At 51.7% G+C, this 71,107-nt stretch overlaps 1 long non-coding RNA gene across 4 annotated transcripts; it reads left to right on the forward strand.

Annotated features, from left to right (window-relative positions):
* Positions 1 to 32,411: 32,411 nt before the first annotated feature.
* Positions 32,412 to 60,491, forward strand: LOC126944362 (uncharacterized). Of its 4 annotated transcripts, none has more exons than XR_007722025.1 (9): positions 32,412 to 32,475; positions 33,158 to 33,667; positions 48,056 to 48,164; positions 48,439 to 48,539; positions 48,633 to 48,733; positions 50,114 to 51,811; positions 54,028 to 54,339; positions 55,830 to 59,525; positions 59,796 to 60,491. It is a non-coding gene; the product is annotated as an uncharacterized LOC126944362 (long non-coding RNA). The 4 variants fall into 4 exon arrangements; XR_007722024.1 differs by having other exon boundaries at positions 32,428 to 32,501; XR_007722026.1 differs by lacking the exon at positions 48,056 to 48,164 and having other exon boundaries at positions 32,428 to 32,501.
* The last annotated feature ends 10,616 nt before the right edge of the window (positions 60,492 to 71,107 follow it).

The following is a 71,107-nucleotide window of genomic DNA, read 5'->3' on the forward strand; positions in this document are numbered from 1 at the left end:
GTGGCTCATTTACCTGGAGCTAAAAGAATACGTAGGGCGGGGTCAGTCTCTAAACCACCCACCTGTAGGTGAGGCAAAGAGCCTGGAGTGTTCTTCCTCCACCCTACACACCACTCAGGTTCTAAAAATCAACTTTGCAGTTGCTGGCTAGATGGAGGGAGAGTGGGGCAGATGGAGCTCGCTCACCCACCTATAGGTTAGGGTCAGGGTTTAGGGTTAGGGTTAGGGTTTAGAGTTAGGGTTAGGGTTAGGCTTTAGGGTTAGTGTTAGGGTTTAGGTTTATTGTTAAGGTTAGGGTTTAGGGTTCAGGTTAGGATTTAGGGTTAGGTGTTAAGATTTAGGGTTAGTGTTAGGATTTAGGTTTTGGTTTAGGTTTATGGTTTAGTGGCAGCGTTATGGTTTTGTGTTAGGGTTAGGGTTAGAGTTAGGGTTAGAGTTAGGTTTTAGGGGTAGGTTTAGGGTTTTGGGCTAGGGTTTGGGTTCATGTTAGGGTTTGAGTTAGGGGTTAGGGTTATGGTTAGGATTATGAGTTCTGGCTTTGGGTCATGGTTAGGTTTCTGGGTTAGGGTTAGGATTAGTGTTTAGGTTAAGGGTTAGGTTATGTTTGAGGTAAGCTTTAGCTTTTTGGGTTAGCATTTGGATTTAGTGTTAGGGTTAGGATTAGGGCTAGTTGTTAAGGTCATGAGTTAGGGTTAGAGTTAAGGTTAGTCTTTAGGGTTATGATTAGGGTTAGCGTTAGGGTTAGGATTCGGGTTAGTGTTAAGGTTACTTTTATTGTGATCCTGGGATTGGTTTTCTGTGGCTGAATAGCAAATGCCCATCCACTAAGTCACTTGAAAGAATAAGCATTTATTCTCCCACAGTGCTGCGGCACACAAGTGTGGCGTTAGCAGGACCATGCTCACTCCTCAGGCTATGTGGCCAGGACCTTCGTAGCCTCTCCCAGCTTCTGTGGGCTTTGGGCATTCCTGGGCTTTCGTTGTTTCATAGACGCACCACTCCCATCTCTTCCTCCATCTTCATGTGCCTTCCTCTTTGTGTGTCTCTGTGTCCTCTTCTCTTCTTTTCAAGACACTGTCATTGTATTTAAGCCCCATCCTATTCCAACAGAACTTCATTTTTAACTAACTACACCTGCAAAGACCCTATATCCAAATGAGGCAACATTTTGAGGTTTCAGGTGGATGTGCATTTTTGGGGGATATCCTTCAGCCCCAAACATCTCGATACCGCAGCGCTCCCTGCATGGTTTTGGTTGACTCTGTTCTCTACTTTCTCTTTTTTGCTTTTTTTCACTCCCTGGCTCATCTGCCGGTTCTGCGAGGCATCTCCAACACCAGCCATTGTGAACAGTCTGTTCTGTGCAGACAGAAAAGGCGGCGCCCATCCAGAATGTCCTGCAGGCTGCTGTTAGAATATTATCGGTTAGAGAAGAGATGAGGGAAAGATAAACCCAGGAGAAATAATTAATAGAAAGGAATGTCACATGGCATGAACTCACTCCAGCACATACAAATATGTTACCAAAGTTCCTTGGAGTTCTATTTATTCTTTTTTTTTTTCTTTTCAGTGAAAACAAAAACAATAATATTCTAGGTAAGCACTGAACTTGTCAAAGCACAAAGACAGCACAAGAAAGTCTGAGTTTAGGGCATCAGCTCTTCTCTTTGTTAAGGTGAAAAGGAAATAAGCAAGGCAAGTATGTTGTCATAGAGCGTGGCAGAAGAGATTGTTCTACCAAGGGAAGCCTCTTAAGAGTTGTCAGGGTTTGTTAATTTTAATCAGCCTCTGGGCACACTTGGGTCACAGTGGTGCAACGATGCTTTGGGGATTGTTTAAAAGGCACTATGCACTTGGTTTTACTAGAATTATGGAAAAAGTTTTATGAGGTCAGGTTTAATTATTTAAAAACTGGAAGGGATCTTAAGAAATCATATGTCTCAGTGTTTCCCAGAACTGTATCAGCCTTAACACATTTTTTTTTTTTTTTGAGATAGGGTCTCATGCTGCTGCCCAGGCTGGAGTTCAGTAGTGGGATCATGGCTTACTGTAGCCTTGAACTCCTGGGCTCAAGCCATCCTCCTGCCTTAGCCTCTCAAATGGCTGGAACTATAGGTGTGCACCACTATGCCAGGCTAATTTTTAAAAATTTTTTCATAGAGATGGGGTCTTGCTATGTTGCCCAGGCTGGCCTCAAACTTCTGGGCTCAAGGGATCCACCTGCCTTGGCCTCCCAAAGTGTTGGGATTACAGATGTGAGCCATCACACCTGACAAACACTGTTTTTTTAGCAACGAATATTTTGTAATGCTTCTTTTATTATTCCTAAATGAAATTCATAGAAAATCTAACCCACCTACAAACCAATTGCAAAAAGGAAAAGAAATCAATATAATGCCCTGACTGTAACATAGAGAAAAATTGCAAAAGGATAGTCAATTATAATAAAATAATGTGGATTTTACAAGGTGAACGTTCGGGTCTGGTCATATCAGGTGACGGGATGAAGTGGCCTGATGCTTGCTCCTAGACAGACAGTCACATACTGTGACAGCCACAGGTGCAGGTGGACACAGGTGTGTCATGTGGAGGCTCAAAGACCATGAAGGTACTGCTGCTAGTGATGGGATTTTCCCAAATCCTGGACAACTCTGGAAGGAGTTCTCCCCGATCACACAGTGGTTGCATTCCCAGAATATCCAATGTATATGACAATGATGTGGAAAACAGACACACCCAGAGTTCAGTTCTAGACCCATGTTTTACAAGGATTTTTCATTTACCAGGGCCTGATGGGACATCCAAAAGCAGAGGGATTGGGGGAGTTCTTCCTTTGGGGGACTGTCCCACTTGTACCCCTGAAGTCTTCCAGAAGGCCCCCAGGGGCAGCACAGCCTCTGTAGAGGACCACTGATCTCTGCTGTTGGTCACTTTTTAAGGTCAGCAAAATGAGGCCTAATGAACGCCACACAGCTGAGTCATAACAGAGCCGAGTGTCCTGGAGGGATGCGGTGGACGGGCCTGGGACACCCTCAGCACAGGGCTCTTCTCATCCAGCACCAGTCCCTCATTCCTGCTGAGGGAGGGTGGGGGCCTGGGAGACATGGAAGCTTCCAGCCTATGTAGCCTTCTGAGCTGCCGTATCCCTGAACTAGCATCCTGGAAGGAGAAAATCCCGTCGTCCCACTGAACTAGCATCCTGGAAGGAGAAAATCCCATGCAACATGGACGTTGCTTTACTACAGTGAAGAGTTTAGAGCAATACTTTGGAATCATACGGGCCTGGGCCCAAGTCCTGGCTCTCCCATAGACTGGCTGTGGGCTCATGGGCAAGTTGCTTAATTTCTCCCTGAGCCTCAGTTTTCTTCACTTTAAAATGGGGTTAATAGTATTCCCCAATTACAGGGGAGTCCAGAGTACTTAATGCAAAAGATGCATGTAAAATGCCTCCTTTACTTTTTTTTTTTTTTTTTTTTTTTTGAGACTGAGTTTCACCCTTGTCGCCCAGGCAGAAGTGCAATGGCGTAATCTCGGCTCACTGCAACCTCTGCCTCCCAGGCCCAAGCAATTCTCCTGCCTCAGCCTCCTGAGTAGCTGGGACTACAGGCGTGCACCATCACACCTGGCTAATTTTGTATTTTTAGTAGAGATGGGGTTTCACCATGTTGGCCAGGCTGGTCTCAAACTCCTGACCTCAGGTGATCCTCCGCCTCAGCCTCCCAAAGTGCTGGGATTACAGGTGTGAGCCACTATGCCTGGCCTCACTTCCTTTACTTTTTACCTGGTAGCGTGGGAAAGCCCCCTGCAGTGAACTTGAGAAAGTGACACAAGAGCCTCAGCCTGAGAGGCTGGAGCAAAGAAAGTCCCTTTTTGAGGAATCCTCCACCGCTTGGTTTGTTTTATAATTTCAGGGGCACTATGCACACTGACACGTTGTGCACACCTCCATCTAGTTCTAGAACATTTCCATCACCCCACAAAGATACCCCGTATCTGTTGTCAGTCACTCCCCATTCCCTCCTCCCTCTGGCCCCTGACAGCCACCCATCCACTTTCTGTCCCTGTAGACTGGCCACGCTGGGCCTTTCATGTAAATGGAGTGAATCGTGTAATACGTGGTCCCTTGTGTCCGACTTCTGTCACTCAACATCATGTTCAAGGTTCATCGCATTGTAGTGTGTGTCAGAGCCTCATTCCTGTCTGTGGCCGATGGTATCAGTTGTATGGATGGACCGCGTTTTATTATCCACTCCTCAGTGATGGACATTTGTTTTTTCCTACTTTTTGGCGACTGTGAGTCGTGCTCCACTTTGAACATCCTGGCCCCTGGCATGTCATCGGTGTGGAATGAGAGTGAGCTGGGTCTCTTCTGAATCTGGGCCTTTGTTTGGGGTGAAAGGACACAGCCTTCGGAAGAAGACAGACCTGGGTTTGGATTCCGATTCCATATAAGTCACCGGGTATCTCAACCTCTGAATCCCAGCGTCTTCATCAGACAAAGGGACAGTTATGAGGCATTGAGATGACATTTGTGTGTGATCAGCACATCGTAGGAATCCAACAAATGGTCTCATTTGTGTCCAGACAGATCCTTTAATGCCTTAATTATTACACTGCAGCCTGGGCAGGGCGTCCCTTCCCCCAGCTCGAAGGTACAGATTCCCGTGGGTTCTAGTCAGGGGTACACCAGGACTGGTTCGTAGGACTCACGAGAGCCGATGGTGAGCGTCTCTTCCCTACTCCACGTTCAGGGACTTTGCATTGGTACCTTGAAATCAATCAAAGTGGGAGTGTTTACATCCTGGAAATCAGCAAACCTTCAAAGTGGGGCTCACCCCAACCCCTGACCTCTGGAGAGCCAGTTGTTAAACATTTACCAACAACCACAGGTTCTAGTATTTTCTGTTAAGCTGGCCTGGTGGCGGCAACAGGCCAGAGAGATCAGGAGAGGGTGAGGCAGGACAGTTCAGGGGTTAAGCCCGAGGGTGCTGGAGCACACATGTGATCTTGGTCCTAGCTGGCAGGCCTGCCACCGCTGCAGGATCTTCGAGCTCCACATCCTCACTGTCCCCATCTCCTTTGGAGCTCAGCTGCACCAGCAGGACCTGGAGGCAGGTTTGCTGCGTGGGACATGGGGTGTGGGCACTTCTGGGGAAAGCATTCCTTTCCAGTAAAAGTGACGCAAAGGAGGAGATGCCTCCTCTTCTTGGATGTTTTCATGTCCATACAGTGACTCCTGGAGCTGCAGCAGCCATCATGTGACCACATGGAGAGAGGCCTAAGAAGCAGGCGAATTATGCAGAGTGCGAGGGTGGAAAGAAAGAGCTTGGGTTCTCAGTGGCACTGAGCCAGCCCTGGAACTGCCACCCCCTAGATTGCTTTCATGAACTAGCAAAAATGCCTTGTTCTTTAATCCATTTTAATCCAGTGCTCTGTTAGTTGTAGCCCAAATAATCCTGATCCGGATGTCAACATGTGAAGGGAAGAGCAGAAAGAGATTAGGATTCCAAAGAGAATTTTTTTAAAAAAGGATTGCAAAGAGGATAAATTCTGAGAGATGAGCTAAAGATTACAAGGAAGGAATATGTCCTAGGTAAGGCCAGGCAAGGATTTTTCCAATTCAGGGAGTGGCAGGGAAATGGAAAAATTCTTAGAAAAAGTATAATCTACCAAAACTGACTCAAAAAGAAAAAGAAAGTCTGAATAGTCTTGTAACCTTGAATTAAATAGAACAGTAGTTTAAAATCTTCCCACAAATAGCTGGGCGCTGTGGCTCACGCCTATAATCCCAGCACTTTAGGAGTCTGAGGTGGGTGGATCACTGAGGTCAGGAGTTCAAGACCAGCCTGGCCAATATGGCAAAATCCTGTCTCTACTAAAGATACAAAAAATTAGCCGGGCGTGGTGGCACACGCCTGTAATCCCAGCTACTCGGGAGGCTGAGGCAGGAGAATCGCCTGAACCCGGGAGGCAGAGGTTTCAATGAGGTGAGATGGCACCACTGCACTCTAGCCTGGGTGACAGAGTAAGACTCTGTCTCAAAAAACAATAATAATAATAATCTGCCCAAAAAGAAAACGCCAATCCCAGTGAGTTTTACAGATGAGTTCTATCAAACATTTAAAGTATCAGACAAATCTTACACAAACTCTTCCAAGGAGTAGAAAAAGAGGGAATATTTCCCAACTCATTCTATGAGGCCAATATAACCTTGATACGAAAACCTGACAAGAATGGTGTGAGAAAGGAAAATTATAGATGAAAGCCATCCATGAAAATAGACACAAAAATCGTACACAAAATATCAGCAAACCAGCCATTGACATATAAAGAATATATGATGACAAATATACATTTATCCCAGCAACGTAAAGGTGACTTAACATTAGAGAATCTATAAATGCCATTCATCACAGTAACAGGTTAAAGGAGGAAAACCTGTGATTGTTCACACAGATGCACAAAGAGCAATGGCTAAAATTTAAATCCTTTTATCATAAAAACTATTGGCAAATGAAGAAAAACATTTCTTCATATGATAAAGCATCTCCACCAAATGTTACAGTAAACATCATTCTTTTTTTTGACACGGAGTCTCGCACTTTTATCTGGGCTGGAGTGCAGTGGTGCAATCTCGGCTCACTGCAAGCTCTGCCTCCCGGGTTCACGCCTTTCTCCTGCCTCAGCCTCCAGAGTAGCTGGGACTACAGGTGCCCGCCACCACGCCTGACTAATTTTTTTGTATTTTTAGTAGAGACGAGGTTTCACTGTGTTAGCCAAGATGGTGTCGATCTCCTGACTTTGTGATCCACCCGCCTCCGCCCCTCAAAGTGCTGGGATTACAGGCGTGAGCCGCCGCGCCTGGCCAGTAAACATCATTCTTAATGGTGCACATGAGAAGTCTTTTCTTTAAACTCAGAAACAAGGTGAGAATGACTGCTTATCTTCAACATTGTATTTGTGTGCCAGCATAGGATAAGGAAAAATGAATAAAGGTATCAGGGTCAGAAAGGAAGAAACAAAACTATCATCATTCTCACATGATCTATCTACATTAAAAACTTCTGCAGAAAAAAAAATCAGAAATGATAACAGAGTTTAGCAAGGTAATTTGTAGTTATTAAAAACGCAGATATCAGAGGCAAGGGGACACAGCTGTAGGAGTATTACTCGCACAGAGGCACAGGGTGCTGTCAGCAAGAGCAGAGGCCATCCCGGCGTCACTTGTCCCCAGGATGACTTCTGCCCAAGGCCAGCATTGGCTGGTGAGCAGGGGTGAGGCTGAGCCTGGACATCGGTCTGCGGTTCCACCTGGTTGGAAGGGAGGCATAGCAGGGTGGGGCACCAGGTACTTCCTGGTGTGGGCCTGGTGGGTCTTTTGCTTCCCTCTCCACTGGACCTGGTAATCAAGCTAGCATGCAACCCAGTGGTTGGATTAGTTTCCTTCATGGCTGCAGGGAACAGACATGCCCACATCTGATGGCCTTCCTTGCAGGTAGCACGTCAGCTGTTTCTGAGCCTTCCTCATTCTGCCTCTATCTGTCTCTTGCTCCTTCTCACCTCCCACTTCCCCATGAGCTTCTGCTCATGCCCCATGTGCACCATCTCTTGCTCTAGTTGTCTATTGCTGCCTAACAAATAACCCCAGACCTAGTGGCTAAAAAACAGCGATCAGCTGGGTGTGGTGGCTCATGCCTGTAATCCTAGCACTTTGGGAGGCAAAGGCAGGTGGATTGCTTGAGGCCAGGAGTTCGAGACCATCCTGGCCAACATGATGAAACCCTGTCTCTGCTAAAAATATTTTTTTTTTTTTTTGAGACGGAGTCTCACTCTGTCGCCCAGGCTGGAGTGCAGTGGCCGGATCTCAGCTCACTGCAAGCTCCACCTCCCGGGTTTACGCCATTCTCCCGCCTCAGCCTCCCGAGTAGCTGGGACTACAGGCGCCCGCCACCTCGCCCGGCTAGTTTTTTTTTTTTTTTTTTTTTTTTTTTTTTTTGAGACTGAGTCTGGCTCTGTCGCCCAGGCTGGAGTGCCGTGGCCGGATCTCAGCTCACTGCAAGCTCCACCTCCCGGGTTTACGCCATTCTCCTGCCTCAGCCTCCCGAGTAGCTGGGACCACAGGCGCCCGCCACTTCGCCCGGCTAGTTTTTTGTATTTTTTAGTAGAGACGGGGTTTCACCGTGTTAGCCAGGATGGTCTCGATCTCCTGACCTCGTGATCCGCCCGTCTCAGCCTCCCAAAGTGCTGGGATTACAGGCTTGAGCCACCGCGCCCGGCATTTTTTTTGTATTTTTTAGTAGAGACGGGGTTTCACCATGTTAGCCAGGATGGTCTCGATCTCCTGACCTCGTGATCCGCCTGTCTCGGCCTCCCAAAGTGCTGGGATTACAGGCTTGAGCCACCGCGCCCGGCCTAAAAATATTTTTTAAACTAGCTGGGCGTGGTGGTGCATGCCTGTAATCCCAGCTACCTGAGAGACGGAGGCACGAGAATCGCTTGAACCTGGGAAGTGGAGGTTGCAGTGAGTGGAGATTGTGCCACTGCACTCCAGCCTGGGCAACAGAGTGAGACTCTGTCTCTAAATAAATAAATAAATAAATAACAGCAATCGTGTATTATGGTCACAAATCTGTAATTTGGCTTGGCGTGGCGGCTCACACTTCTAATCCCAGCACTTTGGGAGGCTGAGGCCAGAGGATTGCTTCAGCCCAAGAGCTTGAGACTAGTCTGGGCAACATGGTGAGACCCTGTCTCTCTGCAAAAACTTTTTAAATATATTAGCTAGGTGTGGTGGTGAGGGCCTGTAGTCCCTGCTACTCAGAGGCCGAGGTGGGAGAATCGCTTGAGCCCAGGAGGTTGAGGCTGCAGTGAGCCATGATTGCACCACTGCACTTCAGTCTAGGTGACAGAGTAAGACCCTCTCAAAAACTAAATAAACAAATCTATAATTCGAGCAGGGCTTGGCAGGGGCAGCTCATCCCTGCTCTCTGTGGATTTGGTGGGAGCACCTTAAAGCCTGAGGGTGGTGACCTGATGTCTGGGAGCTGGAGTCTCTGAAGGCTCTCTCACCCACAGGTCCAGTGCCTCAAATAGGGCGCTGGGTGAAACACCTACCGTGGCTTCCCCACGGTGGTCAGCTTCCAAGAGGCAGCATCCCAAGAGAACCTGGTGGAAGTTGACTTATCTTTTACTACCCAGCCTTAGACATCACTCTGACCATTGTCCCAAGCCCACTGGGATTCAAGGAACAGAAACCTAGACCCCAGTTTTTGATGGGAGAAGAGGCAAAAATCCCATGGTAACAAGAGTGCGTAGGAAGACAGAGATCATTGCAACCATGTTGGGAAACACAGCCTGCCATTCCTCTCCACTTCCCCTCATTTGATGACAAACCCCATTCTCTTTCCAGTAGAGGATACCTATGACCCAGCCTGGGCCAGACACCATGGTTGGTCCAGGGCTGGGCAAGTGACCAAAGCAGTTCATCTGGAGTTTGTGCCTAGCTGAAGCTAACAAGCCAAGCCCCTTCTTGCCCTGGGGCCACTGATCCCATGACAGGCATGAGACCACACCAACTGTACATATGACTTCATGACCTGCAGCATTGGCTCTGGACTGCTTATCTTCAGTCTTTTTTTTTTTTTTTTTTTTTTTTTTTGCAAAATGGAGTTTTGCTCTTGTTGTCCAAGCTGGAGTGGAATGGTACGATCTCAGTTCACTGTAACCTCTGCCTCCTGGGTACAAGTGATTCTCCTGCCTCAGCCTCCTGAGTAGCTGAGATTACAGACATGTGCCACCACACTGAGCTAATTTTGTATTTTTAGTAGAGATGGACTTTCTCCATGTTGGTCAGGTTGGTCTCAAACTCCCGACCTCAGGTGACCCGCCCACCTCGGCCTCCCTCTTCAGTCTTCTTATGTGGAAAATTCCAACCTTAGCTGTATAAGCGACTGGAAGAGGGTTCCTGTGACTCACAGATGAACACAATCCTAATTTATACTGGGAACAAATGGCCACTTTCACAGGCACCCTAAATTCATCACTGAAGCCAACACAAAGCCCAGTGATGATCACGATTTGTGATTCTTCATTAGATAGCTATTGACAAAGGGACCACGTCTCTCTTGTTCCTCTTTCCATCCCAAGCACCAGACATAAAAGACTCCATAAATTGGTCTTGAATGAATGAGTGAATGCAGCAGGCTAGCAAAAGCCACAATGATGGTGACTCTGGCATTAGATAAAATGGGGTCCCGATCCCACTCCCTCTGCTCGCCTGCTGAGTGATCTTGGGCAGGTCCATTAACCTCTCTTGGCTCCAGTTTCGTCATCTGTAAAATGATGATACAACTGACCATGTCCAAGGGTGGTTGTGAGGATAACTGAGGTTGAACCAATGTTCACTGCTTTTGATGTTATTGGAATTGGTAGGAGGTGACGAAAGTGATGAGAGGAGAAAAAGCTAGAAGGTAATCTGTCAGGTGTTCACCCACCTATGTTCCTGAAGCAATGGGATCTGGCTGTATCATATATGTATCCTTAGGCAAGACAGTTTGGGATGGGCTCTGCTGCGTGGTTCTTCTGTTGGTCTCACTTGGGATCACCTGTGTGGCTGCAGTCATCTGGTGGCTAATGGGGCTGCATGGTGTAAGAAGGTTCTCTCACAGGCCTGGTGGTCATGCTGGTTGCTGGCTCTGCTCAGATAGAACTCCTCTGCTCCACATGGCCTCTCATCATCCAATAGGTAGCCTTGGTTATCTTCACGGCATTCCATCAAGGGTGAGAGTGGCAACAGCAAGTTCTCTTGGGACTGAGGTTCTGAAGTCACACAACATCGCTTTTGCCACATTCTATATATTTGTCAAAGCTTAGAAAGGAAAAAATACTTCTTCCACTTGCAACATTTTGCTTCTGACAGCAAATGGCAGCATAGGGATTCCCTCACACCAACGAATCTTCCAACTTTATGACATAGTTGGGTGTCTTACAGTTCATTTCGATTCCAACAGTACCTGGACTTAGCATCAGCTCCCATAATTTAAGGACTCAGTCCCACAGGACAGCCTCCACTTCAGATGCCAACTACGAGTTTGGGCCTCCAGACTGATCACCTATGATTTATAACTGATTTAGGGATTCCCATGACCCCCTCCTCAGGTTCAATAATTGTCAAAACTGGGCACAGTGGCTTATGCCTATAATCCCAGCACTTTGAGAGGCTGAAATAGGCAGATCACATGAGGTCAGGAGTTTAAGACCAGCCTGGCCAACACAGTGAAACCCCATCTCTACTAAAAATACAAAAATTAACCAGGCATGGTGGCGCATGCCTGTTGTCCCAGCTACCTGGGGGGCTGAGGCAGGAGAATTCCTTGAACCTGGGAGGCAGAGGCTGCAGTGAGCCAAGATGGAGCCACTGCACTCCAGCCTGGGTGACAGAGCAAGACTCTGTCTCAAAACAAACAAACAAAAAATTGGCAAGAATGACTTACAGGACTCTGTCTCAAAACCAACAAACAAACAAAAAATTGGCAAGAATGACTTACAGAACTCAGGGAAACACTTTGCTTATGTTTACTGGTTTATTATAAAGGATACGACTCAGAAACAGCCAAGTCATGAACAGGGTGGGATGGGTGGGGTAGAATGGACGGAGTGGGATGAACAGGGTAGAATGAACAGGGTGGGATGGACAGGGTGAGATGGACTGGGTAAATAGGGGAGGTACAGGAGGGGTGCAGAGCTTCCATGCCCTCCCTACATCTTGATGTGTTCACTAACCCCACCCAGAAGCTCTTTGAAACCCCCTTCCAGTCATTTACAGGTTTTATGGAGGTCTCATTAGACAGGCATGATTGATGACATCATCAGCCATTGAGGATTAAGTTGATCTCCAGCCCCTCTCCCCTCCCTGGAGGTTGGGGTTGGGGAGCAGGAGGACTGAAGTTCCAACCCTCCTCTGGCAACCAGCCCCCATCCTCCAAAAGTCACCTCATTAGCATAAACTCAGCTGTGGTTACTAACAATGGTTTGGATATTTCTCCCCTCCAAATCTCATGTTGAACTTTGACCCCCAATGCTGGTACTGGAGCCTGGTTGGGGGGTGTTTGGGTCATGGGGGCAGATCCCCTCATGAATGTCTTGGTGCCATCCATGCAGTAATGAGTGAGTTCTCGAGAGCTCTCACTCTGGTAGTTCCTGAGAGAACTGATTATTTAAAAAGCCTGGCAACTTCCCCCACTTGCCTCTCTCCTCTTCACATGATACCTGCTCCTTTTTACCTTCTGCCCTGAGTAGACACTTCTTGAGGTCCTCACCAGATGCAGATGCTGGTGCCATGCTTCCCATACAGCCTGCAGAACTGTGAGCCAAATAAACCTCTTTTCTATATAAATTACCCAGCCTCAAGTATTCCTTTGCAGTAACACAAATGGACGAAGACAGTTGTCATTATGAATAACAAAAGATGATCTTCCCACCCTTATCGCTCAGGGAATTCTGAGGATTTTAGGAGCTCTGTGTCCGGAACCAGGATGGAGACCAAATATATATTTCTTATTATATCACAATATCACAAAGCCCTTTGCAAATTTGCTAAGTCACATTGCAAAGGAAACTGTATACAGGCCAACTTATTTCAGCTCCAAACCAAGAATCACTTTTCTCCCAACCACATCATCCCCCAAGTCATCTGCCCTCCAAATCTGCATTTCTCCCCTATCGTTTTTGCAACAAATTACCACAAACTAGTGGCTTAAAACAGGACACATTTGTAATCTTAAAGTTCAGGAGTTCTGAAGTCTAAAACGGGCCTGCTGCTTCCGGACACCCCAGGGGAGAATCTGTCTGCTTGCCTTCTGCAGCTCCTGGAGGCCTCCTGCATTCCTTGGCTCATGGCCCCTCCTCCATCTTCCAAGCCAGCAGAGTGGTGTCTTCTCTCCTTGCTGACTTCTGCCCCCCTTTCACCAGGATCCCTGTGATGGCATTGGGGCCACCAGGATAATCCGGGATAATCCCCCCACCTCAAAATTTTTAAATCACATCTGCAAAGTTTCTTCTGCCAAGTAAGGTAAATTACTTGGTGATTTACATGACAAGGTAGATATCCACAAGTTCTGGGGGTTAAGATATGGACATATTTGGGGGTCACTATTCTGTCTGGACTCTCATACCCTTTCCTTCCAACCCAGGCGTTTCCAGACCCCTTCCAATTTTAGTATATGTGCTGCTGAAGTGAGCACTCCAGACTCCTTCAAACACATTCCTCTAGGAGTTTTTATTTGCTTGTTTTAAAGGAGCATGCCCCAAATACATGATTAAAAGCCTGGACCCGCAGCCAAATTACCTCAATTCAAATCCCAGCTCTCCTGCCTCCTCATTGTTCTACCTCGGCCAATCTGCTTCACCTCTCTGCACCTCTATTTCCTCATTTGCATGATGCAGGATGTCTCAGCTCCTGCTGCCATAATACGGGTGTCATAGACTGAGTGGTTTAGACTTCACAGTTCTGGAGACGGAAGTCCAAGATCAGGGAGCCAACAGGATCAGGTTCTGATGAAGCTTTCTTCTGCCTTGTAGTTGGCCACCTTTTCCTAGGTCCTTATGTGGCATAGAGGGAGGGTGGAGGGAGAGAGAATGTGCTCTGATGTCCCTCTGATGAGAATGTTACCGGTGGAGGGTGTTCAGGTTCTTGGCATCTTGAACAAGTAATTGGACAAAACATGCAAACAAATCACGGAAAGAATGAAGCAACAAAAGCAGAGATTTATTGAAAATGAAAGTACACTCCACAGGGTGAAAGCAGGCCCCGGCATAGGTTCTCAAGGACCCCAGATACAGAATCTCCTCGGGTTCAAATACCCGCTATAGGTTTCCTAGTGGCCACTTGGTGTTCACCCCATGTAAATGAAGTGGCAGCCTGCAATCAGTCTGATTGGTCAAGTGAAGTTACAAGTGAGGTCACACTCCTATGCAAACATCTGATTGGTTGTGGAAAGCAACCAATCAGAGGCTGAAGTGAAGTTACAAAGTGACACTCCTATACAAACGTCTGATTGGTTGCAAAAACCAACCAATCAGAGGTACTTTCAATTTCCCATCTGCCTGGCAGAAAAGGTGAGAGTTTGCAAAGGGGTAGCCTCTGGTCCTTTTATTACTTAGGTGTGGAAAGTTAGGGTTCTCCTTTCAATTTAGTTCTAGGAAGTCAGTGTGAGAGAGCCTTAGGTTCCCTGCCTCTAGACCCTACTCTCCTGCCTCAAGGATGCTGATATGGTTTGGCTCTGTGTCCTCACCCAAATCTCATCTTTAATTGTAATCCCCAAGTGTTGAGGGAGGGACCTGGTGGGACGTGATTGGATCATGTGGGTGGTTTTCCCCGTGCTGTTCTTGTGATAGTGAGGGAGTTCTCACGAGACCTGGTGGTTTTATAAAGCAGTTTTCCCTGCTCTCTCTTGCTCTTCTCTCTCCTACTGCCTTGTGAAGAAGATCCTCACTTCCTCTTTGCCTTCCGCCATGATTGTGCGTTTCCTGAGGCCTCCCCAGCCATGTGGAACTGTGAGTCAATTAAACCTCTTTCCTTTATAAATTACCCAGTCTTGGATATTTCTTTATAGCAGTGTGACAACACACTAATACAGATACTAATCCCTACCTTCTCAGGGTCTTGCCCTCATGGCCTCGGCAAACTTTAATCACTTCCTTATTCCAAACAGTCATACTGGGGGTGAGGGCTTCCACATATGAATTTTAGGGGCACATAATTCATAGCAGAGAGTAATAATATCTCCCAGAGTCCCAAGGAGTAAACGAGTGAATATGCTTACAAGGCTTAGAACAGGGCTGTGGCACAGTGGCAGTGCAGGGGTTATTATCATCATTATTTATAAAATATACATTTGGGCTCTGCAGCTGATCACGCACATCATAAAACGCGAAAAGAGAAACTGTAAAAGGATGAGATAAATTGAAGTTGAAATGATAATCGTTTTCTCCCACACTTCCAGTGGATTGTCCTGCATGCCCTGTGGGGTTTGGGGTCCCCCTATTCCAGCCTGGGGTTCTCTGACATTGGCATGCATCCCAGTCACTTGTGTCACTCTTAAAATGGAGCTTCCTGAGCTTCGTCCCAGATTAACTGGATCAGCCCTGGTGACAGAGCCCAGTGGCTGCATTAAAAATATATATAGACCAGGCATGGTAGCTCCCACCTGTGATCCCAGCACTTTGGGAGGCCAAGGCGGGTGGATCACTTGAGGTCAGAAGTTTGAGACTGGCCTGGCCAACATGGTGAAACCCTGTCTCTACTAAAAATACAAAAAAAAAAAAAAAAAAAAAAAAAAATTGGATGTGGTAGCACACGCCTGTAATCCCAGCTACTTGGGAGGCTGAGGCAGGAGAATTGCTTGAACCCAGAGGCAGAGGCTACAGTGAGCTGAGATCATGCCACTGCATTCCAGCCTGGGCAACAGAGTGAGACCCCATCTCTACAAAAAATTAAAAAATTAGCCAGGGGAAATGGTACGTGCCTGTGGTCCCAGCTACTCAGGAGGCCGAGGCAGGAGGATCCCTTGTACCCAGAAGTTGGAGACGCCAGTAAGCAATGATTGCACCTCTGCACTCCAGCCTGGGGGACAGAGCAAGACCCTGTTTCAAAATAGATATGTATTTTTGATGTCAGAGAAACTGTTTTCATCAACTGTGGGAAAAACCCTGAGACTCACTTCTAACCGCTGACCACAAGCACTCCCAAGTCTAAACTGTTTCCACCTCCCTGAATCCAAAACTCCAGCTGATGAGTACTGAGTCTTTATGTGAACATGGCCACATCCAAGTGACCAGGCAGCCCTGTAGTTGCTCACAGTCAAGTTCCTGTACGGTTTCCTGAAGATGCAAAAACATTTTGAAGTATGAGATTCGAGCGTCGTACCCTGCCCAAGGCTTCTGTTTAAAGGTGGAATGTTTTCCCTGCTTGTTTTCTTTTTAAATCCACCCCCCTCTTGGTTTCTAATGACACTTGACATTTGATGTTCACCACTGCCATGAGTTCTCCTCCGTCACTGACAACACAGCCATGCCCAGCTACGAACGCAGAGACGGCAATTCTCCAGACCTGAGCGTATGTTGGAGACCTACATTCATTTTATGAATGTGAGCAACACAGTTTCCAATTCCTTTTGACTCATGTTTTCCTTCCTTTTCTCCACTTGCCAGTTGGGGTGGACTCCAGCATGGCTGAGGGCAGACGCCGCCGCCCGAGAGCTGCTTCTGGCTCATGCGGCTTCTTAGGGGACCACAACTCCAGCCCTCGTCTCTGTAGGGGACACAAATTCACCGCTTGCCCTTTGTCCCCAGAAGATGTTTTCCAACAGCCCGAGGGCCGATCCGGAATCAGAGATAAACACTCCCTGGGGGAGGCCGGAAGAATATTAAGTTTGTGTTGTATTAGCCCTTGCTGGGTCTCCAGATCTGAACCCCGGCGGGGCCTGTGTGCTCAGATCTTCCCACAGCGTACCCCTGAAAGCCAGCTCGGGCAGCCTGAGGATTAGAATAAATGAACATCATTATCTGAGCTGTTTGGCACACGTGTGTGTGCAAGAGTCATGGACCATTTTCAAGGGAAAACGCCCGTTGCAGATTCCTAAAGCCTTTCTCATTTGTGACTTATTTGATCCTGGCAACAGGTTGGTGAGATTGGTTCATCCATGGGTCCATTTCACAGGCAGGAAAGTGGTGTCCCAGGGAGGCCGAGTGACTTGCCCACAGCCACCCAGCTGGGAAACGGGGAGCCGGATTTGGGTGAGGACCTGCTCCCTCCGCAGTGCAGGGTACACCTTCTCTCTCTCTTCCTCCTGCCTCCTTTCTTCTTCCTTCCTTTTTCTCCAAACTTCCATTCATCTATTTTTAAAACTCTTTTTTTTTTTTTTTTTTTTTTGAGACGGAGTCTTGCTCTGTCGCCCAGGCTGGAGTGCAGTGGCTGGATCTCAGCTCACTGCAAGCTCCGCCTCCCGGGTTCACGCCATTCTCCTGCCTCAGCCTCCCGAGTAGCTGGGACTACAGGCGCCCGTCACCTCGCCCGGCTAGTTTTTTGTATTTTTTAGTAGAGATGGGGTTTCACCATGTTAGCCAGGATGGTCTCGATCTCCTGACCTTGTGATCCACCCGTCTCGGCCTCCCAAAGTGCTGAGATTACAGGCTTGAGCCACCGCGCCCGGCCCTAAAACTCTTTTTGGAGATGTGGTCTGGCTATGTTGCCCAGGCTAGACCCAAGCTCCTGGGCTCAAGCAATCCTCCCACCTCAGCTTCCTGAGTAGCTAGGATGACAGGTGCATGCTACCACACCTTGCTCATCTACTTTTAATTGAAAATTTAACATATGAAAATAGTTAAAAAAAACAAAAACAAAGAAGCAACCAAACAATACAGGAAACGATGCCCTGAAAAGCAAGCCTCCTTCCATCCCAAATCTTCAGGGTCCCAGACCCCCTTTTTCTAGCTATGTGTGTGCATATGTGCTCGCACACATGTATGTGTAAGGACACTTAGCTGTGCATGTGTGATACATTACACGGCCTCCTACACAGACAGTAGCAGCCCATGCACTGGGTGCCTCTGGTTCTTCTTATTTCTTTCTCTTTTTTTTTGTTTTTGAGACACAGTCTTGTTCTGTCTTCCAGATTGGAGTACACTGGCGCGATCTCAACTCACTGCAAACCTCCACCTCCTGGATTCAAGCGATTCTCGTGTCTCAGTCACCCAAGTAGCTGGGATTACAGGTGCCCATCACCACGCCTGGCTAATTTTTGTATTTTCAGTAGAGACAGGGTTTTGTCACGTTGGCTGGGCTGGTCTTGAACTCCTGACCTCAGGTGATCTGCCCGCCTCAGTCTCCCAAAGTGCTGGAATTATAGGCGTGAGCCTCCATGTCCGGCCCTTCTGATTTCTCTTGAAAGCTGTTCTGTGTCCACCTGGATGGAGCCACCACTCTTTTTGCACATGAGCTGTCAGTGCATGGGGACTAGGTTGTCCTCGACAACTCCCCACCAACAGACATGAGGCTGCTCTGTCTCTGCTGTAATCAACGTGCGGCGTGGGTCATGCCTTTGGCACATACATGCCTGTGTGCCCCTGTGCCAGTGCCTCAGTCAGCAAGAATCCTCGGAGGAGAACCGCTGCGCACGAGGATCTGCCGCTGTCCGTGCTGGGCTGTGGGTAAATTGCCTCCCCATAGGTTGCACTTGTTCACACGCCTGTCCTCCCAGTGTCAGGCCATGCCCCTCACTCCTAATGCCAGGCAGCACAGAGCCATTCAGGAGCCCTTTGGGGGCCCCTCCCAGGGAACTCAGTCTAATCGGAGACAGCAAATATGTTGGATCTGCTTGATTTTCAAATGATTTACCCAGAAACATCTACCCTCTCAGCCCCTGGTGTGGGGAATATGAGCCCTTCCCTGGAAACACTGTTAGAAAAAGAAAAAAAACAAAAAGAAAGAGAGAGAGAAAGGGCTCATTGAATAGGGCATCCCTAAAACGTGGACAGAGGAAGCAGAGAGAATGGAGTCCAGACACTCGGACCCTGTTGTCACCCCACCAGGGTCCAGCCAGCAACACCGAGACACTGAACAGGGCCCTCCTGAGGGCCTAGAAATGGTGGTGATCAGCTCCCACCCCTGAGCCTCCCCAGTCCCCAAATCACCAGCGGGGACTTTTTTACAGCCCCTCCACCCAGCCACCCTGGGTCCTGTGCAGCCATCTGGGTCTACGCATCTCCGGGACGCACAGATGAGATGGAACTGTCCCACGCATGTTCTCTGGGGCAGAAACGGCGGCAGAGGCTGCCGAGGCCACTCTTGCCAGCTGGCCAGGGCACAGCGTCTGACCCAGGAGGCTGTGACCTCGCTGCCCCAGGCCTGGCATGGCCTGTGGACAGTGGCCTGTCCCACCAGGCACCAGGAACCTCCCTTCAGTGCCCACCCCATCCACCTCGCCAAGACTGATCTAGAAATTATTTATAGATCCGAACTCCACAGAAACCATTGTGTCTGCTGTTGCCATGGCAATGGGGATGTGGCAGGAGCGCCAGGCTCTCAGGCTTTCCAGGGCCCGTGGAGGCCAGCAAGGGCGGTCGATTTCTACCAGGAGCCCCTGACTCACACCCGCCGTCAGAGACCCCCGGGAGCGAAGAAGACAGGCTTCCCACCCTTTTCCAGCAGGGCTGGCTGCATCCAGGAAGACAGCGCTGCTGGTGAGTGGTTCGATTTTGTTTCAGACCTCTCCAAGAAATCATCTAGAACAACTTCCGCAAGACTGGAGGTGCTCCCGTCCCCCATGGAACCTCTCGGGAACGCAGCCTCCGACTCCTCACCGCAGAGCAGCTGCGTCAGACTCCCGGACGGCAGGGCCTAGGGATCTGTGTTTTGGTTTTGGGATCTGTGCAAATCCACATGACTCAATAATCCAAACATACAGAGAGCCTGGGAACCCTTACCCCACTCTGGTGCCCTATGCGTCCGCTTTCATTGTCTTCTTGTATTTCCGGCTTGTTTTCTTTAGGGAGGCAGCAAATACAAGATACGGTCCACTTTTACCTTTTTCCCCGCTCAGAAAATAAAGATGCCACAGCCAGGCTTTTGCACCTTGCTTTTCTCACTAAATGCTATTTTCCAAAGCTGTCGCCAAATTTGCCGCTTCTTTATTTTTTTTCTTGTACGGCGGCACAGCGTGGGTTCCCTCCTATGGGTGGGTGTGCCAAGGAATCTGCTTGCGTAACCAGACCTTTTTCCTAGGAGCAGTTGCCCAGACGCAGCCCTAGGATGAGAATGGGTTTGCAGTGACTATTCAGGGAGTACTCCCTGGGGACACAGGTTGGGGGTGGGACGCTGGACTGGAAAAGGAAGGAAGCTGGGCAGGGTGCTATGTGGGCACAGTCCTTCCGCAGCCTGAAGGAGCTGGGGCGGGCGGGGCATGCCCAACCCCGCAGGGGAACTGTGGAGGGTCAATCACACCCTGGGATGTCCCAGCCTGAGACCAGGGAGCTGGGGGCTTCATATACCCATCCAGAACCCACCTGTCTTTGGTTAAGGGCGGTCTAGGAAGGTCTAAATTCCCAGGCATTTCCATGCATGAAGGCGAAGCGGCTTCGGGGAGCCCACGGGCCACCCTCTAAACCAGAGGTCTCCAACCTCTGGGCCACCGCAGGAGGTGAGCAGCAGATGAGTGAGCAAAGCTTCATCTGTATTTACAGCTGCTGCCCATGGCTCACGTTAATGCCTGAGCTCCGCCTCCTGTCAGATCAGTGGCGGGCTTAGATTCTCAGAGGAGCGTGGACCCTATTGTGAGCTGCATATGTGACAGATCTAGGTTGCACGCTGCTTATGAGAATCTAATGCCTGATAATCTGTCACACGGCAGTGACCAGCAAGGACACACATCCCTTCCCGCATGAAGCTTACACTCCAGACCAGCGTTGCCCAATAGAGCTTTCTGCAGTAATGGAATGTTCTAGATCTGCGTTGTCCAATGTGGTGACCACTAGTCCCATGTGGCTGTTGAGGCTTTGAAATATGGCTGGTACTGGTTTGTGGCCTGTTAGAAACTTGGCTGCATAGCAGGAGGTGAGTGGCAGGTGAGCGAGTGAGGCTTCCTCTGTATTTACAGCCGCTGCCCATCGCTGGCATTACGGCCTGAGCTCCCCCTCCGGTCAGATCAGCTGCAGCGTTAGATTCTCATAGGAATGCGAACCCTGTTGTGAACTGTCATTCGAGGAATCTCGGTTGTGCGCTTCTTACGAGAAACTAATGTCCAACGATCTGTCACTGTCTCCCGTCACCCCCAGATGGGATTGTCCAGTTGCAGGAAAGCCAGCTCAGGGCTCCCACTGATTCTACATTATAGTGAGTTGTATAATTATTTCTTTATACATTACAATGTAATAACAATAGAAATAAAGTGCACAGTAAGTGTAATATGTTGAATCATCCTGAAACCATTCATCCTGCCTGGTCCATGGAAAAATTGTCTTCCATGAAACCGGTCCCTGGTGCCAAGAAGTTTGAGAACCACTGCTTTCAGCAGCTGCTGGTGCTGGCTGGTGGAGGTATAAACGCTCAAAGCTTTGGAGTGCACAAAAATGGTAAAAAGGGATCTAGGGGTCCGGCAGGGGCCCTGTGGTTATCCAATACATGTTTCCAATGGATTCTGTTACAACTGGTTCTGACAGGGAGCTGCCCTGGCTTAGAGACAATTCGTGAGCAAATTATCACCCATGTACTCAGCACTTCCATGAACCAGGCCCCGGCTAGACCAAGGAGTCCCAGGTGTGTGGACCCCAGTGCGTTTCCTCCACGGGTGTGGCACTGGGCAGGAGAGGGCCGAGGGCCCCTGCAGCTGGAGGTAGCTGGTGGCCCCTGTGTGCTCGCAGCCCTGCTGCAGCTTCCTCAGAAATGACATGACCTCACTGCACCTCCTGACCTTGAGGTGCACTGAGAAGCACTGCAGAGGACACTCTGCTCATCAACAAGTTTTATTTCTCTGTTTGTGCATTCAGCACAAAATATGTGTATTGGTGTAATAGACTTTGTAATACATTTCCAACGTTTTTTCTACAAAGTTTCAGGTCTTTCCCATAAGCAGAGCCCTTGAAGGTGCTGGCGCAGATTCCACGATCTGAGGCCTCCTAACGGCCTCTGGAGCCCCTTTCTGGCACTTCCCACATAGAGCTGCCGCGCATGGTCCGAAAATCATCCTAAAAATGGAACCTTACGCTCAGGCAGGCACCGCACAGTTCTGTGTGAGTCGCATGCTTCTCAGCCAAGACGCGGCTGTGTAGGAAGTTCCTTATAAGGATTTCCTACTCTTTTTGGGCCACCTGTTTGTGTCATGACCAACATCATTTGTATTCCCAAGTCTGTGCCTCCTGTGGGCAGGAAGGGGCCCTCGTTGCCTTTTCCCTTGTGGGTCTTCAAGTCCATGAAGTGGGGGCTTGGCCAGGGTATGAGATGTCTTTCTGCAAATTAGAGAAAGGGATATGCTAGGGTTTGTCCTTTCCGACGCTTATGCTGAAATTGAATCCCTACAGTGGCAGTATTGAGAGGTGAGGCCTTGAGGAGGTGATTGAGTTGAGAGGGCTCTGCTGTCATCAGTAGATGAATCCATTGGTGGACTCACGGGGGAACGGGTGAACGTTGGCGGACTCACGGGGGAACGAGTGAACGTTGGCGGACTCACGGGGGAACGGGTGAACGTTGGCGGACTCACGGGGGAACGGGTGAACGTTGGCGGACTCACGGGGGAACGGGTGAACGTTGGCGGACTCACGGGGGAACGGGTGAACGTTGGCGGACTCACGGGGGAACGGGTGAACGTTGGCGGACTCACGGGGGAACGGGTGAACGTTGGCGGACTCACGGGGGAACGGGTGAACGTTGGCGGACTCACGGGGGAACGGGTGAACGTTGGTGGACTCACGGGGGAACGGGTGAACGTTGGTGGACTCACGGGGGAACGGGTTAATGGGTTAATGGTTATCCCAGGAATGGGTCAGTTATCATGGGAGTGGGACTGGTGGCTTCATAAGAAGAGGAAGAAAGACCTGAGTAAGCAGAGTCAGCCTCCACATGCCCTGTGCCTCTTGGGGCCTCCATAACTGTAAGAAATTAATTCCCTTTCTTTATAAATTGCCCAGTTTCAGGAATTCTGTTATAAACAACAGAAAACAGACTAAGGAAGCACTCCCTATCTGAGTGGACTCAGCCTGGAAAGGAACAGTCTTCTGCGTGGGGGGATTTTTATAGGTGCCCCAGGGTGGTTGGGACTCCATCCATGCTGACCACCCAAGCATCATTAACCTGGGATATTAATGAGGACATTGGTTTGGGTGCTCTAACAAGGACAATCAAAGTGGCAGAGATTGCCAGAGGTGGAAGGTGATTTCTTTCTGTCTCTCACAGCTGGGGTCGAGCTGGTGTGGCCTGGGCACCTTCCCATTTGTCATTCCACAATTCCCCTTGTGTGTGGTCCTTGTCCATGTGCTGCAGGGCAGGGTGCTGAGAAGCAGACTTGCAGTGGAGATTTGCATGCAGGAAGGACCTGAGCATACTCTTGGGGAGAGGCAGGACCAGCAGAGGGAGGAGGTGGCTGAGATGCTCCCACAGGAGCTCTGAGGCTGGCATGGGCCATCACAATTGTCCCACGTGGGGGTGAGGGGCTTGGCCTCTATAGCCCCCCTAAGAGTGGGTGTGCCTCTATGTAAGCCAGCTCTCTTCTGCTAAGGGTAATTCCCAGAGAGTGCTGAGAGTGGACCACACTCCAGCCAGCAGGAAGGGGCAGCGGAGGGGGAGACTCCCCAGTCTGTGCAGGGAAAGGCTCAGAAGGTACACACATCACTTTTCATCCTCATCCTTATCATGTGGCCACATCTACCTTCGAGGGAGGCTGTGGGGTGCAGCCATATACCTGTTTAGAAGTCAGGGTTTGTCTCACCATGAGATCGACGGGAAGACCGTAACACCTGGCACCTAGACGAGCCAGCCCACCGCCACGGTGCTCGGGAATCAGTGCATGAGCAAAGGAGAGATTAGGAGCAGAGTGCCTGCTGTTGGTAGGAAGAATAGGATGTTTTCTCTTGGCTTGGGAGCACACAGAGTGATCCTGTGGGTATTTGTTTCCAGTGCTGCATTGTATCACACATTTAACCACTTAAAACAACACACGGCCAGGCGGGGTGGTTCACACCTGTAATCCTAGCACTTTGGGAGGCTGAGGCAGGAGGATGGCTTGAGCCAAGGTGTTTGAAATCAGACAACATAGGAAGATCTCTTGTCTCTACAAGAAAAAAAAAAATTAGCTGGGTGTGGTGGTGCGTGCCTGTGGTTGTGGTCCCAGATATTTGGAAGTCTGAGGTGGGAGGATTGCTTGAGATCAGGAAGTCAAGGCTGCAATGAGATATGATTGCACCATTCCACTCCAGCCTGGGTGACAGAGCAAGACCCTGTCTCAAAAAACCAAACCAAAACACAAACACACACACATTTATGATCTCACCATTTCTGTGGGTCAGGCATCCAGGCACAGCTTAGCTGGTCTGTGCTCAGGGTCTCCTGAGGCTGTATTTGAGGTGTTTGCTGAGCTGCATTCTCATCTGCAGGCCCGAATGGGGCAGAGTCTGCTTTGCGTTCATCCAGGCTGTTAGCAGAATGTATTTCCTGTGGTTGTAGGGCTGAGGGTCTGCTTTCATGACTGACTGTCCCCTGGGAGCTGCCTTTGTCCCCTGCTATGTGGCCCCCTCCAAGGGCATATCACCATGTGGGTATTTCTTTCCTCAAGGCTGGCAGGAGAGCTCCTCACTCCTGCCTGCTGAGATGGAGTTAACGTAATGGAACGTGCTCACAGGAGCTGCCCCTCGCTTTGCCACTTTCTGTTGTTCAAAAGCACGTTCCAGGCCCTGCTCACTCTCAAGGTGAGGGGACCACACAGGGTGTGATTCCCCGAGGGTCACCCTGGAATGTGTCTGACACTCCCTGATGTGGTGAGGACAGATTCCAAAGGCCTGTGCTTCCAGCCCGTTTCTGCTGCCACTGGGTGCCCTCTGGGTGCCGTCTGGCCAGCCACTCACCTCTGCTGGGCCTTGATGTCCTCCTCTGTCCAGCATAAGCCATGGAGGTCAGTGGTCATTAATTCAACACTGAAATTGATGCATTGTTTTTCTTGTGTCCAGAGAACATGTTGAGCTCTGTTTTTTTATGTTAGTCGTAGGAATGCTCCCAACTGCAGCTGTGAAAGCTAAGGGTGGCTGAGAGCTCGCGTGGGCTGAATGTTTCACAGACACTTTTTGTGTAATCCTCAGAGAGGCTGAGGGACCTGCCCAAGCCACCCAAGTAGGAAACCATAGCGGGGAGCTCAGTGAGGGCAGGTAGGACTTCAGAGCCAGGCCCTTCCCGCTACGGCACCCTCTCTCCTACTGTCCTTGCTCCCTGATGGAATCTAGCTTTCCAGCAGGCAGGGGGATGGTGGGAAGAGGCTACCCCTTTTAACCTTGATGAAGTGCCAGGGAAGACTTCAGCAAGCCGGGCCCTCATTCCCCATGCCTCCCACCCCTCCCTTCACCCCATTTTGCTGCTTTCATCAGCACTCAGGGCAGAGAAGGGCTGGTCTGACCTCCTAGGCTTCCCCAGTGTGCCGACCACAGGTGTCTATCTTTACGACAGCCCGTCTTGGGGAGCACAGTGATCCGACCTGGACACATACAGGCATCATCCGCCACTGCATTAGCTGCCTCTGAGACCTAGGACGCCCACTGCCAGGCCTTTCTCACTTTCCTGGGGCGTGTCTCTCTGGGTTGGTAGGGACTGGAGGTCTCTGAAGGAGAAAGACGGTGTTGGTCCCTTGGTCAGGAAACGCCTGGCATGCTTGCTTCAGAACCACCCCAGGGGATGATTTATAGAGGTGCAGGTTACCAGGTAAGGGCACCACAGCAGGTGGTGGGGACCACAGCAGGCCCAGGGACGCTCAGGAGCTGGCTGCAGAGCTGCTGTCCCTCGGGCTGAGGGAGGAAGGCTGTGGCGCTGGAACCTGAAGGGGAAGGTGTGTGGAGTTCAGAGCTGCAGAGGGCGTGACCTTCAGGGAGGGACAGAAGGGCTCTGGGGAGGTAAACACCAGCCCTCCTGCTGCTGTCCTGTGCTGATCTCATGCCAGGGCGCCCCACAGCCAGCCAGAGGCCGGGGGCAGCAGGGTCTACTTTTGCTGTCAGCACCTTGAGCAGAGAACAGAGTGGGCAGGGGCAGACGTGGATGTGAAGGGCAATGGAAGGCATGGGGCGCAGGACCCCTGGTGGTTTTGGCTCCCTATGATGTGGCAGGCATGGGGCAGGGTGTTTGGAGTGGGCATGGTGGCATGTTCTGTGGCTGGAATGGGGCAGGACATTCGGAGTTGGCATGGTGGCATGTTTTGTGGCATTCATGGGGCAGGGCATTTGGAGTGGGTGGTGGCATGTTCTGTGGCACACATTGGTGGCAGGCTAGGAAACGTGGCCAAGATCACACTATGGGCAAGCAATGGAGCTGGGCTCAGACCCAGGGCTTTCTGCCTCCAAGTGCCACCTTCCTGCTGTAGCAGACACAGCAGGAATTCCAATCTGAAGCCACCCTGCCTTTCCCTTGGGCTGGGGCCGGTGTCTGCAGTCCATGCTTTTGTTGACCATGGTGTGGGCTGGAGCCGAGCTGGGAGGAAGTGCTGGGGAGGGTGGGGTTGTGCCGCACTCTAGCGTGGGGGGGAAGGGGTGTGGATCAGAGGGAGGAAGGAAGAGAAAATGGGGGTGGAGAGAGGGGAGAAGGCACCAGGGAGAGGGCAGGGGGCTGGGAGTGCAAAGTACCCCACAGTCCCAGATGGTCCTCTACTGGTGAGTTGGCTATTAACAGCAAAGAGGGCTCTAATTGCAAAAAGCAAAACACATTAAGATTTTTTGGAAAAAAACTATAATATCTTTATGACTTTGGGGCAGGAAAGGATTTCTTTAACAAGATCTCCAAAGCACAAACTGTAGGAGAAAATACTGAGGACTTTGATGTCAACATTTTAAAACTTATGTTTAAAAAACATTCTCGTAAATAAAATGAAAATACAAGTCTCACAGATTAGAAGTTATCTGCAATGCAAGTAATGGACTAAGAGTAAGTGTCCACACTCTGTAAAGAACTTCTGAACATCTACACATAAAAGACAAGCAAGAAAATAGAAAGGTGGAGGCTGGGTGCAGTGGTTCACGCCTGTAATCCCAGCACGTTGGGAGGCCACGGTGGGCAGATCGCCTAAGCTCAGGAGTTCAAGACCAGCCTGAGCAGCATGATGAAACCTCATCTCTACTTAAAATACAAAAATTAGCTGGGCATGGTGGTGCATGCCTGTAATCCCAGCCACTTAGGAGGCTGAGGCAGGAGAATCGCTTAAACCCGGGAGGCGGAGGTTGCAGTCAGCCAAGATCGTGCCACTGCACTCCAGTCTGGGTAGCAGAGTGAGACTCTGTCTCAAAAAAAAAAAAAAAAAAAAAAAAAAAAAAGAAAGAAAGAAAAAAAAAAAAAAAAAAGGAAAGAAAAGAAAGGAAGAAAGGAAGGCGGGCAAAGGGAGCCACAAGCAAGTCAGAGAAGAGAAAACGTGTGTCGTTACTAAATGTCTGAAGAACCAGTGCCTTTGCTGGCTGAGAAGTTGCAAGTCAAAGTCACAACGCGATGCTTGTCCGCACCCAGCACACTGGCACAACTTTAAAAACCTTGCCACCCCAGTGATGGAGGGGAGGAAGGGAAGCGGGCATCGTGCACTTTGCTGAAAAGAGGGTGGCTGCATGCAACGGCCAGTGGAGCAGACGGCCAGATGCCCCTCTTTCAAGCATAAGCCTCTATTGTTCACAGTAGTGTCACCCAGGATAGCAGGCAACCTGGAAGCATCCATTGACAGAATGAAAAAAATAAATTACGGCAAATTCACACAATGGGACACTGGAGCCATGACAAGAAATGAACTAAGGCTACGTGGATACAGGTCCAAAGCAGAATGTCAAGGCATAAAGGCTGAACGGTGGATGCTGCACAGCTCTGTGTACACAGGGCTGGAACCATGCCCGGGAAAGGTGGTCGGGAGTTACATGGGAGCTTGGGAGCTCCTTCCTGCTCCTCACTTCCCTTCTCAGGGAGAACTGCATGGGTAGAGCAGGGTGTGTGTGGCAGTGTGTGTGCATGTATGTGTGAGCAAATGGCACGGTGCATGCATGGATGTGTGAGCATGTGGCAGTGTGCGTGCATGAATGTGTGAGTGTGGCAGTGTGCGTGCACGTATGTGTGAGCTTGTGGCAGTGTGCGTGCGTGGATGTGTGAACGTGTGGCAGTGTGCGTGCGTGGATGTGTGAACGTGTGGCAGTGTGCGTGCGTGGATGTGTGAACGTGTGGCAGTGTGCGTGCATGGATGTGTGTTTGTGGCGGTGCGTGCACGTATGTGTGAGCACGTGGCACTGTGCATGCATAGATGTGTGTTTGTGGCAGTATGTGTGCACATGTGTGTGTTTATGGCACTGTGCATGCATGGATGTGTGTTTGTGGCAGTGTGCACGCATGGATGTGTGATTGTGTGGCCGTGTACGTGTGCCAGCATGTATGTGAAAGGCGTGTTTGTGTGGGTGTGTGACTGTTTGTGGGGGTGTGAGTGTGTGGTGTGTGATGATGAGTGTGAGTATAAGTGTGCCGAGGACGAGGTTTCAAGGCTCCCTGGATGCAGGTGTCCTTTCTGGGCCACTGCTCAGGTCCTGACTCCCCCTTTGGCCCCTGCCTGTCACAGGGCATGGGGCCACTCGTGCCACCGGGGGCTCGGGAGGAAGGAGGCTCCTGGCCTTTTTTGCCCGAGGGCGTGGCCTCTGAGGGAAGGGTGGGCCATGCGCGGCCAGGAGGAGCACCCGGGGCTTTTTGGAGCCGGCTCCCACCGCGTGTGCTGCCCTTTCCGTCCAGCAGGTGGCGCGCCCGGGCAGTTTCCAAACGACATCAGGCGTCCCGCCCGCCCTTTTTGCAGGCGGGGAAACTGAGGCTGGACTTCTCCTTCCCCTGAGCACCAGAGAATCCATTCTCTCAGTCCACGTGCTTGTGGGGCCTGGCTGGGTGCTGGGGTTGGGAGCCATGGTGAGCAGAACAGACGGGGCCTCCCCCTCCGGAGCTTGCGTCCCAGTGAGGACACCTGGATGCATCCCGTGGGGAGCGCCCGACCCTGAGACACTGCCGCTCACCCCACACCCAGCACAGTTTGCACGTGAGACCCCCAGCGTCTGCAGCCCTGGGACGCCCTGCAGCCTACACAGCCATTGCTGTGCACTGCACACCTCTCCTGTTAGCCCGAAAACCCCTGCGAAGGTCCCGCCTCCTCCACCTCCGTGTGTTTCAGGGACAGGCAGCCCATCCTGGTGGATCGAGTGTGGGGGCACAGGGTTCGCACACCCTGTCCACGAGGCTCCACCACGCTCGAGCTGTGTGGCCATGGGCAGGCTGCGTGTCCTCTCAAGTGGGTCAATGATGGTCACCACCACAGAGGGTCGTGGGGGGGCTGACCGGGTGTGAGAATGCCTTGCAAAGGCACCGGTCTCCCCACACAGGCACGCGACCAGACCGTCCCTGCTTTTATTGGAGGGTGTAGAGAAGGGAATTTTGTCCCTAAAAAGATATGTCCAACGCCGGGTTCAGTGGCTCACACATACAAACGCTCCTGAAAAGGATGGATGAATGAATGCAAAGCGGACCCGCCCTTTGGTTTCCATTGGGAAGTGCCCCAGCCCTGGAGTAGGGGGGGCTGTCAGCAGGGTTCCATGGAGTGGGGGGGTGGGATCAGAGCCCAGATGTGCGTGTGGCTCTGGCTTGGCATTTCCTCAGAGGGACAAGATTTCCTCAAGGGCAGAGAGGGGAGAGTCCACGTAACACCCACGTATTTGAGAGAAAGCAAAGGTTTTGCTGGAGGAACGCTGGAGTCAGATGAACATTTGATGCTCTGAGGCTCCAATGGGGAACATGAGCACTTTGGAGGCGTGGGATCCAGCAGGAGGATTTCTGAATCGGGTGGAATGAAAGGTGCACGCTGGATCAGGAGGTTTTCTGCAGCACGTGGCAGAGATTCCCTGCCAGTGACTCACTTTTTCAATGAGTCCTGAAATTCATTCATGCCAAGAGGAGCGACGGATGACAGACCCCTTGTAACCAGCAAAGGCTCTGTTCCCGGAACAGAGGGCTCAGGAGCCCCACGAGGGAGAGGCACCAAACAGAGGCCCTGAGCCCAGGCCTTTCCCTGCGCTATTAGCTTGGCCAGAACACAGCAGCCAAGCATGTTTAGCTTCTGTGTGTAGGAGGAAAGGGAGCGGGAGCAGCAGTTCTGGGGGAAGCTTTAGGTTAGATTTTTTTTATTATTTATTTATTTATTTATTTATTTATTTATTTATTTAAGACAGAGTCTTGGTCTGTCACCCAGGCTGGAGTGCAGTGGCGCGATCTCAGCTCACTGCAGCCTTCACCTCCCAGGTTCAAGTGATTCTCCTGCCTCAGCCTCCCAAGTACCTGGGACTACAGGGAGGCATCACCATACCCAACTCATTTTTGTAGTTTTAGGAGAGATGGGGTTTCGCCCTGTTGGCCCAGCTGGTCTCAAACACCTGACCTCAGGTGATCCACCCGCCTCGGCCTCCCAATGTGCTGGAATTACAGGTGTGAACCACTGTGCCTGGCCAGTTCTTTATGTTTTGAAGGTTACATATTTCTGTGTGACTGTGTGTGCTGTTCTCCTAGTGGAGGTGCTATGGCCTTGATACCAATGGACGCACAGTGATATGGGCTGGGTGTGTCCCCCTCAAAATTCCTATGTTGAAATCCTAACACCCAAAGTGATGGCGTCAGGAGGTAAGGCCTGTGATAGGTGATGAGGTCCGGAGGGTAGAGCCTTGTGAGTGGGATTCGTGCCCCCCTTCCTTCATGTGAGGACAGGGTGAGAAGGCGTCATCTGTGAACCAGGAAGCAAGCCCTCACCAGACACCGAGTCTCCCAGGGCCTTGATCTTGGACTTCCCAGCTTCCAGAACTGTGAGAAACAAATTTCTGTTGTTTAGAAGCCACCCGGTCCATGGAGTTTTTATTATAGCAGTCCACGTGGACTAATACACACAGACATCTAGAGATAAAGCAGTTATAATTGTTAGTTTTTGTCACTTGGTCAGAGTTGAATTCCTTTGGCAAGTATACTTTTTTTTTTTTTGAGACAGAGTCTCGCTCTGTCGCCCAGGCTGGAGTGCAGTGGCACAATCTTGGCTCACTGCAAGCTCCGCTTCCCGGATTCACACCATTCTTCTGCCTCAGCCTCCCTAGTAGCTGGGACCACAGGCGCCTGACACCACGCCTGGCTAATTTTTTGTATTTTTTTAGTAGAGACGGGATTTCACTGTGTTAGCCAGGATGGTCTCGATCTCCTGACCTCGTGATCCGCCCACCTTGGCCTCCCAAAGTGCTGGGATTACAGGCGTGAGCCACCGTGCCCGGCCAAGTATGATTGTTTTAAATGAACCGTGAAACACTGCCTTCAAGGTCCCCGTGTGTCGTCTCTGAGCCGATTCAACAAAACCACACAGCCAGGAAGCAATCCTGGGCACAGACGAAGCTTCACACGTAAAGATGCTCATCATAGTGTAATTCACAATAGAAAATATTGGAAGCAACTTACACATCCAACAAGAGGAGATGGAAGAACAAATGACGCCTTTTTCTCTAGATGGAATATTGTGAGATCATCAAAAGAGATGGTTTAAAGAAGGAGAGAGCGATGGTTAGAAATGTTAAAATGTGCCTACCCCCGAACCCCACAATTTCACTTCCCAGAATTTATCCCAAAGACAGGCACAGGGCAAGTATGAAGAAACAAGAGTAATGGGGTTTCATAATTATTGCGAAAACTCGGAAACCACTCACAGTCACTCCGTAGAGGCTTGGTGACCTGAACCGATGAACTTGCACAGAATGGAATGCAGTGATAGCACCAGGTTAGAAACAGATGCGCAAGTTCAAGGACCTAGTGAAGGGGTGGGTTTTAAAGGTGTGTTGAGGAGGGGGTGAAAGGAGGTTATGGAAGGATAGGAAGCAGCGCAGGACTGGAAAGAGGGTAGCTGGGACCACCCGTGGGCCCAAACAGAGCTGAGGCTTTCAGAAGGGAAGGAGGCCCCCGCCCACCACCAGCAACCAGGAGGAGACAGGGGGTAGGCACGCTCCCCCTCTCCTCCCACTCTCTGCCCCAGTCTCCTGTTGGCCAAATCCAACTGAAAGGCAGAGGGCTCAGTGGGGTGGGGTAGGTCAGCCTCCAGAGCACGTGGCGGGTGGAAAAGAGAGGAGATTGGAAGTGACGGGGCTGGCAGGAGAGGCCTCACATAGGGGCAAGTCAGAAAGATGGCACCACATCTGAAAATGTGCCCGTGTGTGTCCAGAAATTCTGAAGATGACATATTTTAGTATGCTCGCTGTCCTAATCTCAGTGGAATTGTAAGAGTATAAAATGAAATAAAAACATTATATGCATAGATGTAGAGTGTGAATATATATGAGTGTATGCACATACATGTGCATACCCATGCAGATGATGTAAGAATATATATAGCAGCAAGCAGATCTGTAGGTATGCTCTTAAATTTGGAAATTGATCATTCAATACATTTATGTGGAGAGTTCTGAAAATCACGATCTGGCGGTCCGCGCACCACGGGGCTCGCAGTGATGACTCCTGGGTCATGAGATGATGGTGGCTTCTTGCCCTCCCTCCTCTCATTACACTTTCAATCTTCTGAAAATTTTGCAATGAGTACGTATGGCTTTCACAATGAGAAAAACAGCTATTTTGCAATAAATAAATAAATAAATAATGTGTGCAAGGACAAGCAGTGTCTACGAGAATTACAGCATAACACGCACTGCTGCTTCATGGCACGACATGAGGTGGGAAAAGCGGTCCGGTGCCCACTGTGAGTGTCTGTTGGGTGTGATGATGAGTGAGGACATGTGTGAGGGGAAGCAGCCCTGTCTGGGATGGATCGGGGGAGTGAACTCCGATGGGGTGGAGGCCACGTGGGGAGTGGTGCTTTTGTTCTTTCTCCACATTGCATGCGCAAAACTAAACCAAACAGGCTTTTTTTTTTTTTTAGACAGGGTCTCGCTCTGTCTCCTAGGCTGGAGTGTTGTGGCACAATCTCGGCTTACTGCAACCTTGACCTCCTGGGCACAAGCGATCCTCCCACCTCAGTCTCCCAAGTAGCTGGGGCCACAGGCATGTGCCACCATGCCCGGCTACTTTTTGTATTTTTTGTAGAGATGGAGTTTTGCCATGTTGTCCAGGCTGGTCTCGAACTCCTGGACTCAAGCGATCCTCCTGCCTTGGCCTCCCAAAGTGCTGGGATTGCAGGTGTGAGTCACTGCACCTGATCCCAAATGAGTTTTTAAAGGAGAGCAGGAGGTTCCATGATTGGCCAGGGAGGAGGCTGGGCTCTGTTTCCAGGGAAGAGGAAGGGGTCAGGTCAGTTCTAGAGGTCAGCTCTCCCAGTGTACAACTGGGGAAGCCGAGGCCCAGAGGGCGCCTGTTGTTAATCAGTGCTGGCACGCTTCTCTCCCCCGCCCCACGCAGGCCCTGCTGCACCTGCTCCCTCTTAGGACTGAATGCCCTACGATCCCCACCGAATGAGGAAGGACGCTAGAGGTTACAGGACTGGTCCCCGACCGCTCAGCCAGAAACAGGCTTTGAACCCTGCTGAACTCCGGTGGCACAGGCTGCGCAAGGCTTGCGTCTCCCTGGAAGGGCCACTCCTCTCTGGTCAGCGAAATCTCCTCCCCGCCCAGGAATCTGGACGGCCCCTGCCATTTGCCTGGTTGTTCCCCTACCCGAGTGCCCTCGATTTTCCCCTCTGGTCGGGGCAGGAGCGGCAGGGCTGGATGCCAGGGCCCCAGGGGCAGGGAGGTGAGTGGGCACCACTCCTTACCCCACGGGTAAGGTGGACATCCAGCTTCGGACCACATCACAGACGCCCAGGCCCCCAGCCACAGCCGGGATCACTCAGCTGGGTAACGTCTCCACTTCCCAGCTGGGTCAGAACTTTTCCATGCTGCCAGGACTTGCAAAAAAACAGCTGTCTGGCTGGTGAGTAGAGGGGCCTGGCCCTGGGTGGCCTTCCTGGCTGGTTGGCCCCAGGGACTCAGCAGGCACAAAAACAGCCTTGCTTCTCCCCAGCTGCCGGCTCAAGGTCTGAGGGACCCTGACAGGCCTGTCCCCGGCTCAGGGCTAGCTGTGCTTCCCTTCCAGGCTGAACAGAAAGCAAAACATCAGCCTGCTGGCCCATGGGGGTTGGGGGGGTCACTGCCCTCTAACAGCCTGGACATTCTTGCAGCCACTTGAGCTCAAGAGGTTTAAAAGTTCCCACTGCTTGGAGGACAAGGACAGCCCAAGAGAGTCTGCTGGTGCAGGCAGTGGATATCTGATTCCCCCAGGAGCAGGGATTTCTGTGGGACTCATGGAGGACTTTGCGGGCCTGTGAACCTAGCAAGAAAAATGTATGTACTTGTTTTCACCAACATTTAACTCACACACACAGACCCTGGACTCGGGGGGATCAGTCAGCTGTGACTTTGCTGCTCACAGACACCTCGACAGGGATCCCGCAGCTATTGTCCAGAGAGACGTCTCACAGCAGCACGGTCTTTACCTCCTCTTCCAGGCAGGCGCCGTGATCACCCCCACTTTACAGATGAGAAAAGCCAGGCTGGGTGATGCCATGACTCAGGGTTCCCCAGCTTGTGAACTGGTATTCGAGCCCAGGTCCATCTGAGCCCCTGGGGTTAATGCACTAAACCAGAATTGCAGGATTCCACAGCGGCAGACCGCCCCACACAGGCCCACCTCTAACAAAGGAGATGGGATGGTTAGAGCTGGTTATTTAATGTGCTGTAAAGAAACCCCTATCACTAAATCTCCATCTAGAGTTATATATGTAACTGACTTTGATTATAGTCTATGCATTTATTTATGCATTTAAAACATTATTCTGGGCAGGGATCCACAGACTTTAGTGGAATGGCAAAAGGATCCATGGCATGAATAGTGTTGAGAACCCTTGCTTTAGAACCTGCTGGTAAAATCATAATGAGGAGGTGGAAAACACAGTGCGACTTCCATGAGGGCGGGGCCTGCCTGTCTCTTGTTCCGGCATCTAAAGGAGCTCTTGGTCAGGAAGAGCATCTGATTTCCCTAAGTTTACACCTTTTTCCTGTTCCCACCCCACTATCTCCATCAGTATCATCAAAGCTGTTGTAGAGTGCCCTGCAAATGCAGCCTCAAGACAAACCCTTCTGGTGAGGCTGCTGCCAGGACAGTTCTCCCGTATAAACCCTGGAGCAGCCATGTCCCTCAAAAACCACCTATGGGAGAGGTGAGTTCCAGAGGGGTGTGCAGAAATGGCTCTGCAAATCCAGTCCAGGTGCAAATCCTGGCCCCATGATTCACTAGCTGGGTGACCTTGAGTGATTTCCCTAACCTTTCTGGCCCTTGTTTCCTTATCTGTGATATAGGCTTAATCATAGAACAATAAAAAATATTTCATATTTGCCTGATCACATATCTATGCATTTATTCACCCACCCATCCAACCATTAGTCCATTCACTCACCCATCCATCCATCCATCCACCCACCCATCCACCTATTCATCCAACCAGCCAGCCAGCCAGTCATCCATGCACCCATTCCTCCACCCACCCACCCATCAATTCATCCATTCACCCATCTGTCCATTCACCCATCTATCCAGTTATCCATCCATTCTTCCATCTACCCATCCATCCACCCATTCCTCCACCCACCCACCCATCAATTCATCCATTCACCCATCCATCCATTCTTCCATCTACCCATCCATCCACCCATTCCTCCACCCACCCACCCATCAACTCATCCATCCATCCATCCATCCATCCATCCATCCATCCACCTATTCACTGGCCCATCATTCACACATCCACCTACCCACCCACGCATTCATTCACCCATCCATCTATTCATCTACTCATCCACCCATCCACCCATCACTCCATCTACCCATCCATTTTATTTTTTGATGTGTTTCAGAATACATACATTTCCCCCTAAGTACTTCCACATGCAAATCATTAATCAGGCTTTAATATTTCAGAAACTTAATTTTACTTCTAGGTATTAAGGTGGCCAAGTCCTGCTTCCTTCTTGCCTCTCCCTACTCCCACCCTGCCTCTCCAGGCTGAGATATCCTAGGGCAAGAACCAGCAGAACCGTCTGAACTCCTCCCAGGCCCCTGGTTTCTGGAGACCCCTCTATGGAGGAGAATAAGGACAGCCTGAAGTTGGGTGGTGGAGGTGGGGGTTGCTCCTCCTGAAGCCCTTCAGTGACAGCCAAGCACTTGCTTTTCTGGCAGTTGAGGCTTTTACTTAACTTCCCCTGGGCGCCTCATCAGCTTTGGCACTGGTGGAAACTCATCACCTTGGACCAGCTGCCTCTAGAGGTGGTGAGCTCGCCATCACTTGAAGTGGTTAAGCAAAGACTGAAGGAAGCTCTGGTGGGGGTGGGAGAATGTTGTAGAGAAAATTTAACCCAGAACAGGATTGAACTACATCGGGGCTTCGCAGCTTCTGCACTGTTGATATTTTGGGCTGGATAACTGTTGCGGAGGCTGACCTCTGCACCGCACGGCATCCTGCCATAGTCCTGGTCTCAATCCATTATATGCCAGTAGCACCCACCCCCTAAGCAAAATGACAACCCAAAATGCCTCCAGTCATTACCGAATGTTCCCTGAGGGGTGAACTTGACCCCAGGCGAGAACATTTGGACTAGAGGAAACCTACAGTCCCTTGGACCTTGAAACTCCACGGTTGATCCTGCTCCCCAGGGCACCTCCCTCCTCGGTCCCCCCTGTTCACGGTCCTGTAGCCTTTCCGTTGCCATGGAAACTGGAATTGTCTTTGCCTCTTTTTCCTCCTTTGCCCACCCCATTTACACATTCTTTCAACCAACAAACTCCCATGTGCTGGGTCCAGGGAACACGGATGCAAACAGCCCCCCGTCTCCTCTTCTGGGGTGAGAGTAACAATGGTCTGACCTCCCTAAGCGGTTTGAGGATTAAGTGAGACGGACAATGCCAGGAAACGCCGAGCAAAATGCAGGCGCGGTGGACGTCGTCAGCTCTTAGAATTGCAAGCTCCAAAGAGGAGGGGGGCACCAGGCGACAGAGGAGTGGCTGGTTCTGGCTGGGGGACCCGGGGGCGGGGGAAGCAGATACCTCGCCTGCCGTTGGAAGCAGGGTCCGCAGGGTGGAGGCGCTCTGAACAGCAGGGCACAGCAGGTGGCGGGGTTGGAAGCAGCACGTGTGTAGTAACAGAAAAGCCAGGGAGGCAAGTACCGCAAAGCCCCAGAACCCGTCTTGGGGCTTGGTCCTCGCCATGGGGGCGCAATGCCCCTGGAGGGTTTTAAGAAGACTGAGTGGCATGGATGGGGAGTGAGAAGGGGGCAGGAGTGGGGACGAAAAGACCAGCAGGCAGGCAGTTTCAGCAGCCCAGGAACTAGGCCGTGGGGGCTCACCCAGTGAGGGAGAAAGAGCCTGGGGGCGGAGCCAGGCTTTTGGAGGAGGAGCCGACCTCCCGGGGTGGGGCCATGACTGTGGGAGGAGCCATATCTCCGTGGGGTGGAACTAGGTCTCCTGGGGGTGGGGCCAGGCTTGGGGGCAAAGCCAGGCTTCTGCAGAGAACCAATGTCCCCTGGGGTTGGAGCCATAACTCAGGGGAGAATCCAGATTTCCTTGAGGTGGAACTGGGTCTCGTGGGGATGGGGCCAAGCCTGCAGCAGGAGCCAGAGCTCAATGGATTGGGCCAGGCCTTCTAGGGTGGGGCTAGGCCTGGGGGCGGAGCCAGGCTCCTGCAGAGAACCCAAGTCCCCTGGGGTTGGGGCCGTAACGGGGTAGAATCCAGATTTCCCTGAGGTAGAACTAGGTCTCGTGGGGATGGGACCAGTCCTGGAGCAGGAGCCAGACTTCAAGGGGTGGGGCCAGGCCTCCTGGGGTGGTGCCTTGCTTGGCGATGAGGCCATGACTGTAGGAGGGGCCAGATCTCCTTGGGGTGGAACCCCATCTCCTAGGGGTGGGGTTAGGACCGGGGCAGGTGCCAGGATCCTGGGGCTGGAGCCAGGCCTCAAGGGGCAGGGCCAGGCCTGTGGGTGGGGCCAGGATTCCTGGAGGTGGGGCCATGCTTGAGGGGCCAGTTGTCCCATGGGCAGGGCCAAGTAGGGATGGGGCCCGTCTTCTGGGAGCTAAGGGAGGTCCAGGGGGTGGAGCCAATTCTGGGGCGGGTCTACGCTTGGGGGAGGGCCGAGCCCAGAGGCAGGGCCAAGCCACCGCCTGGTTGGAGAAGGAAATCAAAAGGGACGCCTCCTTGCTGGCCTTCTGGCTGAGCCTCACAGCCTGCTTTTCACAGGGCGCCTTTGTCTTTCGTCAACATCTGTCCAAATAGTACCTTTAAAAATCATTGCCAAAGCGTTTGCTCCCAACGGTTGGAAACGACCATCGGCAGGGGATGGGTTAAACCAATTCAGGTGACTGACACCGTGCAGTGATACGCAGCCAGCGTAACTGTCCCTGTGGAGGACGTCTAGGTGCAACGTCTGGTAGAAGGTACGAGGGCAGACAGCGTGGTCTGCATGCTCTATGCCACCATGTGGGCACAAAAGCAAAACAACATAGAATCGTGTGGTTATCTATGCGTCCAGAATTTCTGGAAAGACCCCAAGAGACTGGTCATATTGCTTGCCTCTGGGAAGCTGGGAGCCGAATAGGGCTGTGAAGGAGACGTCTCACTTCATTCTTGCTTTAGTCCTGAGCCAGCCCGGGTTGCGTGTGGCTGCGGGCCACAGAACCAGACACAGGGCCCAGTGCGCTAGGGTGAGTGTTTCGTCCAATGACCGGTGGCATCCAGGCACAGGCAGTCCTGGCCAGGCAGCAACTCCACGGGAACAGCGACCTCACCCATTCCTGTCCTCTTGACTGCAAGACGGTGGCTCCACCGCCAAGGTCACGAAGTGTACCAGGCCGGAGGGAGAGCAGTGCATGGTCCAGCTGAGGTAAAGGCTTTTCCAGAAGCCCCCGAACTGACCTGCAGGTCTCACTGGCAGCGCTGGGCACATGGCCCTGCCAGCCACAGAGAAGGTCATGTCTCAGCAGCACCCTGGTGCGCTGGACAGAGCTGGAGCTCTGTAGGAAGGAAGGGAGCGTGGAGCTGGGGCTGGCACCTTTGCACCTAGGGAATTTTGCACTCTGTAACCAGTTCCCTGCCTAATAAATTCAACATCAGCCAAAGAACCATGGCTGAGAACGTGCCCAGGGGAGCCAACTACTTGTCCCCCCCATCTGCACCCCCAGCTCATGTCTGTGGCACGGCCTTGGTGCGGCAACCCCCGCCCCCTGTGGCAGCAGAGGCAGGCACGACTTGGTGGAAGGAGGTTTGAGGCAGCAGGGCCCTGCTTCCTGCTGACGGGAGGATGGGGGCCGCGCCAGGTGACAGGTGAGATGGCAGATGGTGGCAGAGGGGGGTGCCAGTCTGGGAAGTAATGAGGTAGCTCATTATCAGGCGTTGTTTGTTTGTGGCTGAGAACTCAGCTCGGCCCAGGTTGGAGGCTGCTACTGCCACTTAGAGAGAGCACAGCACTGTCTGCATGCAGGGTCCTCGCTGCCCCTCTATAAAAAGTGCCTCCTGGTCAGCCGGAGATGTGCTTCAGATGCAGATCCCAGGCTCTGTTACCCGGAGACTGAAACCTGGTGGGTCAGAAGGGGCTCAGCAAACCGCATCTTTTTTTTTTTTTTTTGAGACCGAGTTTTGCTCTTGTTGCCCAGGCTGGAGTGCAATGGTGCGATCTCGGCTCACTGCAACCTCTGCCTCCCGGGTTCAAGTGATTCTCTTGCCTCAGCCTCCCGAGTAGCTGGGATTACAGGCATGCACCACGTGACACTTGTCTAATTTTGTATTTTTAGTACAGATGGTGTTTCTCCATTTTGGTCAGGTTGATATTGAACCCCCGACCTCAGGTGATCCGCCCGCCTCGGCCTCCCACAGTGGTGGGATTACAGGCGTGAGCCACTGCGCCCGGCCTCAACCTGCATTTTTAGACAAGCTCCCAGGTGACCGGGATGCAGAAAGTCCCTGACTTGACTACAGATTTATATCCAGATGCAGTTTCTTGGGCGCCTCTATGGGTGGGCACAGCTCTCCACCCGCTGTTCTGTTTGGTCCTCACTGGAGGATCGCTACCCATGAGGCCAAACTATCACCACCCCATTTCACAGACAAGGAAATGCAAGCCCAGAGAGGTGCAGTCCCGTGGTCTAGGTCACACAGCGCTTCCGGAGGAGCCTGCACCTGGCAGACAGCCTTGGCCTCCTGGGCCAAAAAAGCCCTTGCAGCTGCTCTGTCCTGTTTGGTCTTTTTTTTTTTGAGATGGAGTCTCGCTCTGTTACTGGCGTACAGTGGTGTGATCGCGACTCTGCAACCTCTGCCTCCCGGATTCAAGTGATTCTCCTGCCTTACCTTCCTGAGTAGCTGGGACTGTAGGTGCCCACCACCACGCCTGGTTACTTTTTGTATTTTTTGGGTAGAGACGATGTTTCACCATTTTGGCCAGGCTGGTCTCAAACTCCTGACCTGAAGTGATTCACCCACCGCTGCCTCCTGAAGTGCTGGGATTACAGGCGTGAGCTACTGAGCGTGCGGTCCTGTTTGGTCTTGCAACGTATTTGAAGGTCTGGTGCTGTTACACGCCTTTAACAGACAGGGCGGACTGAGGCCTTAGGGGCTGGGTGACCACTCTGAGTTCCAGCCCTTTCAGAGAGTAGGTGTCTGTTTTGGGGTTCTCCAGAAAAACAAAACCAAAAGAGTGCATATGTATGCATGTATGTGTGGGAGTGTGTGCGTGTGTGCGCACGTGTGTGCATGTGTGTCCATGCATGTGTGTGTATATTTGTGCACGCACACGTGTGTGTGCATGCGTGTGTGTGTAGGGGTATCTATTTTAAGAAATTGGCTCAAGTGATTGTGGAGGTTGACAAGTCCACAGTCTGCAGGGTGGCCACCAGGCTGACAACCCAGGGATGCATTGATGTTGCAGCTGAAGTCCCAGGTCGTCTGTTGGCAGAATTCCTTCTTGCTTGAGGAATATCAGTTTTTTTGTTCTGTGTTTTTTGTTTCACTGACTGGATGAGGCCCACGTTCTGGAGGGTGGCCTGCTTTACTCAAAGTCTACCGATCAAAATGTTCCTCTCATTCCAAAACACCCTCATGGAAACATCCAGAATAACGTCTGACAAACATGTGGGCGCCATCGCCCAGCCAATTTGACACATAAAATTGACCATCACAACACCCAGTAACTTCTTGTTGAATGACTAAATGAACCCTCCTGGGGCCAGGCAAGGCCCGGTTCTGTTAGGGCAGATTCCTCATTCATGGGCATGAACCCAGATCTGAAAAAGCTCCCTGTAGCCCATGGCTAGCACCTGCCCGGGTGGCCGCCTCTTGCTGTGGCCTTAGTCCTGGGCTCCTACCTGCTCCCTGCTGGAGGAGACGAGTCCAGGCCAGGGCCAGCTTGACTCCTGCCCGCTGCTTCCGCATGCAGCCGTGCCCAGCCCTGCAGGGCATCTCCAGTTCCCGCCAGAATGCTGGTGGCCTCTCTGGAAGCCTGCTAGCTTGTTCCTCACAGGTGGTGGCCTCTGAACACCTACAACCACTTCCTGAGGAATTATGGAGCCTTTTGATTTTAGACATTGACCTTGAGCCTGCAACTTAGTTTCTCTCTCATTATGTAACCTGCCACCTGGGGAGGGTTCCAAGGCTCACCATGGTGATCAAACCTGGCCATCGCAGGGGAGTACTCAGGGCCCAGGTTCCCTGTTGGCAGGTGGTGTCACATGGGGGCTCTGGAGTCCAAGTCTGGCTGGAATCCCCACTCTGCATGGCAGGCTGAGCCTCCCTGGGCCTCAGTATCCTGAGCTGTAAATGGAGAAAACACTAGGACCTGCTTCCAAGGCTGCTGTGGGAACCAAAGGGAAGGAGGCAGGAACCGTCTGCCGCAAGCCTGGGGTGTAGAGGGCTATCTATGAACTAAACACTGCCACGGCCATCAGCATCCTCATCTTTGTGTGTGCCTCTTTGTGTGTGTGTGTGCGCGTGTGTGTGTATATGTGTGTGTATGTGTGTGTGTGCACGTGTGTGTGTTCGTGCATATGTGTGTGTATACGTGTGTGCGTGTGTGTATGTGTGTGCGTGTGTGTGTGTATGTGTGTGCACGTGTGTATTTGTGTGTGCGCGTGTGTGTATATGTGTGTGTGCATATGTGTATGTGTGTGTGCATGCATGTGTGTGTATATGTGTGTGTGCATGTGTGTATGTGTGTGTGTGTGCATGTGTATATGTGTGTGTGCGTGTGTGTATGTGTGTGTGCGCGCACGTGTGTGTATGTGTGTGTGCACGTGTGTGTATGTGTGTGTGTGCGTGTGTGTATGTGTGTGTGTATGTGTGTGTATGTGTGTGTGCACGCATGCACGTGTGTGTGTGCGCGCACGTGTGTGTATATGTGTGTATGTATGTGTGTATGTGTGTGTGTGCACGTGTGTGTAGGGGCATTTATTGTAAGGAATTGGCTCAAGTCCCGCCTTCCTCCCTTTCCCCACCGTCAGGGGAAGGCTTTGGTGGGGAGGTGGTGTTCTGCCAGGGGCCGTACAATCCACCTATCTTCTTGCTACCTTTCAGCGAGTGGCTCACCCTGCCGCCACCCCAGGTGAGCTGTGGATTGAGGAACCCTAGTCTTGATCTCCCATCGGTGGTAGGAAGCCCGGTATCTGTATAGACCAAGAGCGGCAGCAGCCCAGCCCAGCTAAAGCGTGGCCTTTGGCAGAATTGTTCAAGTCTGGCTCTGCCCTCTGTGACTGGACAGGAAGCTCGGCTTCTTTGGGCCTCTGACTCCTCTGTAAAATGAGGCAATGCCTCCAGGACAGTGTCAAGAATGAAACAAGAGATTGCAGGTGCTGTGGTTTGAATGTCTGTCCCCTCTGAAATGCAGGTTGAAACTGAATCCCCGATGCAGCCGTGTGGAGAGGTGGGGCCTTTAAGAGGTGACTGGGTAGTGAGGACTGTGCCATTCCTGGGTTAATGGGTTAACAGAGGAGTGAGTTCTCATGGAAGCAGACTGTGGCTTTATTCGAAAGACCTGAGCTTGACGCTCAGCCCCTGTACCAGGGGAGCTTTGTGCCACCTCGGGGCGTCGCAGAGGGTTCCCACCGGCAAGAAGGCTCCCCACAACCTTGAACTTCTCAGACTCCATAACTGTAAGAAATAAATTCCTTTGCTTTGTAAATTTCCCAGTTTCAGGTATTCTGTTATAAGCAACAGAACATGGACTAAGGCAGTAGGAAAGTGGCTTATCCTATAGCCTGGCAGACAGTGAGGACCCCAAATAAAAATACACACCAAGGTGTTATCAAGAGCGGCCTGTCCATGAGAGGTCCAGGCCCTTCTTATACTGGGCTACTCGCCTGGTACTGCATTAACTTCTTTTTAACGTGTGCATTTAGTACATTCACAGAGTTGTTGCCACCATTACCAGTATTTAATTCCAGAACTTTTCATCATCGCGCACGGAAGCTCTGTCCTCACGAGCAGTCCCTCCCTGTCCCCTCTCTTCCTAGGCCACCCCTCGTCGGCTTTTACCTGTGCTGGAGATTTCATGTAAGCGGAATCACACTGTGTGAGTTTGTGTGTGTGGCTTCTTCCTCTTTGCACGCTGTTTTCAGGGCCCGTCCATATTGTAGTGTGTGGGTGCTTTGTTCCTTCTTACAGCTGAATAGTATTCCATGGTATGGAGAGACCACAGCTTATCTGCTCATCCATTGAAGGACATTGGGTTGTTTTCTTTCATTAACTGCCAAAACATATTTCTTTTTATTTTATTTTTTTGTTTTTGAGACGGAGTCTTGCTCTGCCACCCAGGCTGGAGTGCAGTGGTGCAATCTTGCTTGGCTCACTGCAACCTTCCACCTCTTGGGTTCAAATGATTCTTCTGCCTCGGCCTCCTGAATAGCTGGAGTTACAGGCGTGCACCACCATGCCAGCTAATTTTTTGTATTTTTAGTAAAGACGGGTTTCACCATGTTGGTCAGGCTGGTCTCGAACTTCTGACCTCGTGATCCACCTGCCTTGGCCTCCCAAAGTGTTGGGATGACGGGCGTGAGCCACTGTGCCCAGCCTACATATTTCTACTAGTAGAGTGGTGTTTTTTTTTTTTTTTTTTTTTTTTTTTTTTTTTTTTTTTTTGAGACAGAGTCTTGCTCTGTCGCCCAGGCTGGAGTGCAGTGGCGTGATCTCAACTCACTGCAAGCTCCGCCTCCCGGGTTCACGCCATTCTCCTGCCTCAGCCTCCCAAGTAGCTGGGACTACAGGTGCCCACCACCATGCCTAGCTAATTTTTGGTATTTTTAGTAGAGACGGGGTTTCACCGTGTTAGTCAGGATAGTCTCGATCTCCTGACCTCGTGATCCGACCGTCTCAGCCTCCCAAAGTGCTGGGATTACAGGCGTGAGCCACCGTGCCCGGCCCTGTACTAGTAGAGTTTTAATGGAAGTATATGGCATACATGCGAAAATCGCACGAGTCATACATGCACCATGAGCTGAATTTGCACAGGGTGAACACAGCCATGTAACAGCACCCGGGTAAAGAAACAGAGCATTACCGGCCCCCAGAAGACCTGTTCATGTCCCCTCCTAGGCTGTCCACTCCCTGACAGTAACCAGTAATCTGACCATTAATCAGCTTTATCTCTGAGATTAGGCCAGGCTCAGCAGCTCATGCCTGTAATCCCAACACTTTGGGAGGCCGTGGTGGGTGGATCACTTCAGGTCAGGAGTTCGAGACCAGCCTGGTCAACATGGTGAAACCCTGTCGCTACCAAAAATACAAAATTTAGCTGGGTGTGGTGGTGTGTGCCTGTAATCCCAGCTACTTGGGAGGCTGAGGCAGGAGAATTGCTGGAACCCAGGAGGCGGAGGTTGCAGTGAGCTGAGATTAAGCCTCTGCACTCCAGCCTGGGCGACAGAACAAAACTTCATCTTAAAAAAAAAAAAAAAAAAAAAAAAAAAAAAAAGCCAGGCACAGTGGCTCCTTCCTGTAATCCCAGCATTTTGGGAGGCCGAGGCGGGCGGATCACAAGGTCAGGAGATCGAGACCATCCTGGCTAACATGGTGAAACCTCGTCTCTACTAAAAATACAAAAAATTAGCCGGGCGTGGTGGCAGGCGCCTGTAGTCCCAGCTACTTGTGAGGCTGAGGCAGGAGAATGGCGTGAACCCAGGAGGTGGAGCTTTCAGTGAGCCGAGATCACGCCACTGCACTCCAGCCTGAGCCACAGAGCGAGACTCCATCTCAAAAAAAAAAAAAAAAAGATTTATCCCTGAGATTTCCGTAAGTGAAATTAGACAGCATGTGCTTTCTGTGTCTAGCTTCTTTCGCCCATTGCTATGACTGGCTTCTTTCGCCCATTGGTATGTTTGTGCAAGTCACGCATGCTGTTGTATGCTGTTTTAGCTCATTCATGTTCGTTGCTGCATAGTATTCCCTGATATTTCATGGTACAAATAGACCAAATCAGTGTATTCATTTGTGTGTGTTGCTCACAGTTAGGGCTGACACCATTCATGCTGCTGTGAATATTCCTGCATATGTCTCTTGGTGGACAAATGCACTCACATCTGTTGAGTCCTGGGAGTAAGACCTGAAGTCACGGGCTGTGCGTGGTCAGCTTTCATAGATGTTGCCAGTTCCACAAAGTCCTGCAAGTAAAGACCCTCTAGTTGTATCAGAGAGTTCCAATTGTTCTACATTCTTGCCTTCCATTAATTTTTTTAAACTGTTTTATTGAAATACAATTCACATACCATACAATTCATCCATTTAAAGTTGACAGGCCAACAGCAGTTAGTGGATTCATGGGGTTGTGCAGCCATCATCACCACAGTCAGCTCTGGAACATTGTCATCACTCCTGAACTGCTACCTGTCAACCCCCAATCCTTCCATCCCTCAGCACTGTGTCTACGATTTGGGCATTTCATACACATTGAATCATACGATATTTGTCTTTGGTTTGGCTTCTTTTACCCAGCATGATGTTTTCAAGGTTCATCCACACTGTAGCACGTGTAAGGATCCATTCCTTTTCGTGGCTGAGTAATATTCCATCACATGCATAGATCATGTTTTGTTTAACCATTTGTCATTTGATCGGCATTTGGGTTACTTCCACCTTTTGGCTGTAGTGAACGTGGCTTCTGTGAACATTCACGTGCAAGCTTTTAGACGGACAGATGTTTTCCATTTCCCTGGGTAGATATCCGGCATGGCGGCGGGCACAAAATGTGATAACTCTAGGTTAAACTGTTTGAGGAACTGCCAGACGGCTTTCCGTGGCAGTTGCGCTGTTTTACATCCTCACCAGAGCTGTCTGTGTGCCGAGAAAACACGCCACTCCTCCACACAGTGCTGAGCACAGGCAAACTCGCCGGACTTGGCATCTTTTTGTTGGGGTCAGGAGGGGACGAGGTAGTGTCTGCTTCGATGATGGGGTCAGCATCTGGGCAGTGTCCAAGGGTCAGGAGGGGACGAGTTAGTGTCTGCTTCGATGATGGGGTCGGCACCTGGGCAGTGTCCAGTGTCTGCTTTGATGACGGGGTCAGCATCTGGGCAGTGTCCAGGACACTCTTGCTGGTCTGGCACGAATACTGTGGCCATGGCGGCGTCTCAAGGTGGCATCCTGCCCAGAGTCCCCAGCAGGACCTGCTGCCCACAGCCTTGGGCCCCTCACTGTGAACTGTCACGTTCCCTGGTTGGCAGGAGTCTCTGGGGAAGAACAATTGGTGTGAACTCCCCGTGCAGGGTGGGGGCTGGGCGCAGATAAGTCTCATCATTTCTAGGGAATTTCACAGAGGCTGCCCAATGGGCTGTTCCAAACCCATGTGTGCCCAAAGCCCACTCCAGTCCGTTGGAGAAGGGGGCCCTCAGACAGCCCTTGGTCCTTAGTCCCTTGTAATCCAGAGAGTTCCCTTTGGAATGGAGAAATTCCCCAGAACAAGAGGAGGGGTGACCTTGGGCAAGTCCCTCCCCATCCTGGGTCTCTGCATGCCCATCAGTGGGGTGCAGGGTACACCTAGCGATGCCCAGGGCTCTCCCTGCCCTGAGCTCTCTGGAGAAGCTGGGATGAACTGCAAAGCAGCCAGCTCTTTTTGGGTAAAAATCCTCCAGGCTCATTTGCCGGGTGGTGGCTGTCCCTGACGCCGTGTCAGTCTATATTCCAGAGCCTAAGAACGCCTGGCAGTGAAGGTCAGCCACCCTGGCCGGAGACTGCCCCGTGTCCACAGAGCCCTTGGGCCTCCCAGTGGTGAGGAGGGAGAAGGAACAGCTGCTGGAAAATGCCAGGCGTCTTCATTGTGATCGGCATGAGGGTTCGCTCCAAGCATGGAGGCTGGTTCCCCTTCCCTCCTTTATTTGCTCAGCTTTGAGCTCACGGACTGACACTTACCAGGAGTTTAACAAATATTTATCGAATGAATGGATTCATTCATTTGCTTATTCAATCAAGAAGACTGAAATCTTACAGTCAGAAGCTGCAGCCACAGAGGCAGCCCAAAGCTTGTTTATTAAATGCCGGCTCTGGTGGCCGTGTCCTGCCAGCACGGTCTGGGGTGGCCTCCACAGCGCCCTTGGGAGGTGGGTGACAATATGGCACAAGGTGCTCACAGCTCCTGACATGGCCTCACCTGGAGGCTGGGGAGGTGGGGAGGGAAAGGTGAGCACCATCATTACATGAGGGGGACTCCTGCCCAGCGACAGAGGCAAGGCTGTTGGGAACAGTGCTGGGTGCGGGGGTCGCCTTTCCCTCGCCTGAATGCCATTCACACCCGTCTTCATTTTTCTTCTGAGTCACATTCTCGAGCCTGGACGAGGCCATCTATTACTGGAGTTTTAAGCTGCTTTGTGAACCACAGGACAGCTGGCTGCTTGGTGAGGCCTGTTCCGCCCTGGGGGCCTCATGGTGCGGAGAGAGCAGGATTTTTAAAATCTAACCAGAGGTGACGAGCACAGCAGCCCCAGCAGAGGGAAGATGAATGAGGCAGGGGCCAGGGGACATCCTGGGAAACCCAGATCCAGGTCATTTTTTGGCTGAGACCCACCGTGGGGCTGTGCTGGGCCAGGAAAGATCTATGACTGCTCAAGGCCATTCTAATGCCCTCAGTTCTTTTCTTTTTTGGGGATGGAGTCTCACTCTGTCACCCAGGCTGGAGTGCAGTGGCATGATCTCGGCTCCCTGCGGCCTCCGCCTTCCGGGTTCAAGCGATTCTCCTGCCTCAGCCTCTCGAGTAGCTGGGATTACAGGCGCCTGCCATCATGCAGGAGGCTACACCTGTGCCTTACTTACAGGCTGTGCACTGTCCATGAGCCCTGGTGGGGTTGTGATTATTGCTGGTAGGAGGCCGGGGACGAGGCCAGAAGCCTGGAGGCCGTGTGAGGATCATGCCTCGTGAGTCAGGTAGGAGGTTGCTGGAGAGACAGATGACAGGGGGCAAGTTGCACAATATAGAACTGAAGGCATTGGCTGGGCGCAGTGATTCACGCCTGTAATCCCAACACTTTGGGAAGCTGAGGCAGGCGGATCACTTGAGGTTAGGAGTTCAAAACCAGACTGGCCAACATGGTGAAACTCCCGTCTCTACTAAAAATACAGTGGACCCCTGGCATGGCTCTGCTGCCTGGGCTGGGGTCTGCCCAATGCTTCTGGTTCCCACCCACACTCCCCTCCCCAGGAAGATGCCCCTGAGAAGTTGGCCCACCTGGTTCTCTGCAGTCTCTGGGGTACCTGCCCCCTGACCTTCAGCCAGGTCCTGCCTCTCGTATGTCCACTCAGGTGAGAAACCTGTCTATAACCATGTTTGTCTAGGACCAAACTTCGTCGTACACACAAATGTGCACTGCACAATTTTACTCCACCCTTTACCAGGAATGCAAGGATTTTGCCGATGGAGGGGAGACTGCATTGTGTTCAGAACAGAGGTTTTCACACTTTGGAAAACCACATCCCCAGTGGCCAAGTGGTGTCAGGTAGGTGAGTGCTCCAGGCGCCGCCCTGGGGCTGGGTGCCGCTGTTTGCTGTCATGCCCACTGTGGGCCACTGTGGCAAGTAGATGACAGCCCTGTTCTCTTCCCCGGGGCAGCATGGAAAACCCATTATTTTATATTTATGTTTATTCATTTCTGATCAGCTGCATATTTCAGTTGGGGCATTATTGAAAAAGGTGTTTTGTAGGTTTTCATGCATTTCATTTCAGGATAGCAATCGGCATATAAAATTATGTGCTGTAAAGAAGGAGGTTGATCTGTCGGGTTGAACACTACCAGCAGGGCAGATGCACCCTTGGGGCTGGTTGAATGCTTTAAAAAAATTTTTTTTAGCTCAGCCACTGCTTTTTTTTTTTTTACAGCTTTATTGAGGTATAATTAATATATTGAAATCTGGCCAGATACAGTGACTCATGCCTGTAATCCCAGCACTTTGAGAGTCCAAGGTGGGTGGATCATTTGAGATCAAGAGTTTGAAAACAGACTGACCAACATGGCAAAACCCCATCTCTTCAAAAAATACAAAAATTAGCCGGGTGTGATGGCACACACCTGTGATCCCAGCTACTTGGGAAGTTGAGGTATGAGAATCGCTTGAACCTGGGAAGTGGAGGTTGCAGTGAGCCAAGATCATGCTACTCTACTCCAGCCTGGGCAACAGAGCAAGACCCTGTCTTAAAAAAAAAAAAACTGCACATATTTAATGCATAATTTGGTAAGTTTGGACATAGGCAAACAGTCATGATACCAACACCATGATCAGGGAAATCAACACATGCAGCACTTCCAGAACACTCCCCATGTCCCCATTATTTGTGGTAAGAACCACATTATTTGTGGTAAGAACACAGTACGAGATCTGTCCTCAAAGTCTTTTTTTTTTTTTTTTGAGATGGAGTCTCGCTCTGTTGCCCAGGCTGGAGTGCAGTGGTGCGATCTCAGCTCACTGCAACCTCTGCCTCCAGGGTTCAAGTGATTCTCCTGCCTCAACCTCCTGAGTAGCTGGGATTACAGGTGCCCGCCACCAAGTCTGGCTGATTTTTGTATTTTTAGTAGAGACAGGGATTCACCATGTTGGCCAGGCTGGTCTGGAACTCCTGACCTCAGGTGATCCATCTGCCTCAGCCTCCCAAAGTGCTGGGATTACAGGTATGAGCCACCACGCCTGGGCTATTTTTTATTTTTATTTTATTTTGAGACAGTGTCTCACTGTGTCACGCAGGCTGGAGTACAGTGGTACATTCATAGCTCACTGCAGCCTCAAACTCCCAGGCTCAAGTGATCCTCCCACCTCAGTCTCCCAAGTAGCTGGGACCACAGGTGCATGCCTCTACACTGGGCTAATTTTTAATCTGTTTGCAGAGATGGGGTCTCACTACTGCCTTGAACTCCTGGCCTCAAGCGACCCTCCCGCCTCTGCGTGAGCCACCTCACCCAGCTCCCAGTGATGTTTTTACGTGATTTCTTAAAATTAGGATCCAAATATTATCCACGCCATGCATCTTGTGGTTCTGTTGCTTTTCCCTCCCTGGCCCCTTCCCCGCTTCCCCAGCCTACCCCACCCTAAGACAGCAGGGACACCCACTTTCCCTGTGCAAAGCGGCCTTCCCATCTCCCATCTGTGCATCCAACCAAGATTCGAGGAGCACCCACCTCGTGCTAAGGACTGGGGCACATTCCTGAAGATGACTCTGGTCTCTGCCCTGTGGACAGCAGAGTCTAGAGGAGGAGAGAGCAGAGACAAGCGTTAGAAAAAGAGTGGCTGATCACTCCAGACTCTGCTGAGAGGTGAGGTGCCTCCCCCTGCCTGCTCCCTCCTCCCTGCACTGATCCCTTCCTCCTGCCCCCAGCGGGCCACCTGGTTAATTACCACTGCCTCCCAGCTTCTCCAGCTCCCACACCACCGACTCCCCAGCCTAAGGGAGGGCTCCTTGGTCCCCTTCCTGAATGATATTTACAAGCCAGCCACGCTGGGCTCCAGAAAGAGGAGGACTGTGGCAATTTCCTTTTTATCAACAAGGCTCAGAGAAGTCGATAACATACCCAGAGTCACCCAGAAATGAACCCTCGGAGGCAGGATTCAAACCCAACAGGGCCTCAGGGTCACGCTGTTTTTTCCCCTAGGGTTGAGAGAGCGGGATCCGGGTGGACACTGGAATTCCTCCGAGCTTAGATGAGCTGTATCAGGGTTCGGCAAACCACGTCCCTTGGACCAAATCCCACGGCAGCCTGCTTTTGTGAATAAAGTTTTATTGGAACACAGCCACACCTGTGCATTGATATATTACTTATGGCCGTTCTGTTTCTCCAATGGCAGAGCCCAGGGGTTGCAACGGAGACCATTTGTGCAAAAGCCAAAAATCTTCACTATCCAGCCCTTTACAGGAAAAGTTGGCCAAACCTTATGCTATATGTTTAGCAGGATAAAGAAAGAAAGAAACCTGTAGGAGCCTCTCTTCCCTAAAACCTAAATTATTTACAATTTAAATTTAAAGCCACTTTCATTCAGTGGCCTATTCTTGAACTGGCTCTGAAAAGGATTCCTTGTTCTGGAAGGCAGACGGTGTGAGACTGTAGAGGTGAGAGTGAAAATCTTAAGGCCCATGTCTGAATTCTAAGGATATGCTTCCCAATCTGTGTGCATTCCCTGCATGAACTATTCAATTTAAATTTTTAAAAAGAGGAAGAAAATAGCCATCTCCATGGTTTTTCCTTCTCATTGCTCCAATTCCATAACAACAAGCCCTCCAGCAAGCCTCAATTTATTCAAATTCCCAAGCTGGGTTTGGAGGGGCGGGAGACAGAAATCCTGTCCCCCAGATCGGATCATGCTGTCACCAGAATGGGCTTGGTATTTTTTTCCAGCAAGTGTCTTGGTTTGTGTGAGGACAGATGATGGTGTCACGCCCACGCTGGGTATGACAGGGGAGAGGAGTCCACAGGGGGAGCCGGGGGACTGGCCGCTTCCTCAAAGCCTGGACCCATAGGAGGCGTTCCCTGGCGTCCACCAGCCTCTCTGAGCAACCGCCTGCCCGCAGCCGGCAGGAATCGTCCTGGCCTGTAAGTGCATGAATTTCCCTGGGCTGCCATAACAAACACCACAGCCAGGGACTTAAGCTACAAGAATCATTCTCTCCCTCTGGAGGCCAGAAGGCTGCAATCAAGGCGTGGGCAAGGCTGGTTCCTTCCCAGGGCAGTGAGGGGGCACCTGGTCCAGGCTGCGCTCCTCGGCTTGTAGCTGGCAACTTCTCTCTGTGTTTCTTCACCTCGTCTTCTCTCAGGGCCTGTCTGTGTCCAAATTTCCCCCTTTTATAAAGACCCTGGTCATATCGGATTACAGCCCACCCTAATGACCTCATCTTACTTTGATCACCTCCCTGTCACCAAATAAAGTCACATTCAGAAGTACAGGAGGTTATGACCAAATAAAGTCACATTCAGAGGTACAGGGGTTATGACTTGGGGGAGTTCATATGATAGCTTCCCCCATGTCAGGGAGTGGACAGCGGGCTGGTTGGGTGGATGACAGAGCTGGGTACAGAAAGCTTTGGTGGGGGTGACCCAGATGGCAGGTGCAAGCAAGTGTGGGCAATAGTGGCCCCCACCCTCATGACCACAGGACCCCAACTCTTTTTTTTTTTTTTTTGAGACAGAGTCTTGCTCTGTCGCCCAGGCTGGAGTGCAGTGGTGCGATCTTGGCTCACTGCAACCTCCACCTCCCGGGTTCAAGCGACTCTCCTGCCTCAGCCTCCTGAGTAGCTAGGATTACAGGCATGCGCCGCCACTCCTGGCTAATTTTTGTATTTTTAGTAGAGACGAGGTTTCACCATGTTGGCCAGGCTGGTTTTGAACTCCTAACCTCAAGTGATCCGCCTGCCTCGGCATCCCAAAGTGCTGGGATTATAGGCGTGAGCCACCGCACCCAACCTCTTTCTCTAATCCCAGTCTTCTGGACTTGGAGTCACCGTGGGCATCTATGGGGCAGGCAGCCTGTGGGGGTGAACACAGTGATTCATGCTGTCTGCCCCAATATGCCAACAGCGCCCTGGGAGGAATGCCTGGTGTTGCAGTTGAACACCTGCAAGGCAGCCATTAGCATGTCATATTCCCTGGGTAACAGCAGGTACCCTCTCCCACTCATCCACTGGTGGGGGGGTCTCGTGGCCTCCCAGCTGAATGAGGGGCTTACCCCTCCCACCCCTCTGTGAGGCACAGACTGCACCTGAAGGAGCCTGTCCTCCACACCGTGGCACCAGCTACCCCTCCTCAGCTTTTAAAATACTTTATTTTATTTTATTTATTTTTTTTATTTTTTATTTTTTTGAGACGGAGTCTCGCCCTGTCGCCCAGGCTGGAGTGCAGTGGCCGGATCTCAGTTCACTGCAAGCTCCGCCTCCCGGGTTCACACCATTCTCCGGCCTCAGCCTCCCGAGTAGCTGGGACTACAGGCGCTGCCACCTCGCCCGGCTATTTTTTGTATTTCTTAGTAGAGACGGGGTTTCACCGTGTTAGCCAGGATGGTCTCGATCTCCTGACCTCGTGATCCGCCCATCTTGGCCTCCCAAAGTGCTGGGATTACAGGCTTGAGCCACCACGCCCGGCCTTAAAATACTTTAAAAAGCAGTTATCAAGAAATAATACTGATCAGGCCAGGCACAGTGGCCCATACCTGTAATCCCAGCACTTTGGGAGGCCAAGGTGGGAGGATCACAGGAGTGTGAGGCCAGTCTGGGCAACATGGAGAGACCCCATCTGTAAAAAATAAAAAATAAAAAAAAATTAGCTGGCATTATAAATTTAAAAATTTACTCCCAGCTACTCAGGAGGCTGAGGCAGGAGGATGGCTCGAGCCCAGGTGGTTTCAGTGAGCTGTGATTGTGCCACTCACTCCAGCCTGGGCAACAGTAAGACCTTGTCTCAAAAATAGGTCAGGCACAGTGGCTCACGCCTGTAATCCCAGCACTTTGGGAGGCTAAGACAGGTGGTGGATCAGTTGAGGTCAGGAGTTTGAGACCAGCCTGACCAACATGGTGAAACCATGTCTCTACCAAAAATATTTTTTAAATTAGCCAGGCATGGTGGCATGTGCCTGGAATCCCAGCTTCTCAGGAGGCTGAGGCAGGAGAATTGCTTGAACCCGGGAGGCGGGGTCTGCAGTGAGCCAAGATCATGCCACTGCACTCCAGCCTGGGTGACGGAGTGAGACTCCGTCTCAGAAAAATAAATAAGTACATGAATAACACTAATCAGAATTTCGTGTGTTCCATATTTCACAGACGCTTTCACACAGAGCCCTCATGAGGAAGCCCCTGCAGGGAGAACGCTCAGAGATGGAAAGTCACTGCCCAAGGCCACATAGCTGAGACCTAAACCCTGAATATCTCCAGGGCTGTCCCGTTGATATCTTCCAACAGCACGTGCACAGAGACAGCCATCAGTGGGGACGCTGCCTGGATGGAGGACAGCTAGTTTGGCGTTCGCTTCAGAACAATCTGGGGGAGGTAGAATGCGGGTATGGAGGAGAGAAGATGGCTCCCAGGTGGAAGCTGGTGATAGGCCCCAGGTGGGCACCCCAGGTGGCACCCTAGGTGAGCACACGGGGTTCATTACACTCTGCCTTCTTAGATAGATGCATGTTTGTCATTTTCCATAGTAAATGGTTTTTTTTTTCAATGATCTTGAGTAAGCATATGAGATAGCATTAAATATAAGGGAAAGCTTCCCTCCACTCCCAGAACAGATCCCTTTCAACAAGGGGTGTGGTGGATGTGGTGGAGCTAACACAAGACTGGCTATGCAGGAGAATTGCTTAAACCCGGGAGGCGGTGGTTGCAGTGAGCTGAGATAGTGCCATTGCACCCCAACCTGGGCAACAAGAGGGGAACTTTGTCTCAAAAAAAAAAAGGACTGGCCATGTATTGATCATTATGGAAGGTCAGTGGCAGGTACTTGGGGTTTTTTTTGGTGGGGGGAGGGGGAGAAGGAGTTTTGCTCTGTTGCCCAGGCTGGAGTACAATGGCACGATCTCAGCTCACTGCAACCTCCACCTCCCACGTTCAAGTGATTCTCCTGCATCAGCCTCCCGAGTTGCTGGCATTACAGGTGTGCACCACCATGCTGGGCTAGTTTTTGTATTTTTAGTAGAGATGGGGTTTCACCATCTTGGCCAGGCTGATCTCAAACTCCCAACCTCAGGTGATCTGCCCACCTCGGCCTCCCAAAGTGCTGGGATGACAGGCGTGAACCACTGCCCTGGCCATGGGTGTTTATTATACTATTGACACTACCCTTTTATGGGCTTGCAAATCTCCAAAATAAAAAAGAAATAATCATAAAAACAAACTATATCAGTTTAAAAAGAAAGTCATCTCATAATTGAGTCTTTACAGGTTAGTCTTTTAATGATTTCACTTTGCACAACCAAGTATTGTTTGGGGAAGACACCTTGTTCTGAAACAACCTCAAATGAGGCTCTACTAAGAAATTCTGAGGAGAAACTGAGGGAAGCAATAACAAAGGAGGCAAAACCAAAAACAACAACAACAAAAACACCCTACAAATTCAGCAGCTCTTCCTGGGTGAGGAGCTCCCAGTGTAGATGTTGACATGAATAAGCCTTTTAAACATGTCTTTAAAAAGAAACACTGGGCCAGGCACGGTGGCTCACCTCTGTAATCCCAGCACTTTGGGAGGTTGAGGCAGGGGGATCACTTGATCCCTGGTGTTTGAGACCAGCCTGAGCAACATAGCAAGACCTTCTCTCTACAAAAAATAAAATAAAAATAAATTAGCTGGGCATGGTGGTGGGCGGCAGTAGTCCTAGCTACTCAGGAGACTGAGGCGAGATAATTGCTTGAGCCCAGGAGGTTGAGGCTACAGGGAACCATGATTGCACCACTGCCTCCAGCCGGGGTGACAGAGTGAGACCCCATCTTGAAAAAAAAAAAAAAAAGAAAGAAAGGAAAAAAAGAAACACTGGTTGTGAGGAGCAGAACCCCAGCCAGTAAGTCAAAAAGCAGGGGTGGGTGGGTGGCGGGGCGTGGAATAAAACCTGTGGTAATTTTTTATTTTTTCAGAGATGAAGTCTCGCTCTGTTGCCCAGGCTGGACTGCAATGGCGCGATCTTGGCTCACTGCAACCTTTGCCTCCCGGGTTCAAGAGATCCTCCCACCTCAGCCTCCCATGTAGCTGGGACTACAGGTGCACACCACCATGCCCAACTAATTTTTATATTTTTTATAGAGACAGGGTTTCACCATGTTGGCCAGGCTGGTCTCAAAATCCTGGGCTCACGTGATCTGCCCACCTCGGCCTCCCAAAGTGCTGGGATTACAGGCGTGAGCCCCCGTGCCTGGCAGAGAGTTGTGTCTTGACAAAATGACCCTCAACAGTGCCCCGAGTGGATTAAAATCTCAAAGAACTCAGAAGCGAAAAGAAGATGATGTGCTTCGGAAAACAGAGCTGGAAGACTCAAGAAGTGGTTCTTGAAGATAATGACACCGATGTTGACGACACAGGTGATGGATGGGAATAAAGGGACCCGTATGTGACGCAGAAGAAGCATGTCTTCTAAATCAATGCATTGCATGAGGGTGAGTCAACCGCTGCACTGTCAACCCAGACATTTACGAGAGGTGACACTGTGGGCTTCTTCTTCACACAAGTTCTAGTTGGGTGTGTGTGGGTGGTCTTCTACATGGTGACTCAGGGCCCAGTCCCTCTCCTTGTGGTGGATTCACCATCACCTAGGCTCCAGTGTCTGGGGAGATTCCCGGCATCCAGCCAGCAGATGGTGAAGACTTGGGAAGGTTGGGTGTGGGGAGTTTCCAAGGCCAGGCATGGAAGCAGCGCCCACCATTATGTCCCAATCTCATTGGACAGACTCTGTCATGTGACTGTCCTGACTGCAAGGGAGGCTTGGAAATGGAGACAACCTGTATTGTTAGGAGTAAGAGGAAGCAATTTGATGAACAACTGGCTAGTCTACCCCACATCCTATCTTATCTCACTTTTGATTTCAAAATGCATTTCTAATTTAATCAATGAATTATATTTTATAAGCACTCTTGTGACTTTTCCATCCACAATCAAAACATTTACATCTTCAAGATGGATAAAGAACATTTTGGAGGATCCAGCTGGACATTGCCCTGTATTTACGGTTCCCTTGTGTGTAAGGCACAAGTGTTAGTTCTTGGTTTGGAAAGATGTTTGCATTAGATTCAGTGAAAAAAGCAAGTTAAAGAGCTCACAGCTATGGAGTTCCTACGGTTGCCCACACGTCAGCAACTCGGGAGGTGAGTGGCTTGGCTGGAGGGTTCAGCATGGGACCCCCACGGTGTGGCTTCAGCACGTATTGCCTCCTGTGACGACGCAGGAGGTAGAAAGTAATTTTATCTTTCTGTGAAAAAAAAATGTGGTGTATATGCATGGAAAAATGTGTATAAGGAAACACCCCAAAATATTAATAGTGGCATTGCCTTGAGAATAGAAAGGGGGGAAATTTTAGCAAAATAGTAGTAAACATTTTATTGCCCGGACATATGGAAAAGTGCACAAATTGTGAACGTCCAGCTTGAGGAATTTTCACAAATGAAATTCCCACGTATAATCAGCACCCGATTAAGCCATAGAACATTCCAGACCTGCTTCCAGGCCCTCCCTCTTCTCCCAAGGGTGGCCAGCCCAGCTCCGAATGCCCCAGGCTAGTTTCCAAGGTTGTGGTCTCTGAGTCATCATAAACGGAGCCTCCCAGGGTCTGGCCTCTTGCACACAGACTCATGCTGTGAGAGTCATCCTTGCTGTGTGTGCACGAAGCTGTTCATTTCCTTGCTGTATAGTGGAGTAGAGGCGATTTCAACTTTTCTTTATGATGATTTATATTTCCCATTTCTCTACAGTGAATATATATTGCTTGCATAAGGAAACAAATTTTCAAAAATCAAATGGAGAAAAAAAAAACCAGTTGATTTTCCAACAGCAAAAACCCAGCGCTGTCTTGGGACCTCCGGCCCAGGAAAAGCTGCAAAACATACCATTTCTGGCCTAGGCCAGCCTGTCTGTCGGCAGCGTCACCGCAGGCGGCGTCCTCTGGGGTCCCATGATCCAGCTCCAGCAGGCAGCTGAGGCCTGGAGCCAGGCAGGAGGCAGCCCAACTCCGGCTAAATATACGTGCGGGAGGCTCCTCCCAGCCTGTGGATCTCTCCTGGCCCTTTTCTTTCCCAGTAAAGCCGGAGGAGGTTCGGGAGAACAAAGGCAGGTCCCCGGAAAGAGCCAAGGCCAGGCAGGAGGAGCCCCGGAGAGAGCCTGAGAGCCGGGGCCGGGCAGCCTCAGACCAGAGAGCCGGCCCTGCCAGGCATCGGCGGTCGGAGAAGACGTGCAGTTTACGCAGACCTCGGGTGATTTTGGAGCAAAGCTCCCAGCACTTCGCTGAAACGGGAAGGGCTCTGCAGCCCGGAGGACATGTGGGGCTCGCCCTCCCCTCCCAGGCCAGGCTGCGGGCAGGCGTTCTACAGCCTCCCCGTCTCCCACACCACCCACGCGCCCTGAGCTTGCAGGAGCCGCCTGCCTCCTGGAGTCCTTCCTCCTGAGTGTGGAATGCGCACACGCCCTACATACACGCTGGCGTTCTCGCCTTCCCAGCGTGGGAAGGAGCTAGAACCAGGGGAAAGATGGCGGGCCAGAGCGTCCCTCTGCCGTGTGGCTCAGGGGAAGCAGCTCTGCTCACATCTCCAGGATCTGCCTTGGAGGCTCAGGAGGAGGTGGGTCCGGAGCCAGCGGAGGGCTTTGCATCCCAGGCCCGCTGGCCACCACCTGTGTGATCGTAGGAAAACCACTTTGCCTCTAGAGTCTCAGTTCCCTCATCTGTAAAATGGGGATGATTGTAGGACCTGAATTATAGGGTTGTGAGAATTAAGTGGGTTAAAAAAAAAAAAACTCTTAGAACAATATTGGGCTCATGATAATTGATAAGTATTATTAGGTGTGCAAACTCACATGCACACATACACTAATACATACACACACGCACACATTCATGCATGTACACACACACACATATACACAGCCATGCATACAGGGACAATTCACACACACACATACACACACATATACACACATGCAAGCACACATCTATACATATGTACATTACACATGTACACATGTTTACACATGCATACAGAGACACACTCTGACACACATACACACACATGCACACGTGAGTCACCTAAAATCTGGACCAGGGCCACGTGCAGCCCTAGAGAAGGAGAATCTTGCCTTGCGTGGTGCAGCGGCCTTGGGAAGGTCTCCTACTTGTTATTCATTCTCCTTCTAAATTATTATTCATTCTTACTAATGACAAAGCAGTTCCTCCCTTGGGCCAGAGGCTGGCCCTGCTGTCTTAGATTGGATTCTCTGGGGAGCCGGTTCCCTGGGAGCTGGGATCTGAGTAGAAAGAGTCTGTCGGGAGGGGATCCAAGAAGCACAGTGGGAGAGCGGGGGCGTGGTGGGGAAGGGAAGGAGCCAGACAGGATGTGGCAGTGAGCAGCTGGGGCTCTGTCCTGCTGCAGGGTGGGGGCAGGGGCGGTCGTAGGACAAACCGCAAACCTTGACTCCTGTTTGTTGGTGGACGAGGGCTGCTCCTGGGGTGTAAACTCCCAGCACTTCCAGGCTACCCTGTGCCCGGACTCTGGTGTGGCCCTCACTCCTAGATTCACGGGCTCCCTGGCGACATCTCTGCACAACTGTTGGCTCACACGTGGTCCTCTATTCACAGGTGAACAGATACTCAATGCAGGCCTTCGTGTGCCAGGCCAGGGTTCAGGGGAGCGAGGCACACAGCCGTGCCTGCAGGAGGCTTACCCCCTTCATCCAGAAGGTTCCACAAAGCCAAGTAGAATGGGAAAGCATGGGGGAGGGATATGAAGGAGATGGACAAAGGCCAGACAGCAGTGAGCTCTGAGGGACGGGTAAGGATTGGGTGTGTGGGGTGGTTCCTCAAAAGTATATGGAGAATCATCCTATGACATAGCAATTCTGCTCCTAGGTGTCTACTCAAGGGAATTCAAACAGGCGCTCAGACAGATACCTGCGTACCCGTGTTCACAGCAACATTATCCACAACAGCCAGACGCCGGACACTACCAAGGGTCTGTCATGGATGAACAGATAAACACGGCATGCATACAATGCGGTGTTATTCAGTCACAGAAAGGAGAGAAGCTCTGAGTCACACCGCAACATGGCCTGGAAACTGTGATGCAATCATAAAATATGATGACACATTGTGATTCCATTTATGTGAAATGTCTGCAATAGGCAAATCCATAAACACGTAAAGCTCACGAGTGGTTGCCAGGGGCGTGGGGCAGGGGTCGGGAGGGGAAGAGGGAGTGGCTGCTAACGGGGACGGGGTGTTTTGGGGTGATAGGAATGCTCTGGTGCTACATGGACAGTGCTGCTGGTTGCAACAACTCTGTGAATGTATGAAATGCCACTGTATTGTTCAGGTTAAAATAGGCAAGGCGTGGTGGCACATGCCTGTAGTCCCAGCTACTCGGGAGGCCAAGGCAGGAGGATCACTCGGGCCCAGGAGGTCAGAGCTGTGATCACACTGCACTCCAGCCTGGGCGACAGAGTGAGATGTCATCTCTAAAATAAAAAAATGAAATCAAATAAGTAAAACAAAATGGTTAAAATGATACATTTTGTTATGTGAATTTTGCCTAAATAAAAAGAGTTAGCAGGGAGCAGGGGAATTCCAGTCTGAGGGATCGGCATCATTAGGGCCCGGGGACAGAGGCGCTGCTCAGCGTGGCACCCAAAGCAGCAGCAAGGCTTTGTACACAGCAGGAGGGGTGCGAGAGGGAGCCTCCCTGGCCAATCCCCAAGCTTGCCTGGACCATGACCTGAGATCTGGCACGCCCTATGCACTGGCTGCTTCCTCTCCCGGGATCTCTGTCATCTGGAGGTAGGTATTTGACTGATCCCACTTCACAGATGAGGGGAGTGAGGCCTGAGGCTCAGGGAGAAGGGTGGTGGGCCGGGTTGGGAAACCCAGGTCTGTCTGACTCCCAAGCCCCTCAGCACTCAGGGGAATCCCAAACCCCTCCTGTGGCGAAGGCTGCTGGGTTTGGTGTCAGCACGTTAGACTCAGTAAGAAACCTCCACTGAGGGCTGGCTCCCTCCAAACTGGGGCTGGCTCCCTCCAAACCGGGGTTGGCTCTGTGCTGATTCCAGAGTCAAGGCAGAGAGGGAATTGGCAGAGGATGGGGGAGAGAGGGCAGCTGACCCGGGGAGAGGGAGGGGAATTGCAAGAGGGAGGCGCTCACTATCCCCATATCCCTGTGCAAATGGACGTGCTGGGGGTCGGCCCCTGCGTGGGCACAGCTCAGCACACTGTGATGGGGTCCATGTCGGTGGCTGCGGCCTCAGGCCCAGGATGTGCGTTGTCACATGCCCTCTGAGGCCAGGACATGATGGGGAAGAGACGTCTCGAGGCTGTGGGGGGTGGAACCTGCTGGGCCCAAGTTCATCTGTGTCCCCTCGCCTGGCCTCCTTGTGATGAACACATGCATCTGTTATCTGCTGATGCCTAACACACCCCCAGCCTCGGGGGCTTAAGACAATACACATTGATCATCTCATGGTTTTTGTGGGTTGGGAATGTAGAGCTGCCTGGCTGAGTGGTGCTGGCCCAGGGATCTCATGTGGTCAGAGTCAAGGCATTGGCTGGGGCCGGGGTCACAGGGCTCCAAATGGAGCTGCGGGACCCACTTCCATGTTGTTGGCCAAGCCTCAGGCCCTTGCTGGCTGTTTGCGGGAAGTGTCTGTTTCTTGCTACCTGGGACTCCGTAGGGCAGATCACAGCATGACAGCAGCTTCCCACAGAGAGCGAGAGAGGCTGAGACACTAAGGCAGAGGCCACGGTCTTTTTGTAACCTCATCTCGGAAGCGACATGGCTCCATGTCTGCCGTAATGTCTTGTTAAAGGTGAATGACTAAGTCCAGCCTGCACTCAGGGGCGGGAGAATTAAGCTCTCCGTCTTCAGGAGCAGAGTGCCCAGGAATGTGCGGACCTATCTTTAAAACCAGCACCAGGGGTATGCTCAGCCAGGGGTTTGTAGTTTCACCCAGGCTCTGCGAGCTGCTGTGTAAACTCTGGCCTATGACGTGGCAAGAATGGGAAATGTGGGGTCTGCAGCCTTGTGCGTGTGTCCCAGTCTTGCCACTTCCTGGCTGAGTGGCCTTGTGCTCTTCCTCTGAAAACAAGGACTGTAAGGGAAAAGTGGAAACCACCTGTCTGCCAGGAGGAAGGAGGCTGGTGCATGAGCTGTGGCGTAGCTGCAGGTGGAGAAGCATCCCGCGCCACATTTCAGGTGAACAATGAGAGCTACCTGAGTTAATGTTGATCAACCAAAAATGTTATATCAGCGGGGAATGGTGGCTCACACCTATAATCCCAGCACTTCGGGAGGCTGAGGCAGGCGGATGGCTTGATGTCAGGAGTTCAAGACCAGCTTGGCCAACGTGGTGAAACCCTGTATCTGCTAAAAATACAAGAATCAGCCAGGCATGGTGGCAGGTGCCTGTAATTCCAGCTACTCAGGAGGCTGAGGCAGGAGAATCGCTTGAACCTGGGAGGCAGAAGTTGCAGTGACTGAGATCATGCAGCTGCTCTCTAGCCTGGGTGACAAAGCAAGAGTCCATCTCGTAACAAAAACAAAAGAAAACAAACAAAAACGTAATATCGAGTAGAAAAAAGCCAGTTGTTAAAGGATTTGACAGTGTGATGCCCTTTACACGAATCCTGTGTGCTGCGTGGTTTCCAGGTGTTGGCATAGGAGCAATGGAAGCAAAGCCGCGTGAGAAGCACGCAAAGCTTCAGGGAGGGGTGACTCTGCGCGGGGACAGGGCGAGGGGGGAAGAGCTGCAACTCTAACTTTCATCTCCTTAATGAACACTCAAAAGCAAATATGGAAAGGATGAACATTTGTTAAATCTGGGGGGTGGTACAGGGGTGTCTGGTACATGTTGAACTGTTCATAGCTGGAAATCGTGAGTGTATTTTGACAGGCTCACTGCTGTGAGGATGCTCGAGGGAGAGGCCTGGGTTGAACACCCCCATGTTGACGGGGATGCTGAAGTGCCAGGGCTCACGGGGGCCGTCATCCTCCGTCAGTGACACACATGTGAACACAGATGTGTTCACCGCCCCTTGCTCTCTGCCCCAGACCCGGGCAAGATGATGAGAGGGCCCAGGTGTCCCCACTAGACCTGGTGCTAGCACAAGCTTCAGACCTTCCCACGTGTGCGGAAGCCCTCACCCGCCCCACACGCCAACCACACCACAGCCCAAGGGGGTCTCTGTCTCTTGCTCCCGTAGCCATTTTTGGCCTGGCTTGGGCAGCCGGCCTCCTCTCCCGGAGAGCCTCCTTCTGTGGGAGGCATGCTTCTCCCTCCCGTCCTGGTGTGTCGTGACATCTAAATCCGACTGCGGGTTGGTGGGGCGCCATCCACTTCCTCGGTGTGGCCACAGCACGTTGACACCTGGGAAGCACTCACCTCCTAATTCTGAAAGGTCAGGGCCAGGTGAGTCAGGCCTCCATCAGCTGGCACTGGCGCCCTTGTCTCCTAAGCTCAGCCTCAGCTCGGCCCCAGCCCCTGGATGAAACCTCTCCTCGCTAACAGCTTGCAGTCCGGCCTCCCTCTCCCCACCCCAGTCCACGGCTTTCCCTAGGACTGCCCCTCAAGGCCTCGGTGGTAAGAACTGCCCCTGCCTGCAGGAGGCAGATACTCCTGGGTGGGTGGGGGATGCTTTCTCCTGGGCCAGCTCATCAGTCCTCACAGGTGTGTGGCTCTGGGCATGCACAGCAGCCCTAAAACGCTGGGGAGAGCAAACTGTTTGCAAATCTGCAGAGCTCGGTCAGCGGCTCGCCTCGGCTGTCACCAGGCAAAGGGGCCCAGAGCCCCTCACGCTTGGCGGCATCTTAGGTTCCATAGAGGGTATGGCAAAGGCCATCGGCAGTTGTGTGACGATGATTGTGCACAGGCCTGCCAGCATCGTGTGTCCTGTGCATGCAGTAGTTACAAAAACTACCCTGAAGGTTTGCTGGGAGGGTGCACATCGGACCATGCGAAATTGCCCTTTAAGAGATGTAAAACGGCCAAATGCTGACGATTTCATACGGTTCATTTGAAAAGTAAAACAAACTAAATATTTTGCACTCTTCCGCCCAACATTCACATGGGTAAGAAGTTGGGTTATTATTCCCCCCAAGCCCGGGGGGTGCACAGGTATTTGCAGCCTTTTGGGGGGTGGGATTGGCAACACGGGAATTTCCATGGAGAGAAGGCGGCTGCAGTGCTGCACGGTCGCTGCCGTCCAGACGGGGTCTCCCTTGGTCCGCAATCCTCTCTGGGCCTGCTCGCCAGGCGGCCTCAGGAATGGAGGCCCACAGGCTGTGAAGCTGCAGGAGAGCTTTCCAGCCCCTCTGCGCCGGGCTCCGGCCTTTCCCGATGCCTCCGGCCAGGCCCTTCACTGCCTGGTCTCCATACGGAGAGCGGGTGGCTCTGATCCTCCCTGGGGCCGATCGGCTTGGCAGGAATTGGCTGCATCAACAGCCTGGCTGAACTGGCGGCTGATGGCAGAGATTCAGGTACCACGGAGAAGGCAGGAGCCCTGCCCAGACGCAGGCAGCGTCCCAAGAATGGGCTTCTCCAGCCTGATGACCACATGTCAAGCCTGGCCATGAACACACTGCCCTGGGCTGTCATCGGCCTCCGGCTTCCTGCAAGAGGGGTAGTAGGGGGAGACCTGTACACCTGGGGCCCTGGCCACTCAGAATGTGGGCCCCAGACCAGCAGCATCAGCACCACCATAGAAATGCAGAGTCTCGGGCCCCTCACGGACTTCCTGGACCAGAACCTTCATTTGAACAAGAGTCCAGGGACTCTGATGCATGTGGGCAGGTTGGGCAGCCTGGCACACACAGAACCACCGGGCAACAGACAGAGGGTTTGCAAAGTGCACATGCTCTGCTGTTCCACCTTTTGGGATTTATCGGAAGGAAGCAGACACACACACACACACACTCTCACACACACACACACGGAAACATTTGGAAGAGTGACTCCGTGCTCACCGCAGAGGTCCACCTGGCCATGGTAGAGGCTCCCATTTCGTCTTCTCAGCAACCTTGGGAGGTGGCTGCTCTGACAGGGAAGAAACTGAGGCTCTGGGGCCCTAAGGAGCCTCAGGCTGCCCAGCCAGGATGAAGTGGCATTACGAGTTTAATTCAGACAGCCGGCTTCTAGACCGCTTGTCCCCGCCACCGGCCTCCGCAGCCTCCGTGCGCACATGGTCCCTGCAATGGCGTTATTTACAATTGTGAGGCAGTGAGGCGTGTCTATGCGACTCGCGTCCTGGTCTTTACTTTGGGGCATGAGTACCACCCTGCCTTGTAATACGTTCATGTTCTCTTTACCCAACTCTCCAGGAAACACACAGAGCTCCCAGGCCAGTGGCTCTGCCTCTCCCACCTCTTGAGGCTTCTGTTCCCTTTCCTGGAGGTGCCTCCCAAATGGGATTGTGTGGACGCAGCGGAGTCATGCTCAGCCCTGGTCCTGCCTCCTGAGCGGGGCTGTGTGGACGCAGCGGAGTCGTGCTCAGCCCTGGTCCTGCCTCCTGAGTGGGGCTGTGTGGACACAGTGGAGTCGTGCTCAGCCCTGGTCCTGCCTGCCGAGTGGGGCTCTGTGGACACAGTGGATTCGTGCTTAGCCCTGGTCCTGCTTCTTGAGTGGGGCTCTGTGGACACAGCGGATTTGTGCTTAGCCCTGGTCCTGCTTCTTGAGTGGGGCTCTGTGGACACAGCGGATTCGTGCTTAGCCCTGGTCCTGCTTCTTTTTTTTTTTTTTTTTTTGAGACGGAGTCTTGCTCTGTCGCCCAGGCTGGAGTGCAGTGGCGCGATCTCGGCTCACTGCAAGCTCCGCCTCCCGGGTTCACGCCATTCTCCTGCCTCAGCCTCCCGAGTAGCTGGGACTACAGGCGCCCCACAACCGCGCCCGGCTAATTTTTTGTATTTTTAGTAGAGACGGGGTTTCACCGTGGTCTCGATCTCCTGACCTTGTGATCCGCCCGCCTCGGCCTCCCAAAGCGCTGGGATTACAGGCGTGAGCCACCGCGCCCAGCTGGTCCTGCTTCTTGAGTGGGGCTCTGTGGATACAGCGGAGTTGTGCTCAGCCCTGGTCCTGCCTCCTGAGTGGGGCTGTGTGGACACAGTGGAGTCGTGCTCAGCCCTGGTCCTGCCTGCCGAGTGCGGCTCTGTGGACACAGTGGATTCGTGCTTAGCCCTGGTCCTGCTTCTTGAGTGGGGCTCTGTGGATACAGCGGAGTTGTGCTCAGCCCTGGTCCTGCCTGCCGAGCGGGGCTCTGTGGACACAGCGGATTCGTGCTTAGCCCTGGTCCTGCTTCTTGAGTGGGGCTCTGTGGATACAGCGGAGTTGTGCTCAGCCCTGGTCCTGCCTCCTGAGTGGGGCTGTGTGGACACAGTGGAGTCGTGCTCAGCCCTGGTCCTGCCTGCCGAGTGGGGCTCTGTGGACACAGCGGATTCGTGCTTAGCCCTGGTCCTGCTTCTTGAGTGGGGCTCTGTGGACACAGCGGATTCGTGCTTAGCCCTGGTCCTGCTTCTTGAGTGGGGCTCTGTGGATACAGTGGAGTCGTGCTCAGCCCTGGTCCTGCCTGCCGAGTGGGGCTCTGTGGACACAGCGGATTCGTGCTTAGCCCTGGTCCTGCTTCTTGAGTGGGGCTCTGTGGACACAGCGGATTCGTGCTTAGCCCTGGTCCTGCTTCTTGAGTGGGGCGCTGTGGACACAGCGGATTCGTGCTTAGCCCTGGTCCTGCTTCTTGAGTGGGGCTCTGTGGACACAGCGGATTCGTGCTTAGCCCTGGTCCTGCTTCTTGAGTGGGGCGCTGTGGACACAGCGGATTCGTGCTTAGCCCTGGTCCTGCTTCTTGAGTGGGGCTCTGTGGACACAGCGGATTCGTGCTTAGCCCTGGTCCTGCTTCTTGAGTGGGGCTCTGTGGACACAGCGGATTCGTGCTTAGCCCTGGTCCTGCTTCTTGAGTGGGGCTCTGTGGATACAGCGGAGTCGTGCTCAGCCCTGGTCCTGCCTGCCGAACGGGGCTCTGTGGACACAGCGGATTCGTGCTTAGCCCTGGTCCTGCTTCTCGAGTGGGGCTCTGTGGATACAGCGGAGTTGTGCTCAGCCCTGGTCCTGGCACACACTTGTACATGGACAGGAGGGATTGCTGCTGTTAACAGGGACGGTCACTTACATTTGCAGTGTGCACACAGCCTCATTCTGTGCAGAGAGGGGGGGTGTTTTCTCCTTCCCATTTGACAGGTGACAACTCACAGGCTGAGGAAGGCTGTGTGATTTGCCCAGGACCGCACAGTTAGCAAGGGGCGGAGTCAGGACTGAACACAAATCTTCAGAGCTCACTTCGGGCTTCCGGAAGTTCTTTAGTTCTTAGTCAGTCCAGAGATTCTGAAACTGACGTAACTACTTGCCAGCCAGACCCAGTCTTCAAGTCATCAGCAACTGTCCTCACCGATGGCCCACCGAACGCCCTGAGCTTCTACGGTGGTGTCACGCGCCAGCCACACGGGTAAGGTCTGCGTCCGTTTTGCTCTTCATCGCATTCCCAGCCCTGGCCTCGTGTTTCTTGGATGAATACTGAGTGAGCTGTTGAATGTTCAGGGTGGAGGGTCTGGTTTGGGGGCAGCAAGGTGGGTGGGGAGAGGGTGGGAGCATAAAGAAGAGCCTTGATCCCGCCCAGCTCCCCACCTGGTGAAGGGCAGAGACTCGTTCCTGCTAGCCCAAGGCAAGACATGTTCTTGGATAAGATGGAGCTCACAGAAGCCGTCATGGGGTGGGTGAGTCACTGAGGCTTAAGGGAGCTCTGTGGTCTTTGGCCCCCAAAGCAGTGGGGTTCCACTTGAGCTCTCATTCTGTGACCTCCCCCTTAACCATGTCTTCCACTCCCCGATGGCCATTCTGGGACCAGTCCTTCCTCCAGGAAGCCCTTGGATATCCCATCAGCTCTGGCCACAGTGTGGGGCAGGAGTGAGTGTCTCCGAGCCAGGTCTATCCTGGTCTGTCCAGGCTCCTGAGTCACTTTCTTCAAGAACAGATCATGGGGGTGGGATGAGACTCATATCTTGGTTCCAACACATGCCCCATTCTCAGGGCACAAGGCTCTCATATGAGAGGCAGGGCTGCCACATCTGAAATGGCAGGGGTTGGCATCACACGCTGTATTCCCTGTCCTCACAGGGCCGTGAATGCACGGAGCAGAGGAGCATGGATGCGGGCGAACATCCTCACAAAGAATGTGAGTGTTTCACTTAGGCTCCTGCAGCCACAACATCCAAAGAAGGAGCTAAAAAAAGAGAAAGATTTTAGACTGGGCTTCGTCGAAATTAAAAATTTGTGCTGCAAGTGATACCATGAAGAAAATGAAAAGACAACCCATGGAATGGAAGAAAACATTTGCAAATTATGTATCTGATACGATATTTGTATCCAGAATGTATAAAGAACTCATAACTCAGGCCAGGCGCGGTGGCTCACACCTGTAATCCCAGCACTTTGGGAGGCCAAGGCGGGCGGATCATGAGGTCAGGAGATTGAGACCATCCTGGCTAACACGGTGAAACACTGTCTCTGCTAAAAATACAAAATATTAGCCGGGTCTGCTGGTGGGCGCCTGTAGTCCCAGCTACTCGGGAAGTTGAGGCAGGAGAATGGCGTGAACCCGGGAGGCGGAGCTTACAGTGAGCCGAGATCACGCCACTGCACTCCAGCCTGGGTGACAGAGCGAGACTCCATCTCAAAAAAAAAAAAAGAACTCCAAAAAAGAACTCCCATAACTCAGTAATAAAAGTACAAATTTTAAAATGGGCAAAGTCTCTACCAATAACTTGTAGAAAGGTAAAATAAAATGGGCAAGGGATCTGAACATGCAGTTCTCTAAAGATGACATAGAGAAGGCCAATAAGCACTTGGAAAGATGCTTAGCATCTCTCATCATCAGGGAGTGCAAATCACCACCCAACTGGATGCCCCCACACCAGCGAGGACACCGGACGGACACCCCCACACCAGCCAGGACGCCAGATGGATGCCCCCACACCAGCAAGGACGCCCCCACACCAGCGAGGACGCCAGACAGATGCCCCCACACCAGCCAGGACGCCCCCAAACCAGCGAGGATGCCAGACGGACGGATGCCCCCACACCAGCCGGGACACCGGTCGGATGCCCCCACACCAGTGAGGATGCTGTCATCAGAAAGACAGACAAAAACAAGTGTCGAAGAAGATATGGAGGAACTGGAACCCCTGTATGCTGCTGGTGGGAAGGAAGGATGATGCAGCCGCTGTGGAAAGTTTGGCAGCTCCTTAAAAAGTAAAGCACACAGTTACCATGTGATCTTGCAATTTTACTTTTCGGTATATACCTGAGAAAATTGAAAAAGTATGTCCACCCAAACACTTGTACATGCATGTTCATCATAGCCCCAAGCTAGAAACACCCCACATTTCATCCACTGATGAATGGACAAACAAAGTGTGATCCAGCCACGCAGTGGAAGATGAACTGGACAGAAATGGGACGAAAGCACCAATGCACACTACAACACGGAGGAACCTCAAAAACACTAGCTGAGTGAAGGAAGCCAACACAGAAGATCACATATCACAGAGTTATATTCACAGGAAATCTCTGGAACTAAGAAATCCAGGGAAACAGGAAACAGGTGAGTGGTTGCCAGGGACTGAGGGCACTGTGGGGAGGGAGGGACTGCTGACGAGTATGGGCTTGCCTGCCTGCCTGCCTGCCTTCCTCTCCCTCTCTTTCTTCCTCCCCTCCCCTCCCCTCCTCCCTCTCCTCTCCTCTTTCCTTTCCCCTTTCCTGTCCTTTCTTTTCCTTTTTTGAGATAGGGTCTCACTCTGTCGCCCAGGCTGGAGGGCAGTGGTGCCATCACAGCTCACCACAGCCTTGACCTCCCGGGCACAGGTGATTCTTCCACCTCAGCCTGCTGAGTAGCTGGGACCACAGGCACGCGCCACCATGCCCGGCTAATTTTTTTGGTTTTGGTAGAAACAGTGTTTCACCATGTTGGCCAGGCTGGTCTCTAACTCCTGGGCTCGAGGGATCTGCCTGCCTCAGCCTCCCAAAGTGTTGGGATTACAGGCGTGAGCCACTGCGCCTGGCAGGGTATGGAGTTTCTTTCTGGGGTAGTGAAAAGGTAAAATGACATTGTGGTGATAGTTTACAACTTGATGAATCACTGAAAACATTGAATTGTACACTTCAAACAGGTGAACTGTATGGAATGTAAATTCTCTCTCAATAAATGTTTTTTAAAAGTTTTTCATTTTCAGCCAGTCATGTTGGCTCACATCTGCAATCCCAGCACTTTGGGAGGCTGAGGCGGGCAGATCACCTGAGGTTGGGAGTTTGAGGCCAGCCTGACCAACATGGAGAAACTCCGTCTCTACTAAAAATACAAAATTAACTGGGTGTGGTGGTGCATGCCTGTAATCCCAGCTACTCAAGAGGCTGAGGCAGGAGAATTGCTTGAACCTGGGAGGTAGAAGTTGTGGTGAGCCAAGATCATGCCACTGCACTCCAGCCTGGGCAACAAGAGTGAAACTCTGTCTCGAAAAAAAAAGTTTTTCAATTTCAAATGCTAGAAAATCCAACTTAAAGTGATTTAGGCAAGAAGGGAATTTGTTGGTGCCTATTCCTTGGTAAATGGGTCAGTTCAGAGGTAGTTTGGCTTCAGGTACTGCTGGATCCAGGGTCTGAAACAGGTTGTCAGCACCCAGGCCAAGCCCATCCCACACAACAGCTGAGTATACGGAGACCCCTGAGTGCTTTTGCCCCAGTAAAGGGGAGTTGCCCTTGGGCAACCCAAGCCCCCTGCAGGCTGCACTGGCACAGGGGAGGAGGAGGGCAAGGCCTTCCCGGCCCGTCCAGGCAGAAGGCAAGGTTGGGGAAGTTCTGGGAGAGAAAGGGAGCTGTCCTCAGTCCCTTGTTACTCTCAGCTGCTCTGTGATCCCAAGAAAATTCTTCCCCACCATATTCATTCATTTGGTCACCCCCACATATTTGTTGAGTACCTAGTGTATACAGACACTTACTGCCCTGGGGAGAGAAAGTGAACACAGCAGATCTCGTCCCTGCCTGAAGCATTTAGTGACAAGCATTGATGATGACACAAACCCAGCCACAGGGGTGCCGAGCACTGATACAAACGGCCTGAGAGGTGACGGGAGCACAGGGCAG

The sequence above is a fragment of the Macaca thibetana genome, chromosome 20, assembly GCF_024542745.1.
Source record: "Macaca thibetana thibetana isolate TM-01 chromosome 20, ASM2454274v1, whole genome shotgun sequence".
Classification (NCBI taxonomy): domain Eukaryota; kingdom Metazoa; phylum Chordata; class Mammalia; order Primates; family Cercopithecidae; genus Macaca; species Macaca thibetana.